This window comes from Giraffa tippelskirchi, chromosome 3 (genome assembly GCF_054371585.1).
Source record: "Giraffa tippelskirchi isolate mGirTip1 chromosome 3, T2T-mGirTip1v1.2.pri, whole genome shotgun sequence".
Taxonomy (NCBI): domain Eukaryota; kingdom Metazoa; phylum Chordata; class Mammalia; order Artiodactyla; family Giraffidae; genus Giraffa; species Giraffa tippelskirchi.
Window position 1 is genome coordinate 118,414,228 of NC_137277.1, and position 72,089 is coordinate 118,486,316.

Consider the following 72,089-nt stretch of genomic DNA (forward strand, 5'->3'; position numbering starts at 1 on the left):
GATTTTCCAGGCAAGAGTACTGGAGTGGGGTGCCATTGCCTTCTCCGCCAGATGATGCTAGTGGTTAAGAACTCGCCTGCCAACGCAGGAGACGTAAGAGATGCAGGTTCGATCCCTGGGTTGGTAAGATCCCCTGGAGGAGAGCATGGAAACCCATTCCAGTATTCTTGCGCAGAGAATCCCATGAACAGAGGAGCCTGGTGGGCTACAGTCTATGGGGTCGCACAGAGTCAGACACAACTGAAGTGACTGAGCACTCACGCATATATGTATTCTATATATAAATCTTTCTCTCTAGTTAGATAGATAATTTATTATGAGAAATTGGTTCACACAATTACTGAGGCTAAGAAGTCCTGTGATATGCTTTCTGCCACTTGGAGACTCAAGAAAGCCAGTGGTAATATCCCAGTTCAAGTCCAGAGGCCTGAGAACCAGGAGAACTGATAGTGTAAATCCCAGTCCAAGGGCAGAAAATCAATGTCCCATCCCCAAAAGGCAAGCAGGAAACAAATTCCTCCTTTTTCCACCAGTCTTCCCTGGTGGCTCAGTAGTAAAGAATCCACTTGCAATGCAGGAAACACAGGAGACACTGGTTCAATCCTTGGGTCGGGAAGATCCCCTGAAGGAGGAAATGGCAGCCCACTCCCAGTGTTCTTGCTTGGATTATCCCATGGGCAGAGAGCTTGGTGGACTACAGTCCATGAGGTCCCAAAGAGTCTGACACAACTAAGCAAACATGCCTCCTTCTTCCATCTTTTTGTTCTATTCCGGGCCTCAACAGATTGGGTGATACCCACACAAATTAGGGAGGGCTGTCTGCTTTCCTGAGTCCACTGATTTCAAATGATAATCTCATCCAGCTGCACCCTCACACATGCACCCAGAAATAATGCTTAATTTGGGCACCACTTGGCCCAGTCTAGTTGACTCAAAATTAATCATCACAGCCATTTTGTCTTCCCTCAACCTCCCCATGTAAAATGGTAGACTTACCCAGAAATGTGTGCTCACTTCTCTTTGAGTAGAAGAGTATTGAGCAGAACACCTAGCACAGTTTTCTTATTATATATGTGGAATAGAACAGTTACGAAATAGTTCTGAATAAATTTAAAGAGAGAAATGTAAACTTTAGCAAAAAGGAGTTTCTGGAGTCATCAGTTTTGAAGGTCTCATTTTATAAAGCTAGAGAACGGAAGTTTCATGGCTGAAGTCTGAGAAGAAGAGATAATAGGTTTCCATACACCCTCCCCTGCCCAGCCAATTTTGCTGGAAACATTTGAGGAGCCAGATCAGTCATGACTAACCTTTATCACAAGGCATAAGTTGAGCAACTTCTATTTCTACAACAAAGATAATCAAGACAACTTAGAATATTCAGTCTTTTTATAATTAGAATTTGTAATGGTTTTTCCTCTCAATCAGCAGATATAAGTGGCATAAAAGATAACCCGCTAAAACTACTACAGTCAAATTTTCTCAGGTTTCTTATTAAGAATATTCAAAGTATTTATTAATGATGCAAGTGTTTTTCAGACCAATGAAAGCATTCCTTACGTAGTAGAAAATTCTGTTTGTTCCATCACTGCCTTTTTTTCTTGAAGCATTAGAGTTATTAAGTACAACATCTGCACAGAACAGGTTGTTTGCTTTTCAAATAACTTCAGCAGAAAGAGATATTTGATGAATTAATAATGTGTTTGACCTTGAGAAACTGATCAAAATATCTAGTTCTTTGGTCCTTTACTTTGATGCCTCAGTAACTTTTGAAAGCTGGATTTTACAAGCCCCTTAGCAAATTGGTTTTGCAACGGTGTTTTTCCTTGTATTTAATACCTTACCTTGCTACTGAGAAAACTGCTGGAAAAAAATATAGGTCTGAGTAACCAGTAGTCTCTGCCATCATTAGAGATGCCCAGTGGGTATTTCAGGGTCCTTTAATTGAAAACAAACTATGTAAATCTATTTATGTGTGATGAAAATTTATCACAATAACTCTAAAGATTGAAGAACCAGACACATCAGCATAGTTGAAAGTTAACTTCTAAGACAATGAAAGATGTTCCTATGTCTGTAAGTTCTTGTTCTTTGTCCAGGAAATTTATTTTCTGGACAATTACCTCTATGGGGAACACCCAGGGCTGGAGGGAACAATTTTACAGAATCTTGCTGTTATTGAGTCAGCACTGCTAGCTATTAAATAACAGGTGGCAGACTATGATTTATATGCAGAAGTCACACTGTGCAGTCATCCTATGGAGGCCCTGGCCCTCAGGAAAGAGAGGCAAGAATGGTACATCAATTACTGTAAAACTGAAAAAAAGCATCTTGCTTTTTTCTTAGTCCAAATGTACTTACCTATTAAGCTATAAAACATATAACCTATGAACCAAGATATAGAATCTCAAGTGTACACTCACTCTACATACACATAACATTCTTCAGTCCCTTCATCACCTTTTACTTGTTCATCACACATCTAAAACAGAGAAGGATAACCTATGCTGCCTTTTTTTTCCAACAGGTACTTGGCATTCTTAAGTGATACTTGTGGTAGTAAGTCACAAGGAACATGAGTCAAATGTTTTAATTGAATGGACAAGTTCCAAAAGTTTATTGAAAGGAAGAGTATGACTGTTGTGTGTGTGTGTGTGTATGCAAATAGAACTTTATTTGTAAAACTGGAATGCTGGCCAGCTGGCTAGAGTTTGCCAATCCTTGAGTTAGGCTAAAAATTAGCAGAAACATGAGTGATGAAAGAAGATAACAAAACAAGAAAGGAGTCCAGGGGGGGAAAAAGCCAGAAATGTGTGCTGGCTTTCACCATGTAGCACTTAATAGCAATCCTGTGGAAGGAAGTCAAACTGCTCAACAAGAATAGACAAACACACTAGCCTCTGTCAACACAAAGGAAAAGGAAATGATGGTGAAGAGTGATAAATTGCACAGAATCACAGAAAAGCAAGCCTGGCAGTGAAGAAAGGAGGCACCACAGGAACTACGTGTGATTACAATGTTAAATTGTCCATTCTTTGATCCCGGCCCATGGCTAGAGAGAGCTAACCAGAGATTTAGAACAGTGGAGAACATGGTGAGTATGACTGTTTAAAAATGTGTGTAGGTCATTTTAATTTTGTATTAATTTACACTTGGTATTTGGTGATTTTTTTTTTTTTAATTTTCTAATACTGACTATGGTCAATGTTTTGTGTAATTCATTCAGCTCACCAGTGCTTTGAGGATTATAAACATATACTGGGTAAATTAATTTCCTACCCAATCTGATACTCCCCTCAACCAGGGAACATTTTGAATTGTGTAGGATCATTTTGGGATTGGGGGATGACATCGGAATTTGTGGAGTAAAGGTCAAGAATATAATACAGAGGGTAGTTCTGCACAATGAAAGATTGCTCCCCACAAATGTCTAGAATGGAACTCTTGAGCAATAGTACCTAATGAACCTCATCTCTGAGGAAGAAAAATAAATAAACAATTTACTCCTGGCCCTCATCTCATTAATGGGCCCTATTTCACTATTACTGTGTGAGTATCTCTTCTATCCTGTAGCTGGGAGCCCACTGTTCTGGAGCAAATTACAATGAAACAAAGCCAACTAGCAGACTTCAGTGAGATTTCACTGGCCACCAGATATATAACAGCTGAAATGTAGAATTTCCTAAAACGTACAGAAGGTTCAAATGCATAACTTCCTTTGACTTCTTCCTTTCGTTTCACGTTGCATCTACCAATATGACTTGACAATGGTGAAGAAGGATGAGGAAACAGTATGAGAAAATTCTTACAGTTCTGGGAGAAATGCCCTTCAAGAGTTTTAAATTACTACTTTCTCAGCAAATAGTAAACTCATTTTAAAATATATCTTTTATATAAGAATTTTCCTTCTTGTTTGAACCACTTGTCCCCTTTCAGAGTAATTACAGTATTTTTGACCATATCTCTTATGCTGTATATTATAGCCCTATAACTTACTTATTACTTAACTGGAAGTTTGTGCCCTTCATTCCCTTAATCTCTTTTACCTACTGCTTCACCCTAGTCCCTTCTGGCAGTCACCCATTTGTTCTCTGTATCCATGAGTCTCACTTTTTTTTCATTTAGTTTTTCAGATTCCACTTATAAGTAGTATCGTGTTTATATTTCTCTGACTTATTTAACTTAGCATAATACCCTTTAGATCCATCCATCTTGTTGCAAATGACAAGACTTCATTTCTTATGACTGAGTAATATTCTAATCTGTGTGTGTGTGTGTGTGTGTATGTGTGTGTGACATCTTCTTAGTCCATTTGTCTATCAGTCAACATGTAGGTTGCTTCCATATCTTGGTTATTATAACTAATGCTACAATTATCATAGGAGTGCATATATCTTTTCAAATTAGTGTTTTTGTTTTCTTTGGATAAATACCCAGACATTAGGCATATATTTACTCCTAGATTGTATGGAAGTTCTATTTTTGATTTTTTGAGAGCTCTTATTCCTCTTCATCGGAGAAGGCAATGGCACCCCACTCCAGTACTCTTGCCTGGAAAATCCCGTGGACGGAGGAGCCTGGTAGGCTACAGTCCATGGGGTCGCTAAGAGTCGGACACGACTGAGCAACTTCACTTTCACTTTTCCCTTTCATGCACTGGAGAAGGAAATGGCAATCCACTCCAGTATTCTTGCCTGGAGAATCCCAGGGACGGCAGAGCCTGATGGGCTGCCGTCTATGGGGTCGCACAGAGTCGGACACGACTGAAGCGACTTAGCAGCAGCAGCAGCATTCCTCTTCATATCATGCCAAAAGTACTATAATCCTTCATAGAAAAGGCATGTAGCCAATAGAATCTTAAATTAAGTTCTTCTTTTCTTCTGAAATGCTTCTAACTTGCAGATGATGGGTGAAGATGAACAGTGTATATATTTGAAGTCTAACATAAATTCTGACCCTTTTGATATTAAAAGTAAACTGAAATACTTGGCAAAATTTTCTGTTGCTTCCCTGTAACAGGTCATACTAGGACTTTTGGGTCTCCCAAGGATGACATCTTGGAACTGCTTCAAACATTCCAGATCTGCTCTTACCTTTGACACTTTTTCAATTTTGCCTTAATTTTAAATTTCTAGCTCTTAAAAAAAACAGATTTGAGGAACTCCAAATATAAAAGTCAATTTTATATGCCATTTATAAAAGTCAAGATGGTCTAGTTCATGCTGTGCTAGTAACCCCCACATGTTAGAGTGGCAGAACTACTAAGGTTTGTGTCATTCTCACTGTACATCCTATGTGGGCCAATGGATCTCTTCTAATTGTAGATCCTTTTTGACACAGACTATATTTCAACATAGGATTTCATCACCTAAGAAGGGAAAATTGAGCTACCCTTCCCTCACCTGGTCAACTCAATGGCACTTTTGGAGAGGGAAATGTGGGCCATTTCTGGTACTTCTGGTTACATGGCCAAAGTAAGGCCATGCATGTGTCTGTGCTAAGTCATTTCAGTCATGTCCAACTCTTTACAACGACATGGACTGTAGTCTGCCAGGCTCCTCTGTCCATGGGGCTCTCTAGGTAAGAATACTGGAGTGGGTTGCTGTGCCCTTCTCCAGGAGATCTTCCTGACCCAAGGATCGAACCCACATCTCTTATGTCTCCTGCATTGGCTGGGAGTCTCCTTTTCCACTAGTGCACACTATAAAACTCCTCACTCCCCACTCCAGGGTGGGTCACATGGTCTTGAGGGCATTAGCCTGCTGTGGCCCCCCTTTCCGGGCAAAGCAATAAAAGCTACTCTTTTCTACTGTTGCTTACACAATTGGCCCCTTCTACCTGCACTGATTCAGGGCTTGTCAGAGGAGATGGAATAATTTCAGTGGTAGGATCAGTGGCTGCTCCTGGGGCTTGGAATATATATATATATATATATATTTGCTAGCTTAAACAGTATGCATTTGAAGTATATTAGCACAACCACAGAGTAAATGTTAAGTTCCTATATTATTCAGGATTCAATTTTTCATTAGTTCCCGCTTATGGACCTGGAGGGATAAGAAAGCATGTTTAGAATTGTATTTAAGACAGGATAACTGGGGAAAAAAAAAATCATTCCATCTTTTCAGATTCTCTTGATAATTTTCTAGGAATGGTTTCTATCCCAAACTGTTTATATTTATTCTCTGTGTTCCCATAGATACCAATGTCTTCTTCCTGGTCTCTCCCACCCTCACTTCCAAGCTCAATTGGTGGTAGTTTCCTTATAATTTTTTACATTCTCCACAGATCAGTACACCTCCCAGGCTCCTGCTATCTTCCCTGTTATCTGAGTTCTCTCCTCTCAGATATTTCAACAGAGTGCCGCTTCTTTTCTATGCTAAATATGGCTTGACTGAGGAAAAGGAAACTAATTGTTGCAACTCCCACAAGGAAGCTGCAAAGATTGTGGGAAGCAGCTCTCTACTGCTCCAGGCTACAAGCACTGCACTGGGTCTAGCCTGTTTGTTTGACAACCTCACAGCAGGAATCACTGTGGGGAAAGGAGGAAAGTGACATAACAAGGAGACTGGATGTCAAAGTCTTATTTTTTTATACCAGATCCCCTAATAGGACTATTACCTTATTGTCGAACGTTGAAAGATTTAAAAATTTGTCTGACCCACACTTTTGACAACATTGGAATATGGCTTTCTCTCCCAAGTTAGTGTACCTCATCAATATATTTTACAGAGAGTCACTTTCTTATCCTGGGCTGGGCCCTCAGCAATAGCCTGTGGATGACTGGCCAGCCTGTACGCCAGCTTCCTAGTTCCAGGTTTTTCTTGTTTTCATTCAGTCACTCAGTCTTGTCCGACACTTTGTGATCCCATGAACTGCAGCATGCCAGGCTTCCCTGTCCCTCACTATCTCCCAGAGTTTGCTCAAACACATGTCCATTGATTGAGTAATGCCATGGAACCATCTCAATCTCTGTCGCCCACTTCTCCTCCTGCCCTCAATCTTTCCCAGCCTCAGGGTCTTTTCCAATGAGTCGGCTCTTCGCATCAGGTGGCCAAAGTATAGGAACTTCAGCTTTGGCATCAGTCTTTCCAATGAATAGTCAAGGTTGATTTTCTATAGGATTGAACTGGTTTGATCTCATTGCAGTCCAAGTGACTTTCAAGAGTCTTCTCGAGCAGTACAATTTGAAAGCATCAATTCTTTGGTGCTCAACCTTCTTTATGGTGCAATTCCTTTATCTGTACATGACTACTGGAAAAAACATAAATCTGACAGTGTTCCAGGTTACCCCTTATTTAATGCTTAAACACCTGGGGAAAAGTAATTATGGAGATGTCAATTTTACTTTATTCTCTTTCATATTTGAAATGGAAAATCATTCAGTTCAGTTCAGTTCAGTCACTAAGTCATGTCCGAATCTTTGCGACCCGGTGGACTGCAACACACCAGGCCTCCCTGTCCGTCACCAGCTCCCGGAGTTTGCTCAAACTCAATTCCCTTGAGTCGGTGATGCCATCCAACCATCTCATCCTCTGTCATCCCCTGCTCCTTGCGGCTTCAATCTTTCCCAGCAACAAGGTCTTTTCAAATGAGTCAGTTCTTTGCATCAGGTGTCCAAAGTATCGGAGTTTCAGATCCAACATCAGTTCTTCCAATGAATATTCAGGACTGATTTACTTTTGGATGGACTGGTTGGATCTCCTTACAGTCCAAGGGACTCTCAAGAGTCTTCTCCAACACCACAGTTCAAAAGCATCAATTCTTCGGCACGCAGCTTTCTTTATACTCCAACTCTCACATCTATACATGACTACTAGAAAAACCATGGCCTTGACCAGACAGACCTTTGTTGGCAAAGGAATGTCTCTGCTTTTTAATATGCTGTCTAGATTGGTCATAACTTTCCTGCCAAGGAGTAAGCGTCTTTTAATTTCATAGCTAAGATCACCATCTGCAGTGATTTTGGAGCCCTCAAAAATAAAGTCTGCCACCTTTCCACTGTTTTCCCATCTATTTGCCATGAAGTGGTGGGATCAGATGACATGAACTTAGTTTCTGAGCCAACTTTTTCACTCTCTTCTTTCACTTTCATCAAGAGGCTCTTTAGTTCTTCTTCGTTTTCTACCATAAGTGTGGTGTCATCTGCATATCTGAGGTTATTGATATTCCTCCTGGCAATCTGCATTCCAGTTTGTGCTTCTTCCAGCCCAGCGTTTCTCATGATGTACTCTGTATATAACCTAAATAAGCAGGGTGACAATATACAGCCTTGACATACTCCTTTTCCTACTTGGAACCAGTCTATTGTTTCATGTCCAGAACTAATGTTGCTTCCTGACCTGCATACAGGTTTCTCAAGAGACAGGTCAGGTGATCTCGTAGTTCCATCACTTTCAGAATTGTCCACAGTTTATTGTGATCCACACAGTCAAAGGCTTTGGCATAGTCAATAAAGCAGAAATAGATGTTTTTCTGGAACTCTTTCTTTCTTGATGATCCAATGAATGTTGGCAATTTGATCTCTGGTTCCTCTGCCTTTGCTAAAACCAACTGGAAGATTTGGAAGTTCACAATTCACATATTGTTGAAGCCTGGCTTGGAGAATTTTGAGCATTACTTTACTAATGTGTGAGATGAGTGCAATTGTGTGGTAGTTTGAGCATTTTTTGGCATTGCTTTTCTTTGGGCTTGGAGTAAAAACTGACCTTTTCCAGTCCAGTGGCCACTGCGGAGTTTTCCAAATTTGCTGGCATATCGAGTGCAGCACTTTCACAGCATCATCTTTTAGGATTTGAAATAGCTCACCTGGAATTCCATCACCTCCACTAGCTTTGTTTGTAGTGATGCTTGCTAAGGCCCACTTGACTTCACATTCCAGGATGTCTGGCTCTAGGTGAGTGATCACACCATCATGATTATCTGGGTCATGAAGATCTTTTTTGTGCAGTTCTTCTGTATATTCTTGCCACGTCCTTTTAATATTTTCTGCTTCTCTTAGGTCCATACCGTTTCTGTCCTTTATTGAGCCCATTTTTGCATGAAATGTTCCCTTGGTATCTCCAATTTTCTTGAAAAGATCTCTAGTCTTTCTCATTCCATTGCTTTCCTCTATTTCTTTGCACTGATCCCTGAAGAAGGCTTTCTTATCTCTCCTTCCTATTCTTTGGATCTCTGCATTAAAATGGGTATATCTTTCCTTTTCTCCTTTGCTTTTCATTTCTCTTCTTTTCACAGATATTTGTAAGGCTTCCTCAGACAACCATCTTCCTTTTTTGCATTTCTTTTTCTTGGGGATGGTCTTGATCCCTGTCTCCTGTATAATGTCACGAACCTCCATCCATAGTTCATTAGGCACTCTATCAGATCCAATCCCTTAAATCTATTTCTCACTTCTACTGTATAATCATAAATGATTTGATTAAGATCATACCTGAATGGTCTAGTGGTTTTCCTTACTTTTTTCAATTTAAGTCTGAATTTGACAATAAGGAGTTCATGATCTGAGCCACAGTCTACTCCTGGTCTTGTTTTTGCTGACTATATAGAGCTTCTCCACCTCAGGCTGCAAAGTATATAATCAGTCTGGTTTCAGTGTTGACCATCTGGGATGTCCATGTGTAGAGTCTTCTCTTGTGTTGTTGGAAGAGGGTGTTTACTATGGCCAGTGTGTTCTCTTGGCAAAACTCTATTAGCCTTTGCCCTGCTTCATTCTGTACTCCAAGGCCAAATTTGCCTGTTACTCCAAGTGTTTACTGACATCTTTTTGGATGTTAGTTCTAGAAGGTCTTGTAGTTCTTCATAGAACCATTCAACATCAGCTTCTTCAGTGTTACTGACCGGGGCATATACTTGGATTATCGTGATATTGAATGGTTTGCCTTGGAAATGAACAGAGGTCATTCTGTCGTTTTTGAGATTGCATACAGGTTCTACATTTCAGACACTTTTGTTGACTATGATGGCTACTCCATTTCTTCTAAGGGATTCCTGCCCGCAGCAGTAGATATAATGGTCATCTGAGTTAAATTCACCCATGTCAGTCCATCTTAGTTCACTGATTCCTAGAATGTCGATGTTCACTCTTGTCATCTCCTGTTTGACCACTTCCAATTTGCCTTGATTCATGGACCTAACATTCCAGGTTCCTATGCAATATTGCTCTTTATAGCATCAGACCTTGCTTCTATCACCAGTCACATCCACACTGAGTATTGTTTTTGCTTTGGCTCCATCCCTTCATTCTTTCTGGAGTTATTTCTCCGCTGATCTCCCATAGCATATTGGGCACCTACTGACCTGGGGAGTTCATCTTTCAGTGTCCTATCTTTTTGCCTTTTCATACTGTTCATGGGGTTCTCAAGGCAAGAATCCTGAAGTGGTTTGCCAATCCCTTCTCCAATGGACCACATTTTGTCAGAAATCTCTGCCATGACCCGTCCATCTTGGGTGGCCTTACACAGAATGGCTCATAGTTTCATTGAGTTAAACATGGCTGTGGTCCATGTGATTAGATTGGTTAGTTTTCTGTGATTGTGGTTTTCAGTCTGTCAGCCCTCTGATGGAGAAGGATAAGAGGCTTATGGAAGCTTCTTAATGGGAGACACTGGCTGAGCAGGAAATTCTATCTTGTTCTGATAGGTGGAGCCATGCTCAGTAAATCTTTAATCCAATTTTCTGTTGATGGGTGGAGCTGTGCTCTCTCTCTGCTATTTACCTGGGGCCAAACTATGCTGGAGGTAATGAAGATAATGGTGACCTCCTTCAAAAGAGAAAGGAGCAGTGACCCCACAAGAGACTGACCCAGACTTACTGAGTGTCCGGGAGTCTCCAGCAGAGGCATGGGTCAGTGGTGGCTTGTTGCGGGCTTGGGGGCACTGAGTGTAACAGTACATGCATGGGATCTTTTGAATGAGGAAAATCATTAGAGGTAGATTTTATATCCAACTCAAAAGCCTTTTGTGTTGAGTCTGGACTGTTATGTTAACAGTGATTTTCGTGAAGCAGGGCCTAAAGCAGAATCTGGAGATATACAGAGGACATTCCCCCATATCCAGGCTTTAGCAAGAATAAATGAATTGAGGAGGATTAATGCTTGTGGTGAAAAAAGCAGTGCTGGATCAATAATGAAGCAGATATATTTTGTTACTGCAAGATGGTGGAAGAGGTCAGAGTCATGACTGGGTCCCACTCCTACATGATGTCCCAAATGACAAACGGATCCCTAATAGCATGACCAAGATAACAAAGGCTATGGAATTGGAGGAATACTTGGAATGCAGTGGGGGTAGCAGGCTAAAACTGTAAAAACACCATGTGAGCTTGAAGGAGAGCGTATTAAGAACACCCACAATGAACTAAGGACGAGAAGCCTCCTTCCTGCCCTGCAATTCTTGCATGAACATCAAGGAGGCTCTCCTCTACCAAAAATGGCTGAGATAGCATTTCTTGCCACCTCTGATTAAAGAAAGGTCAAGTCTGATTTATTGGACTTAGAAAGTAAAATTAAGTAATGTTTTCCTCTATTAATGTTCTCTAAATTCATAGCCACTATATCCTATTCTCTACATTACACTCTCCTACTCAGAAACCTTCACAGGCTCAGAGTACTTGCTGTGTTAAATCTCAGCTCTGTAGAATTGTTCGGAGACTTCTAGAGTTGGTTCTTACCCTAATTATCAGAAATTATTTTTCCTTCTTCCCAATCTTCATTCTCTTCTCTAGTCTGCTCACCCTTCACTTTAGCCCCATGGACCTCTATTTACTTCTTCCTTGAACTCTGACAGTTCTTTATCCCCGTCAACTAGCATATACAATAGACCTCTTCAGTTATACTGGATAGAATTATTTGTGGTTACTCCGTTAAAATTTTTAATGACATTAAAAGTTCCCGTGAGACAAGAATCCTATCTTATATTTCTGTTACTGCCACAGAGTGTAGCAAGGGGTTAAGCACAAAATAAATACTTCCTCATTAATTATATTACCTGTAAATGATTCTCATCCAAAGTCACATTTGGATCAAGTATCTCATTCAGGAAGAAAGCATGCTTTGTAGAAAAGTACAAAAGACAATTGATAGTTCCATCTATAGAACAGAGTTAAAGTGATTTGACAGTTATAAGAACTGAATTGATTAAATTCACCCCTTAACTCTGTCCAGTGGAGTTTTCTGCTGCCTGAGTGGTGAGCACTGTTATTCCTGCTGTGAGAGAAGAATTGAGGCTCAAATGAAAGGGGCCAGATAACCCTTAACAGTAAAAACAAAAGCATCAGATCCTGAGCCTATATTTTTCCTCAGTGCTACCTTAGTGATTGGGGCTTCCCAAGTGGTGCAGTAGTTCGGCCTGCCAATGCAGGAGACGAAAGAGATGCAGGTTCAATCCCCAGGTAGAGAAGATCCCCTAGAGGAAGAAATGGCAACCTCCTCCAGTATTCTTGCCTGGGAAATCCCATGAACAGAAGAACCTGATGGCTACAATCCATAGGGTTCCAATGAGTTGGACATGACTGAGCGCACACAACACACACACACACACACACACACACCTCAGTAATTACTAAATCAAAGGAAAGAAAGACGGCGATATAACTAGAGTTGTTATAGGTAGAAAAAGATCAGACATATCTCCATTATTTGATTCCTTGGTGCATTTGGAAAGAGACAATAAGTAGAGACAACTTCTTTGCCTTGCAAATGCTAAACCAGAGAATTACTATTGTTTCCTGATCTCATTTTTGTGTAGGATAATACTAAGAAAATATCTAGCAATGTCTGAAGCTGAATAATCACTTTCTATATGTGTCCTAAAGAGCAGAACTAGAAACCTGACTATTTCCAAAGACAGACACATTGAAAATTGAACACAAGCAGCTTATCATCGTACTGATTCATCGTACTGAATTTGTAATTCAATCTTTATTAAAATGCAGACAATAAAAATTAGAACTACTTTTGAATCTGCCTTTGCTGCTGCTGCTGCTGCTGCTGCTAAATCGCTTCAGTCGTGTCCGACTCTGTGCGACCCCATAGACGGCAGCCCACCAGGCTCCACCATCCCTGGGATTCTCCAGGCAAGAACACTGGAGTGGGTTGCCATTTCCTTCTCCAGTGCATGAAAGGGAAAAGTGAAAGTGAAGTCGCTCAGTAGACCCACCATATCACAGGATTCTGTGAGAATGACTGACTCTCACAGGTCTCTTTTTTTCTGCTCACCTTTCTTGTTATGAAAGACATAAGACAAGAACAGACATTGATTGGGGAATTGAAGCTCTCCCATAAAAGATGAGTATGTCGACAGAAATACCATCAGTTCCTCGGCAAGCAGGTCAAATATTTCATAATCTCACTTGTGTCAGGGGATTGCATCACCACTCTCAGACAAGGACAGCCGATATTACCCACGCCGGGAGTCAGACCTGCTGAAATGTGTGAGAAAGGGACAGACTGATTTGAAGAACCACAGTGCCTCCCTCAGACACACACCTCAAGCCCGGCTCTATTTCAAACCCCGAAAGAACTATATTTTCGGTTTTACTCCCTGACATTTACCAGAGAGAAAAGATACATAAGTAATGAGGCAAAAGGACATGATGACCTGGGTGTGTACTTTTACATTAAAAAATAAGCCGAGCAAAAGTTGTGTTTGAATTCAAAGTTAAAAATGAATCGAGTATCTTTCACGTTGGTCAGAGATTCCTCAATCAGTTCAACAATTTTCAATGGATACACATTGATATCTTTAATGCTCTGCCATAACAAACTACCCACTCGCTTTCACTGCATTATGCTGCGCATCGTTTTCAGTTGGTATGTAAACACCAGTGCCTGTGTCTATCTTCTCCAACTATTCTATTTTCTTAATAACAACAGCTGCTGTCACTATCAGCAGCCTGATAATTGCTAGGCACAGTATTAGTGCTGTACCTGCTTTCTATCTTAAATCTTTAACAAAAATCCTCCTCAGTACATATCCTCACCATCATTTTATTAAGGCAAAGATGTTCAGTGAGGTCCCATAGCACATTAAATGGTGGAACTGGCTTCTGGAGCACAAAACCAAGGCGCTCTTCCTTTTCAGCCTCCCCCTCAGACCCTAACACATGTTCAGCTTCCTCTGAGTTCTTAATAAACACAGTGACTGACCAAATGAAAAAACAAGTTAAAGCATCATTAACGAAGCATCGTTAATGTGACTGTGAGTGTAAAAGTAGATAAATCATCACATTAGCCACTTTGCTCTAGAGTCGCTTCCACAAACACACACACTCTAAGACCTCATTACCTGGGACTTTAACATGCGGAGTCTGATTTCTGATCATACCGAATAATTGAACCGAAACTGTTTGTGTGTGTGTGTGTGTGTGTGTGTGTGTGTGTGTGTGTGTGTGCGTGTTTGCAATCTAATGGAGTTACCTGTTCATGATTCCCAAGAGGGTATTTGCCACCCAACTCAATCAGACCCTGATCCAACATCTATGAATGTTCCTTGCTAATGAATAGGTGTTTAATTTTCTGGTTTTTAAAGCTGAAAACAATGACTTTCCTCTTGGGATTTCCTTGTCCCGGATGGTTGGTGTGACAAGCAGCAGTGCAGGTGGTTAGGGTTGTAATTATACTCTAATGAAAACTGCTATTTACAGTTGAAAGGCACCTCTGTAGTCTGGCCTGGCTCTGAGAACTTAGACTTTCTTTATGCTGTTTCACATTTTTAAAAAATTAAAAATAAACCTCTTCCAGTACCTGTATGAGGTGCTTAAAAAGTCATTACCACCTGCAATTACATGGAGAATCCAATTACCACAGCTAAGGAATCAGATTGGTAGGTACCATTTGTACATGTTGATCGTGTCAGCTATAAAATTTTAACAGGAGAAGCTCACATAGTGGATATTTGTGTGGATCTTGTATAAGACTCTAAAAAGCAGTTAGAATGCAAAGAGTAGCAGGAATAATAAGAATAAATGAGTTGCACTGAAGTCCTGGCATTTCACAAGCTTAATGGTGAACTTCTTCAGCTTCAAAAAAAGTAGGAAAAAGGGACTTCCCTGGTGGTCCAGTGGTTGGAAATCTACCACCCAGGGTAAGGGACCCGGGTTCAATCTCTGGTCTAGGAACTGAGATCCCACATGCCATGGGGCAGCTGGGCCCATGTGCTGCAGCTACTCTAGAGCCTGAGCTGCATCAGAGTCCGAGTGCTACGACTAGGACCCAACATGGCAAAATAAATAAAAGTATTTTTTAAAAGTAGGAGAAAATTATCCTCAAGTGGAAAAAAGCCTCGTATAGCACTAGAATAAACAGCAAAGATGTATAACAACATACTGGTAGAGATGTTGAATTGTTTTCGTGTTCACTGTGCAGACTTGCATAAAAAAAATGGGTGAACCATCCACAGGCACTGAGAGGTTGCTAGGAAAATACAGGGTAGTTGAACCTCTGTGAATGTTGGAATCATGAAACAGAGCATACCAAACCTCTGTGACATTCATCACAGAAGTTACATGAGTTACACTAAATTATGATCCTTTTTCTTATCGATGCAGAAGTGACAAATACAGAACTGTCTGCCAGCTTATTATATGGTCAGTAGCAGTGAAAATAATGGAAAATGACAGGAATAAATAACATAATCTGATCAGCTAGTGACACACAAAGACTTCTGGGACTCTGTTTGGTATGACAATATCTGGTCTCCTGAGAGCTACCATAGAAAGATTGACTTTTGCCACAGATAAGTTCAATTGTATGAAGGACAGAAAGCATCCATTTTAGATGCTAGCTAGGTTTTGTCTATACTACTTGTGTTTGAAGTAAATGGACTCTTAGTGCCTTGATATAAAATAAATTACCATGCCAAGTGGAAAAAAATAACACAAGTTTCCTAATCAGATTGCAACTTCTACCATGATAGAGTTTGTGATTATTCACCTCTTTCCAAAATATCTGCAAATATTCATAAATCCAGAGGAACTAGATACCCAAAAAATGTTATTTGCTGGACTTCTTATATGTACATTATGTGAGAATGTTCATAATAGCACAACCTGTCTCTTGAAGAGTTCCTGCTCCAGACATAGACAATAATCTGAATTTTTAAAACGGGATTAAGTGGTTAGTATTAAATAGCACACCAAATTACACTGCCTGATTTATTTGCCAGTGGACTTATTATTGTCAGCTTCTTGAAGATCTAGTTTGATTCTTTCTTTGTATCTTTTACATCATCATGCAGCCGAGACTTTCTTTAAAACTCTCTCTTCTCTTTTTCTCATGACATAATACTCTTATAGTTCTCTTCTGACTTCAAACCATTCTTTTCAGTCTTTTTTGCTGACTCCTCTATACTTAGTCCTCTTCTCACTCAGAAATGCCCCTGGCCAATTTCATATACCTCTGTGGTTTCACTTCCATGCATATACCATTGACTTTTGAACATATGTTTCCAGCTGAGTCTCAGCTCCTGCCAGAAAGATATTTTTAACTGCTTGCTAGGCAGGTCCTCTTGATTTTCTAGAGCCAGGTAAAAACCAGCCAATACTGAATGCATCATTTTCCTTTCCATACTAGATCTTCCTCTTAATCCAAAACTTGACTCTTGGCATCACCATTTATTCAAAAGTATAAGCCAGATACTATCATTATCTCTCCTTTCCCATAATTCAATCTAAGTTTGTATGATGTGTATTGGTTAATTAAGACTTAATACAGCCAAAAATCAGAGAAAGCAATGGCACCCCACTCCAGTACTCTTGCCTGGAAAATCCCATGGACAGAGGAGCCTGGTAGGCTGCAGTCCATGGGGTCGCTAAGAGTCGGACACGACTGAGCGACTTCACTTTCACTTTTCACTTTCATGCATTGGAGAAGAAAATGGCAACCCACTCCAGTATTCTTGCCTGGAGAATCCCAGGGACAGGGCAGCCTGGTGAGCTACCGTCTATGGGGTCGCACAGAGTCGGACACGACTGAAGTGACTTAGCAGCACAGCCAAAAATAAATAAATAAATTAAAAAACAATACATTTAAAAAAGGAATAAATGCCTGTAAAGAACTTAGAATACCCAACTCTTTTGCAACCCCATGGACTATAGACTGTCAGGCTCCTCAGTCCACAGGATTCTTCAGGCAAGAATATTGGAATGGGCAGCCATTCCCTTCTCCAGGGGATTTTCCGGACCCAGGAACTGAACCTGGGTATCCTGCATTGCAGGTGGATTCTTCACCATCTGGGCCACCAGGGAAGTACGTCCTAATTCAATATGATTGATCTTCTTACAAGAGGAAGTTAGAACACAAATGTACACAGAGGAAAGACAATGTGAAGACACTGGGAAAAGACAGACATTGATAAGCCAGAGAAGCCTTAAAAGAAATCAACCCTGCTGATACCTTGATCTCTGACTTCTAGTCTCCAAAACTGTGAGGGGAAAAAAGCTCTGTTGATTAATCCACCCAGTCTATGGTACTTTGTCATGGTAGCCCTAGCAAATAAATGCACTGATCTGACTTTTCTTAATTAAGATACAAATTATATTTATCAAGATAGTTAAAATCTCAGTAGAAATTAGATAAAAGAGCAAAACAGTTAAGAGGTCTCAGAGCTATGTTGAGTCAGAGTGAAAACAATAATCATAATAACTTTATGGTAAATTCTATAATACAGGTTCAGATCAGCTCAGAGAAGTTAGGTCACTTGCCCAATATCACACAGAAAGTGAATGGGCAAACCATCAATCAAATGGAGGCAGTTTGATTCTTGAATCCATGATGTTAACCAAAATAAAAATGAAAAATTCTAGCCATCTCTGTGTTTAGAGTTATTTACAGATTGCTACAAAGGGTGAATTAAAAGCTTGAAACAAATAGTCCAAGATCCAAAAGAAAATGTGAGGGATGAATAATTGCAAGGATACAGAATAAAGTTGGTAGGTCAATTTCAGGCCAAATTGTGACTATAAGGTACAATGCTGATTATGCATCTTTGCATCATTTCAAAAACCATAATGCAGTTTATATACAAAGTGGGAAAAAACAGGAAAGACTAAACATGGGATATAGGAGAACAAAACCTCATCTCTGTTATGGCATGGAGACAAGGAAATGATATAGGCAAAGTGAGAATATTCTGCCTATAATATATACACATAATTCTCAATCAGAGCAAGGTACTGAGAATATAGATGAAGTCAAGAAGGGAAACAAACAAAGTATGGTTTGAGGGTTTTATAGGAATATGTAAACTTGGGCCTGCATGTTTGTAAACTTCTGAACAATGCAGACTTGTTGCTTCTGTTGATGATGCTCAAATCAGTGCCCTCATTCTCTGCACACTGGGCAAGTGCAGCCTCCAAAGTCCTAGCTTCCTCAATCTCTGTAGCACCAGTCCCAAGCCTTCTTATACGAGGAACCAGAAAGGCCTTTCATGTGCATGGTTCTCTCCAGGCAGCGACATGGATGAGCTTCGGAGCAGGTGGAGCCACACAGAATCACCTGGTTATAATTCCACTTGGATTATACAGAATTCAGTAACAGTTATTCCTAGTCAGGAATATATACAAAAATGCCTTGTGAAATCTGTAGATGGAGAAAAAGTAAAGATACTTAATAGCCATATTTATGGACAAAATATATGTATCACACAGTGAAGTCAGAAAGAGAAAAGCAAATATTGTGTGTGTTCATGCGTGCTAAGCTGCTTCAGTCACATCTGACTTTTTATGACCCTGGACTATAGCCCACCAGGCTTCTCTGTTCATGGGATTCTCCAGGCAAGAATGCTGGAGTGGGTTGCCATGCCCTCCTCCAGGGGATCTTTCTGACCCAGGGATTGAACCCAAGTCTCTTACCTCTCTGCATTGGCAGATGGATTCTTTACCATTAGTGCCACCTGGGAAGCCCCCAAATATTTGTATATTAACCCATATATATGGAGTCTAGAAAAATAGTATAGACGATCTTATTTGCAAAGCTGAAACAGAGACACAGACATAGTGAACAAAGATATGGCCACCAAGTGGGGAAGGAGACAGTGGGATGAATTGAGAGACTGGGATCGACACATATACACTATTGATACTATGTATAAAATAGATAAGGGCTTCCCAGATGGCTCAGTGAGGAAAAAATCCGCCTGCAATGTAAGAGACGCAGGAGATATGGGTTCAATCCCTGAGTCGTGAAGATCCCCTGGAGGAAAGCATAGCAACCCACTCCAGTATTCTTGCCTGGAGAATCCCATGGACAGAGGAGCCTGGCGGGCTACAGTTTATAGAGTCACAAAGAGTTAAACACAACTGAAGAGACTAAGCACAAATGTGCATAAAATAGATTAAGAGGGAACTTCTACTCTGTGCTCTGTGGTGACCTAAATGGGAAAGAAATCCAAAAAGAAAGGATATACGTATATATATATATATATATATATATATATATATATATATATATATATATAATATAGCTAATTCACTTTGCTCTACAGCAGAAACTAACACAACATTGTAAAGCTACTATGCTCCAGTAAATTTTTTTCACTTTCTGTTCAGTTCAGTTGCTCAGTCGTGTCCAACTCTTTGTGACCCCATGAATCTCAGCATGCCAGGCCTCCCTGTCCATCAGCAACTCCTGGTGTATACCCAAAGCCATGTCCATCGAGTCGGTGATGCCATCCAGGCAACTCATCCTCTGTCATCCACTTCTCCTGCTGCCCTCAATCTTTCCCAGCATCAGGGTCTTTTCCAATGAGTCAACTCTTTGCATGAGGTGGCCAAAGTATTGGAGTTTCAGTTTCAGCATCAGTCCTTCCAGTGAACACTCAGGACTAATCTCCTTTAGGATGGACTGGTTGGATCTCCTTGCAGTCCAAGGGACTCTCAAGAGTCTTCTCCAACACCACAGTTCAAAAGCATCAATTCTTCGGTGCTCAGGTTTCTTCACCGTCCAACTCTCACATCCATACATGACTACTGGAAAAACCATAGCCTTGACGAGATAGACCTTTGTTGACAAAGTAATGTCTCTGCTTTTTTAATATGCTATCTAGGTTTGTCATAACTTTCCTTCCAAGGAGTAAGCATCTTTTAATTTCACGGATGCAATCACCATCAGCAGTGATTTTGGAGCCCAAAAAAATAAAGTCTGACACTGTTTCCACTGTTTCCCCATCTATTTCCCATGAGGTGATGGGATCAGATGCCATGATCTTAGTTTTCTGAATGTTGAGCTTTAAGCCAACTTTTTCACTCTCCTCTCTCACTTTCATCAAGAGGCTTTTTAGTTCCTCTTCACTTTCTGCCATAAGGGTGGTGTCATCAGAATAGCTGAGGTTATTGATATTACTCCCGGCAATCTTGATTCCAGCTTGTGCTTCTTCCAGCCCAGCGTTTCTCATGATGTACTTTGCATATAAGTTAAATAAGCAGGGTGACAATATACAGCCTTGACGTACTCCTTTTCCTACTTGGAACCAGTCTGTTGTTTCATGTCCAGAACTAAAGTTGCTTCCTGACCTGCATAAAAGTTTCTCATGAGACAGGTTAGGTGGTCTGGTAGTTCCATCTCTTTCAGAATTGTCCACAGTTTATTGTGATCTACACAGTCAAAGGCTTTGGCATAGTCAATAAAGCAGAAATAGATGTTTTTCTGGAACTCTCTTACTTTTTCAATCATCCTGTAAATGATGGCAATTTGATCTCTGGTTCCTCTGCCTTTTCTAAAACAAACTTGAACATCTGGAAGTTCACATTTCACATATTGCTAAAGTCTGGCTTGGAGAATTTTGAGCATTACTTTACTAGTGTGTGAGATGAGTGCAATTGTGCGGTAGTTTGAGCAGTCTTTGGCATTGCCTTTCTTTGGGATTGGAATGAAAACAGACCTTTACCAATCCTGTGGCCACTGCTGAGTTTTCCAAATTTGCTGGCATATCTAGTGCAGCACTTTCACAGCATCATCTTTCAGGATTTGAAATAGCTCAACTGGAATTCCATCACCTCCACTAGCTTTGTTTGTGGTGATGGTCCATTTGACTTCACATTCCAGGATGTCTGGCTCTAAGTGAGTGATCACACCATTGTTATTATCTGGGTAATGAAGATATTTTTTGTACACTTCTATGTATTCTTGCCACCTCTTCTTAATATCTTCTGCTTCTGTTAGGTCCATACCATTTCTGTCCTTTATCGCACCCGTCTTTGCATGAAATGTTCCCTTGGTATCTCTAATTTTCTTGAAGAGATCTCCAGTCTTTCCCAGTTGTTGTTTTCCTCTATTTCTTTGCACTGATCCCTGAAGAAGGCTTTCTTATCTCTCCTTGCTATTCTTTGGAACTCTGCATTCAGATGGGAATATCTTTCCTTTTCTCCTTTGCTTTTTGTTTCTCTTCTTTTCTCAGCTATTTTAAGGCCTCCTCAGACAGCCATTTTGCTTTTTTGCATTTCTTTTCCATGAGGATGGTCTTGATCCCTGTCTCCTTTACAATGTCATGAACCTCCGTCCACAATTCTTCGAGCACTCTGTCTATCAGATCTAGTCCCTTAAATCTATTTCTCACTTCCACTGTATACTCATAAGGGATTTGATCTAGGTCATACCTGAATGGTCTAGTGGTTTTCCCCACTTCCTTCAATTTAAGTTGAATTTGGCAATAAGCAGTTCATGATCTGAGCCACAGTCTGCTCCTGGTCTTGTTTTTGCTGACTGTATAGAGCTTCTCCATCTTTGGCTGCAAAGAATATAATCAATCTGATTTCAGTGTTGACCATCTGGTGATGTCCATGTGTAGAGTCTTCTGTTGTGTTGTTGGAAGAGGGTGTTTGCTATGACCAGTGCGTTCTCCTGGCAAAACTCTATTAGCCCTGCTTCATTCTGTACTCCAAGGCCAAATTTGCCTGTTTCTCCAGGTGTTTCTTGATTTCCTACTTTTGCATTCCAGTCCCCTATAATGAAAAGGACATCTTTTTTCAGATGTTAGTTCTAAAAGGTCTTGTAGGTCTTCATAGAACCATTAAACGTCAGCTTCTTCAGCATTACTGGTTGGGGCATAGGCTTGGATTACCGTGATATTGAATGGTTTGCCTTGGAAACGAACAGAGATCATTCTGTTGTTTTTGAGATTGCATCCAAGTACTGCATTTCAGACTCTTTTGTTGACTATGATGGCTACTCCATTTCTTCTAAGGGATTCCTGCCCACAGTAGTAGATTATAATGGCCATCTGAGTTAAATTCACCCATTCCAATCCATTGTAGTTCGCTGATTCCTAGAATGTCGAGGTTCACTCTTGCCATCTCCTGTTTGACCTCTTCCAATTTGCCTTGATTCATGGACCTAACATTCCAGGTTCCTATGCAATATTGCTCTTTACAGCATCGGACCTTGCTTCTATCACCAGTCCCATCCACAACTGCGTATTGTTTTTGCTTTGGCTCCATCCCTTCATTCTTTCTGGAGTTATTTCTCCACTGATCTCCTGTAGCATTTTGGACACCTACCAACCTTGGGAATTCCTCTTTCAGTATCCTATTGTTTTGCCTTTTCATACTGTTCATGGGGTTCTCAAGGCAAGAATAGGGAAGTGGTTTGCCATTCCCTTCTCTAGTGAACCACATTCTGTCAGACCTCTCCACCATGACCTGCCCCATACAGCATGGCTTAGTTTCATTTAGTTAGACAAGGCTGTGGTCTGTGTGATCAGATTGGCTAGTTTTCTGTGATTATGGTTTCAGTGTATCTGCCCTCTGATGCCCTCTCGCAACACCTACCATCTTACTTGGGTTTCTGTTACCTTGGACGTGGGCTATCTCTTCACGGCTGCTCCAGCAAAGCACGGCCGCTGCTCCTTACCTTGGACGAGGGGTATGTCCTCATGGCCGTGCCTCCTGTCCTTGAACGTGGAGTAGTTCCTCTCAGCCCTCCTGTGCCTGTGCAGCTGCCGCTCCTTGGAAGTGGGTTGCTCCTCTCGGCCGCCACACCTGTCCTTGGGTGTGGGGTAGCTCCACTAGGCCGCGCTTCTGCGCCGTCTGTCGCAGCCCCCGCACTTCTAAATTTTTAATTTACCAAACTAAAAAAATGTAGCCATACTTATGGACAAAATAAGCATATTTCTGTGTGTATAACACACATATATACACATAATTTACTCATTTTATATATATATGTGTGTGTTTCACATATGTTTAAAACATTTTAAATGATTACACAGTTTAATTATTGCTCAATAAATATGTTTATTTGGTGTCCTTTTTTTTCTTGAAGATTTATAACTAACTTCTTTTTAAATCTTGATCCTATTTTATCCTAAAATGTTGTTTTTTTTATGAATCCTGTTTTTGATGATCAGAGAAATGTAAACCCCAAATAAGTGTGTCGTTCCTTCCTGGTACCAAATGCTATTGAGCCTTGAAGAGAATTTGCTTGTCACTCTCCCCTTAGCCTTGAGCATCATTAATAACCTTTCAACAAACCATTTCTGTCCTACACTGCTTTTTATCTCCTAATCTCAAACACTGCAAACATTCATTTTCCACAATGGCTTGATGAAGGCAAGCATTATTTTCCACAGTATTATAAATGAGCAAGGTGAGCTGGAATGACTACCCAAGGGGACTTACTGAGAAGGGCAGAGCACAGAACAAACCTCTGTTGCCAAGAGCTAGCCTGGGTAAGAAATACCACCCACCTGTTCTGTTGAATTAGGCTTTACTTCTGTTTGTTAGCTTAAAATTGGGGAAAACATCATCACTTTGTTTCCTGAGGAAGTTTCTTTCCTATTAACTCACCTTGCCAGACAAATTTCTCGGTATTGGGTGTATTTTAGTGAAGAAAATATACAAAATCTATGCAATCTATAAATACTGCCTATGCTTCTTACCCAGGCTTCCCTGGTGGCTCAGTGGTAGAGTCTGCTTGCCAATGCAGCAGCTTTGATCCTTGGATTGGGAAGATTCCCTGGAGGAAGAAATGGCAACCCACTCCGTTATTCTTGCCTAGGAAATCCCATGGACAGAGGAGCCTACCGGGGCCATAATCTGTGGAGTCGCAGGTCGGACACAACTTAGTGACTAAACCACCACCACCATATGCTTCTTACCCATCCAGTCCTTTTTTTGTGCCAGGATTCCACACTCAACATTCTGATTTTCACCTCCTAGTCACCAAGTACAGTAGTTTTCTCAGTTACCACTCTGAGAAGCATGAGAGGCATCTGATGTGGGAGGCTGGGGCTATATTCTTTTGGGCTTATAACCTGTGTAAGGATTTTGAACCTGACCTTATGAGTAGCAGAAAACACACAGAAAGATTATACACAGGAGATTAGCAACATAAGATTTAGCTTTTTAAAAGATCACTTCAGATGGATGGAGAATTGGATGGCATGGCTATGGAGAGACCAGTTCAGAGGCAATTGTGGAGCCTTTAGGGATGGAGTTGATATTGAAGTGCATAAGATTTGTGTCCTAGGAGATGGAGAAAAACATTTAAGAGACCAGTTTTTCATAACTTAGAGATTTATTGAATATGGGGCATCAGAGAAGACATATAAAGGAGAATCCCAGGCTTCTGAAAACAGAACAGAAAACTGTTTTGCTGCTGCCGATTTAAACAAACAAAACTTCTAAGCCTCACCTGTACGGTATGTGAACTATCTGGCAGGGTGCTGGACTTTGTATGTCTCCTTCAGTCAATGCCTCTTCCATGTCCCAGATAGAGCCTTTGTTCAGAATGCCTTTGTACAGTAGACAGAATATCATCTTGCTCTATTTTTTCTTCTCCAAAAAATTATAGCTGAAAAAAATTCAAAACTTAGAATACATGAGATAGAGAGGTTTCAATGAAGGATGTGGGGATAAATTTACTGTTGGTGCTTCTCATACACATGTGGCATTTAAATGTATTTTGCTATCACTTGGCTTCCCTGGTGACTCAGTGGTAAAGAATTCATCTGCCAGCGCAGGAGATGTGAGTTTGATCTCTGGGCCCGGAAGATTCCCTGGAGTAGGAAATGGCAAACCACCCAGTATTCTTGCCTGGAAAATTCCCTGGACAGAGGAATCTGGCAGGCTATAGTCAGTCCATAGGGTCACAAAAGAGTCAGAAACGACCGAGTGACTCAGCACATGCGCACACACACACACACACACACACACACACACACACACACACATACAAATACACACCCATGTATGCAGAATACATCCACTTGTAATTTTTGGTGGCAGCAGAAATATTATAGCAGGGCAAAAATGAATATATTCTAAATGCTCATTTGTAAATTCCCTCTCTCATGTTCATTCCTTAATACAATTGGTTATTTTTAACCACCCAGTGAAACGTTTTAGCTGATAGCTAGAAGGTTGAGCTCATGATATTCCAAAGAGTAGAAAAACTTTTTTTTTTAAAAAAAGCAAATCTATTGGATACATATGAAAACTATATCATCCTAGTAAATTCTGTAAATTTAATTTCATTATCTTGCTTTCATTTATCCTTTTAACATTTTCATGACAATTCAACCTTATTCTCAGCTTTCAGGATAATCAAATTGCTACAAATGCACCAACACTTGCTTTAAAAGCCTATTAGGCACCTCAGGCCCCAGATTACAGACTTGAGGAATCATATAAATTCCCTCAACCACAACTAGACCTTCCCATGTCATCTTGGCTCAAAATTCTTCTCTCTCTTTTCACAGTGTGTGACAATTAGAAAAAGGAAGTCTCAAGATTAGAAAAAAAAATTCTTAATGCAATTTGAAACTGTGCTACTAGTGATTCTCTTATGGATGTATCTACTGCAAAACAAATTAAAAGTATGAGAGCAGGGAGATAGTGAAGATATTGTGGGAAGAATTTGAGGAGGCTTAAACAATTTAGATACATTGCTTGTATGTGTCTGTGTTGTGTTGTGTTTTGGTTTTTTTTATGGATGTTAAGGGATTTGGCATCGTTATTGCAAAACTACTAAGAATTTAAGAATCAAGTCACACACTTGAAAGAAAAAAGTGAGTGGAATGAGTTTTTCTAAGGTTCATTAATAAAGTCTTACTGATCATTTGGGAATGAGGTATATCCCTGGAACAGAAATCACCCTCATTCTTGATCAAGAAATGAAATCTCATGCAGTGGATGTATGTTTACAGCACAATAGTAAACAGGAAGACATTCCCGTGAGCTGCCTGTAAAACGACTAGCCCTTTACAGCTCTCTTCCTTTCCTAAAAATCAGAAAGTAGAATATTAAAAGGCTCAGGATACCTAGTGATAACCCATCTGTGTTGCCTTCTCATCTGGGTTAGAAATTCTCAAATTCCCTTTACCATCTTCTTCATGTTTGACGAAGTGCTTATATTCCATGTGCATATACTATACTCTCTTAGATGTGACAAAGTCAATAAGTACTTTTGTTCATCAGTGGAGAATGTCATAAGCACACTGGTAGCCTTAAGAGATAGGTATGAGTACGAAGGCAATGTTTCAACTAAGAAAACCCTTGGGTAAAGATAAAATGTATGCATTCAGACATAAATGCTACTGGTGTACCTCCCTTGCTTATGCGGATGTTCTGTTCCCAGAGCAAAGATTGGTATTTCCGAGGCTTGTTTTGTGAGAGTAAGTGACAGGAGAGTTTGTGTTCCACCTGGGTTTGGTGCCTGACATCAGCATCCGTGCAGCCTTCTTCCCTGACTGGCTGAGAAGGGCCCTTTGCTGAGCTGTAGTTACCCAGTTAATTATTTTCTGGGAACTGTAATCTAGGAACTCAGTTGGGCTTGCTTTCAATTTGCTCAATTTCAGAGAAACCATAATACCCACTGATTTCACTGTCACCTCCTACATTGTTCTTTTCTGAAAGAGCCGGGGACTGAGCTCGAAGACAATCAAAAGGCAATGAATTTTTAGACTTCTGGTTTGTGTGGGAAACTGCCTGTGATTGTTTTTGTTGTATAGTTTGTTGATCCTGTTTATTTCATAAAGAATGAAGTATAACTTCTGGAATGCTGGTCAAGAAGGAAAAAAACAAACTCGTTATAAAGTTGTCAGTACCAGGACTTCTCTGGTGGTCCAGTGGTTAAGACTCCATGCTTCCACTGCAGGGACATGGGTTCCAACCCTGGTCTGGGAACTAAGATCCCACATGCCACATGGCCAAGAAAGTAAAATAAGTAGATAAAAGCATAACATAAAAACTGGAAACCAAATGAACAACTAAAACAGTTTTTATCGGTTCACATGGCATTCCTTTACTTTTCTTGGTTGTATAGCCTAAAATTTTATTCTTACCCATAAACATTTATATCTCTTTTCCCTGATTTGTATTTTTTTTTCTTTTTTGGCCAAAAAGTAAAAATAATACGTCTGACTCTTTGTGACATGGCAGACTGTAGCCCACCAGGCTTCTCTGTCCATGGAATTCTCCAGACAAGACTACTGGAGAGGGTAGCCATTCCCTTCTCCAAGGGATCTTATGGACCCAGAGACTGAACCATTGAACCCAGGTCTCCTGCATTGCAGGCAGATTCTTCTACCTTCTGAGCCACCAGGGAAGCAATAGTTATATTAATAATAATAAATAAACTGGTCAAAGATATTAAAAATGCTGTTGAAATATAAATAAAGCTGTCAGTACCCACTCTTGAACCCTCACCACCTCTAAATGCAGTTATCACTTCTTATTTCCAGAGCTTGGTAAATGTTTTCCCTACAATCCCCGCCCACCCTGCTCTTCTAGGTGCATTCTGCTCATCCTTCAAGTTCAGCTCACAGTACAATTAGCCTGAAAAGTACGTGTGCTGTCATTTGGTCTTCATAGCACCTCTTTTAATCTTCAAAATGCTACCTGTATTTGTTTCCTGAGGCTGGCCTAACAAATGGCCACATATTTGGTGGCTTAAAAGAACAGGAATCTATTCTCTCACGTTTCTGAGGATCAGAAATCCTAAATTAAGGTCTTAGCTGTGCCACACTCTTTGCAGAAACTCTGAAGGATAATGGCAACCAACTCCAGTACTCTTGCCTGGAAAATTCCAGGGACAGAAGAGCCTGGTGGGCTACAGTCCAAGGGGACACAAAGATTTGGACATGACTGGGTGACTGACATACTGCCTCTTCCAGGTCCTGGCAGCTGTTGGCTTTTCCTGGCTTGTGTTGCATCCTTCAGGTTTGTCTTCGCATCACTTTCTCTCTGGGTGTCTCCCTCAAAGTGCCCTCTGCTTTTGATAGTGATTGCAAGTAGGATTCATGTGGATAATCCAGAATATGCTCCTCCTCTCAAGATCTTTCATTTAATCACACGTTTTGGCTATGTAAGATGATACTTTTGCCATGTAAAGTAATATTCACAGATTTTGGAAATTGGTACACGAACATATCATTTGGGGACCACCAGTAAGCTCACCATACTATTAATATCTCAGTTTTAAAGATAAAGGGACTAAATATTAGAAAGCTGTGTTTGTTAACATGCCTGAGACCACACAACCAGTAATATGCTGAAGTGAGAACTTGAACCAACATCTGTTTAACTCCAAGTCCATGTCCTTCATTACTAGATGTAATTTCCTTTCACCTCAAGGCTGATATAGGCACCATTCTTAGTGCTCCCTACGTGTCCCTATCATTCTGACACTAAAGTGTTCCAGCCTGGTTTCTCCGATGTCTTCTCTGCTACACTGTTCCCTCCTGGGCCATGTCTGTCCTGGTCTCCAGTGGTCACCTGTGCCAAGCAAAATGCCTGACACATAGTCGATGTTCAACAAATATTAGATCTGCCTCTGCATTGTGCCCAAGGAAACCTGAAAGAAAGAGCTGCTTTAAAAATCACGACTTAGTTTTCTAATTCATCTCCTTCTGCTACTGAATCACATTTTACTTCACTATCTTATCCCTAAATAGGCTTTTTTTAGCTACTGATACTTTGGCACTGATCTAAATATAATACATTAAAAAGAAGTTAGTCTGTAGACAATCATCTCTCTGATCTTCTGATGTCATTTTCTGAAATAGTATAGATGACTAAGTATGTAACCTTCTCTCGGTCTTATGATAAATACTTGATATTCTTTTAAATTCAATTTTTATTGACTGTGCAGTTGGCAGACTAATAGCTTCGCTATATCGAGTCAGTGCAGTGCTTTCAAATAGAGAAGAAACACATATTGAAAATGATGTATTTTTAAAACCTTTAATTATTCCAGTGTCATCAGAAGCCTGTTTGTTAAACAGATTATATTGTTATTTACATTCAACTTTCATTTTCAGGATGAAGAAGGGAGAAAACAGTATTTTAAGAGGAAAAAATACAAATGAGTTTCAGCCCCGTCATCTGCTTGAAAAGATTGGCCATTTAACTTGTCATTTTATTCCAGAATCTGAAAATGGTATTTCTATTTCTTGTGTGTGTTAGTTGCTCAGTTGTATCTGACTCTTTGCCACCCCATATACAGTAGTCCACCAGACTCTTCTGTCCATGGGATTCTCCAAGCAAGAATATTGGAGTAGGTTGCCATATCCTCCTCTAGGGGATCTTCCCGACCTAGGTATTGAACCTGTGTCTCCTTCATTGCAGGCAGATTCTTTACCATCTGAGCCACCAAGGAAGTCTCTTCTATTTCTTAGGCACACTACAATATGAGATGAATGAGAGGATTAGAGGGTGGGCAGGCTTAGAACATATTCACACTCCATGCTCAACTTTCCTAATGCAGACAGTAACTATTTAAGGGAAATAGTTATTTTGGTATGCAGTTTACAGTCTTGGTAACTAAAGGACCATGTGAGTGAAAGGTCAGATACTACAAATAGCACCTAACCTAGAATCAAAGACCCTAAGTTCCCATCTTTGGATCAAGTTGATCATGTGAATTTCAGCAAGGCCTTTAATTGCTTCTTGCCTCACTGTGCTGGAATCATAAAGCTGAAGAACTCCAAGCTTATCTTGTTAACTACCAAACTCATTGTCTGGCCAGCAACAGGGGTCCAGAACTCAATGATCAAGAAAGTGACATAAATATATAAAAATGTATGATAGCTGTGTGTAATAAAATAACAAGTGATGGGAACATTGTTGTGCTTAGTTGCTCAGTAGTGTCCGACTCTCTGCAACCTCATGGACTGCAGCCTGCCAAGTTCCTCTGTCCATGGGATTCTCCAGGCAAGAAAACTGGAGTGGGTTGCCGTGCCCTCCTCCAGGAGATCTTCTCAAACCAGGGATTGAACCCAGGTGTCCCGCATTGCAGGCAGATTCTTTACCATCTGAGCCACCAGGAAAACTGGATGGGAACGTTGGCTAATCCAAATTTGAATTTGTAATTTCCCTGATTGTCATTCAATATGAAATTTCAAGCATTATTGGCCAAATATTTGCACTACTCAATAGCATTTTGATTTGTGGTTTTCTGTGCTGTGTAATAGGGACAAAATATTCAAATCTCCTTTACTGTTCAATACTTTAAAAACATTTTTTTCATGAAACCACGAAACAAAGAAAGAGAACTATCTACCATCCAAAGTGGCTGAAATACTTTAACACAACAAACAATCAGATTAACTGGGCTCTAGAAAGTACTTCTAGATCTTAATTTCTATGTTTTTCTAGATCATCACTCTTCCAAGTGAGGTCATTAGACCAGCAGAAGTAGCATCACTGAGAACTTGTTACAAATGGAAAACCTGAGGTCCTACCACATCCTACCTGGATCAGGAGTTGCATTTTAAGGAAGCCAGTTTTTCAGGTTTTGTTTTTGGGTTTTCTTTCTTTTTTTGGCCTCACTCACCTCATGGCTTATGGGAATCTTAGTTCTCTGACCAGGGATCAAACCTGGGTCCCTGGCAGTGAGTGGAAGCATGGAATCTTATCCATTGGACCATCAGGGAATTTCCCAGGAGTTGTGTTTTTAATGAGATCCCCATATGATTTGTCTGCACTTTAAAATTTAAGAAGTTTGCATTAAAGGATGTAATATGAAAAATTAGACTTAACCTGCTGAAGAAATAAGTCATTAGTTAGTTTTTGCATGAAGAATTGAGAAATGAGGCTCCTAGAGAATTTATGCAGTCTTTGTTACCTTGAGATTTTGAAATTATTTCCTGGACTCTTCTCTGATATGGATAACACACTTTCTTTCCAAAAATAAGGGGAACAGACTACCTGACCTCTTGTTCTGGTCCATCCCTGCCATTCTTAGGATCACATGTGTTAGCTTGAAATTCAGTGTTGTTTTAAATGGCTGCATTCACAGAATGGGTTTCAATTTCTTTCCTTCCTTGAGGGAGCAGGAAAAGGTTGAAAGTTCAGCTTTCATTTACACATACAATTTAAGCTTCACACTCCACAGGACTAGTGGTTTTTAAGGAGAAATATTTCTCAAGCAATGTAGATAAAATTGAATATTCTTGGCAAATATGAATTCAGGCCATTGATGAAATGAGTGCTTTTTTATCTGTTCGTCAGTTATAAGCCTAAAACGGTTGTGTCAGCATACTTTCTCAGTTCTAAATTTTTAGGGTAATTTTGTGCATATAATTTTCAGATCCTCTGCAGAGAAATCTTTTCAGGAAGTTCTGAAATATTATTTTAATATTAAACACAAGATAACTCGTGAATATTCCTTTTAAAATTGAGCACATTGTCTAATTTTAAACATTCACTGAGGAGGTACTCAGTTCTAGGTAAATAGTCATCTTCTCAGTTGCTTAGGTTTAAATTTCAAAGGTATTGTGTGCCAATAAACATGTTAAGCATGTCTTTTTTCATCTGTGAACCCCCATTTCCAGCTTAGAACTTGAGATAGCATGCATAAGATATGTTTTAAAGAAACAGATTCACAAACATAGAGAACAGACTTGTGATTCCCAACAGGAGGTTGGGATGGGAGAGGGATGGACTAGGAGTTTGGGATTAGCAGATGCAAACTAGTACATTTGAGTGGATAAACAACAAGGTCCTACTGTATATCCAATCTCTTGGTATAAACCATAGTGGAAAAGAATATAAAAAAGAATGTATATTTGTGTGTAACTAAGTCACTTTGCTGTACAGCGGAATTAGCACAACATTATAAATCAACTATGTTCAATAAAAAAATAAAATAAAAATAAAATGTTTTAAGTGAATAAAAATGGCCCATGAATATACCTCTTCTCTCTTGTATAGGAATACATCTAATTGGGGGGAGGGGGAGGGGAATTGGGTGAAGGTAGGCAAAAGGTACAAACTTCCAATTATAAGATAGATACATTCTGGGGATATAATGACAGTGTGGTTACTATTATTTTAACAATACTGTACTGTATATTTTAAAATGGCTAAGAGAGTAGCTCTTAAAAGTTCTCATCATGAGAAAAAATATTTTTTGTGAGATAATGACTGTGTTAACTAAACTCGTTGTGGTAATCATGTGACAATATGTACATATATCAAATCATTATATTGAATATCTTAAACTTATACATTATACACCAATTATATCTCAGTAAAAGTGAGAGAGAAAAGGAATATATCTATGATTGGCATGTTAAATATATTGGAAATTGAGCCTCACTTTTTAGTCAAACTGAGTGGTAACTATTACCAAACAAAAAGTAAATTCAACCAAGATGTTCAGTCATTATTTATGTAATTGTAGTTTTTAGAAAACTCCTCTAAGTAGCCAAACAGGATGTTTGCATATGGATGACATCCTGATTAAGAATTGTCTAGCTGCCAACTGGAAAAATGTCATTCTGACCTTGCAGGCACAATTAACCTTCTATTTGCCATTAGCATCTGTTCTTACCAGCAGAAAAACACTACGTATCATGCCCCAATTTTCTTTACTTTAGCTTTTATTAATCACCAGTTTGTTGGGCATTGAGGAGGAGATACAAAGAAAAGTGTTTCTTTTGAAAATGATAAGGAAATTATAGGCCAACATTTTCTTATATGGAAAGATTGCCATTACTCAGAAAACTAATTTTGGAAAGAGACTTTAACTTTGGTCATTCTGAAGATGCAACAGGTTTGTTAGGCAAAAGTAAGACAATTTAACATTATTAGTCTCTCAAGGAAGGCACTTATTTATTTATTCATTCTTATCTGTGTCTGTGCTAAGACACTTCCATCATGTCTGACTGTGACTCTATGGACTGCAGCCTGCCAGGCTCCTCTGTCCAAGGGATTCAAGGGGGTTGCCACGCCCTCCTCCAGGGGATCTTCCCACTCAGGGATGGAACCCACATGTCTTATGTCTCCTGCAGGTGAATTCTTTACCACTAGCACACCCTGGGAAGCCTCTTATTCATTCTTACTGAAATACAAACATTAAAATAGGTAAAGTGAAATAATCTCTTCTTCCCATCTAAACATAAGATGGCCAGAAAGTATAATCTGCACACACCACACAAAATAAACACTATATGTTGAGAATTGTGAGAGTCCTGGTCATACAATTAATTTTCTCTTTGCTTGTATTTGTCAAATAATTCTTGCATTCACTTGTATTTGTCAAGTGAAGAAGAAAAAGAAACTTTGTGCCGTGGGTGACAATACATACAAGATACATAGTCTAGAGTTGGCTGTAACAATAATTTGGTTTAAAAAATTCATATGCCCACTGTGTGTTGACATGCATATAACAAGATATTTGGTTACTTCTACTAGAAATACTAATTGTTTGAATTAAAAACAGTGTTATAGGTTAAAAGACAGGCTGCAGTCCTAATCCCTGTACCTCAGACTGTGACCTTCTTTGAAATAAGATCCTTATAGAAGTTATCAAGTTAAAATGAAGACTAGGCAAGACTATAATCCAGTATGACTAGTTTCCTTAAAAAAGGGGGGAAGTTTGGACACAGAAACAGATATAGTGGAGGGAAGATAATGTGAAGACACACAAGAAGAACACAGGTGAAGCTGAAGGCAGAGATCGGAGTGATGCATTTATAACCAAAAGAACACCAAAGATTGTCAGCAAGCCCTCAGAATCTAGGAGAGAGGCTTGGAATTGATGGTCCCTCACAGGCTTTGGAAGGAATCAACCCTGCTGCCATCTTGATTTATAACCTAATTTCCAGAAATGTAAGACAATAAATTTCTGTATTTCAGCCATTGAGTTTGTGGTACTTTGTTACTGTAGCCCTAAAAACTTCTGCTGATGGATTGTTATTCACACAACTATATTACAACATGAAGCTGGATCTTTTGATAAAACAAAATAATTAAAATGTAAGACTGTGAATGAATCAGTAGCACCTTTTGAGAAATTAAAAATATGTGAGAATTTTTGAAATGATCGTTTATCAGTCTTGACCAAGAAAAGATGACTGAATTTGGCCAAAATTCTATAACATCTTCTGAAGGTGACGTGAAAATAAACACTGTATCAAATAGATCTGTATTAAGATTTTTCTTAATGTGGATAGAGTTGGTACTTTTAAAGATTCAATATGTTCAGTGGACCTTAACCAAGGTCATTAGTGTGCCTGCAAGCCTTTTCTGTTGTATACATATTTTTTTTAAATCCATGAAAATGATATTTAGGAATATTCCTTCAATATTACATTTACTAGGCTCTTGCTATAGACCAAACACAGATATTAGGCTAGATCATGCTTCAGTAAGAAACATTTCCCAAATCTAAATGATGTATTGCTCCAAAGGGTCATTTCTTCTTATGCCATATATCTGCATTGATCAAGTGGAGGACAGGCCCAAAGTCTCTTCACTTCCAGACCAAAGCCCACAGAGAAGACATCATCCACATTTACTTTAAGATAAGAAAAGGTGTTCTAAAAAGTTCACAGATAATTAAATGCTCTGGCCTGAAATTGACACATGTCACTTTTGCTCATAAGTGATTGGCCAGAACTAATCATTTGTCGCCACCCAGATTTGAGGCAGCAAAGAAATGCAATCCTACCCTGTGCTTAGAAAGCAGAGATAGAGAATCTTTGGTAAACATCACCAATAGTTACCAAAATTATATTCTTTAATTTTCACGCACTTCTGACTTATAGAATTGTGACACTCAGCCAAGATCATACAGTTCATAAGTGGCGGTTCTGGAATTTGGGCTTCTAACGAAGACACTTAACTCAAAAGCTTCTAACAAAAATTCTACAATGTGTTTCTACTAGGTTTTTTTCCCCAGATCTGAATTTTTCTATGAAAAATGAGTTAAAATTAGAGTAGAAATGGAAAGAAAATAACTGAAAGACAAATTGTGGAAAATGAGGTGAGAAGCCAGTGAAACAAAGGAAATTCTATGTTTGTTAGTGATTGACCTCTTCCTTGAAATCTCACTTGGTTTAATTTTTACCATGTGAATGTTTTTATATTGGATATTTTATGTGTCCAACATATTTCATTTTTTTATTTCTACACACGAAAAAGGTTTCATTTTCTAAAATAACATCCTGTGCTCCACAGTGTTCCATGGTGATATTGCTTATTTCTGTAAAACAAATGGCCCCCTGCAGTATCACTTTCAGATGAGATCATATCAGACCTCCTAAGCTGAACCAAGCAGGGGTTGTGCACAAATGAGATCTCCAAGGAAAATCTAGACACTGTAAGAAAATACTTTGAGGGACTCAATAAATAACATTTGGAGGTGATTAAATAATGACAACAAAAGAATGTCTCACCTTTAGCAAGCTGTGAAAATTCAATATCATGGTACTTAGATGAAATTAAACCAAAACCCTAGATTATAGCAACCTTTGTGTCCATTTTCATTTGTAGAACTTATGAAAGCGTCAGGAACTATTGAGATTCCAAGGACAGAATATCATTATTTTGGTTTGCAGTAATTTCCTTCTTCTTCCTTTAGGATCTTCTCTCCTTTGGGTTTCCTAGTAGAGTATTTTGCTTATTTTTGCCCACAATATACAAGCGAATTAAGAACTAACTAACTAACTATATATATAAATTTAATATACATTGCAAAATATTCATACTAGTCAACTATATAAATACTTCAATTAATGTAATATTATGTAAAGACAGTTCTTAAGACATGACTTACAGACTGGAGAAGGAAATGGCAACCCACTCCAGTATTCTTGCCTGGAGAATCCTATGGACAGAGAAACCTGGCAAGCTACAATCCATAGGATTGCAAAGAGTCTGACAGTACTGAAGCAACTTAACACACACACAAACAGCTCCATGAAGTCATTAGAGAAGTGATCATAACAGGGCACTGACCAGATGACATGTAAGTTGTTTCCATTCTAAGATTCTGTGATTCAGCTGATAAAAACAATGTAAATGCTCAGCAAATCCTATTCAGCATGTCTTATGACTGAGCAGCCATCCAAAAAAAAAAAAAAAAGACCTAATTAATTTTGGGAAATTCTACGAGGTGAAGGGGCAGATTTGGTTGTCACAAGAGTCGATGTCAGTTTACTGCAGCTCTAACAACGCCTGACAAAACACTGGTGTTGGAGATGGAGTTTTGAACACTCTGAGTCTCCACACTAGGAAACAAAAATGTCATCAAATTAGAGTGTGCAAGGATTGGGAAGAGGAGGTCACACTAAATGAGAAAAGGCAGGAGGCAGAGAAAACAGATTTCCGAAGTTGGGAAAAGGGACATCCCACTGTCAGGTTGTACCCTGTATCAGGCAAGGGCTTTCAGAGGAATAATGAATAAAAGATTAAAAAACGCTTTTCAAAGATTAAGCTCATACCAACTCCCTAGGGAAGAGAGAAAGGGACTTAGCTATTATGATGGCAACTTTGAACATCTCAGGCACTTAGCGAGCACACTCCTGGCTCTAAAAGACCAAATCAAGTCCATTAAATACTTAAGTTTTAAAAGCTCCAGTAAGTTTTATCCTCTGAATGCGTGGGTTTTTAGTAGTGGCTTGACAAAGTTCAATAAATAGTTCCTAAGGGTACTTAGATATACAAAGTGCATAAATGTATTGTTATTATTCACAATTTAAAGTACCTAAGTACCTCTCAAATAAATGCATTTGCACTCTGGCATTTTAAAAGCAGCCTGTTAAAAAAAAATCTATATTATTTTAGATTTGGTCAAGAAGAAGGAGATTTGTATGGGCTGTAAATGGAGGGAAAAATTGTTCTAGAAAAGGACCAAAGGAAATCCCAGCATATTTTTTATAAATTACATAGTACCTTTCATTTCAAAAATGAAGGCCTCAGCACAAAGGACAGAACACATATAGAAAGAGATCAATTTGCACATCATTTTAACTGATCCACTTCTTTTAGACATTTATTAGCATCAGAAACAAATATACTATTAATAGTTTAATAGTGTAAGCAGAGGAAGACTTAACTCATACTTCAATTGGACCACATATAAGCAAAAGATCCCTAGTAAAGTCACTTCTTTTGCTTTTCCTTCTCTCTTTCACGATAAATGACTGGACTTTGATAACAACATGCTGGAGAAAATGGGGAAGTGGAATGGATCCAATAAGAGACTCCATGTCACACATTCTGTGCATTTCTCTGGGTGAGGGGAAGGGGCCTGGCATCTAACAGCTACAGTGGCGGATACAGTTTCGCCTATTTTAGTCACCACAACCCTCATCATGGCCTGACATGTGTCAGGCACATCTGCTTCTCGCATGTTCATCATCCAACTTTCTGACAACCTGGTGTTGGAAACTATCAGCACAGCCCAAGCCCTGGACTCAAGTGAGCGATCAAGTGCAAAAAGTCATCACCAGGAAGCTGGCTTCAAATGTAAAGCTTATTACACATGCATTATCTAAGAGGTTAAGCAAAGTCCTAACTGTTATTGCCAGTTTGTCTTTTCCAGTCCTTGCAGCCATCATGTCCCATGGCAACCAACTCTTACACTTTTTAAAATTTATTGTTGTTGTTATTTAGTTGCTAAGTCGTGTGTGACTTTTTCGACCACATGGACTGTAGCCTGCCAGGCTTCTCTGTCCATGGGATTCTCCAAGCAAGAATACTGGAGTGGGTTGCCATGACTTCCTCCAGGGATCTTCCTGACCCAGGGATCAAACCCACATTTCCTGCTTTGAGAGTGGATTCTTTATCACTGAGCCACCTGGGAAGCCCTTTTAAAGAAAAATTATTAGAGTATAACTGTTTTAAAGTGTTGTGTTAATTTCTGCTGTACAACAAAGTGAATCAGCTCTATGTATACATATATCTCCTCCCTCTTGGACTTCCCTCCTTCCTACCCACCTCCATCTCACCCATCTAGGTCATCACCAAACACAAAGCTGAGCTCCCTGTGTAGGTTCCCGCAAGCTATCTATTTTATACGTGATAGTGTATATATAGACTTTTAATCATTACTCTATCAAATATTTGGGACCATTCAACCTCCATTACTGTGCTTGGGAATTATGATTTTCCTATAAGATCAAAAAGATTATCAAATGGTATATTCTACATGCTGGTATCTAGGCATCAATTATTTAGTATTTTTGGTCTTTAAGGTGTCCTCAACTCAAAGCTTATGTTGAATGCAATTCAGTCATAGTAAATGTTGAATCTCAAAATAGGATTTAGAACAACAGAAAATCAATTGAAAAGGTCATTGTCAGATTTCTCTGGTTCAATGTCCCGGTATTTTCATTCTTTGGTATTATCTTCCTGAGTTCAACCACCTAAAAACCAGTGAGGATCTGGATGATAGAAATTCTCTTGTTGTCCTTGTGGAGCATAGTCAAGCAGGGAATCTATTGAGTCTCTTGTTTCTGAGTCAGTGGGGGTGACTTAAGCAAGTATCACATTAGTTAAAATATGACTACATCATATACAAACGCACATTTTCATTTGTTGCTTCTAAGAAGAATCAGTGAGTTAAAATAATTCATCCGCACTCATTTTCTGGCATGCATTTAGCAATTGTTTAGTTCAGAATTTCTATACTCTAGCTCAATGGAGCTTGAAATCACAGTATTATTTCTCATTTTGCTCATATGTTATCTGTATGCTTGAATGTACTGCTAAATAGATTTGAATGTGAACTATCAGTACTAAGTAAAATAATTCTTTTTCATGATTAGAGCACATTTCATGTAAATATTCTGGGATGTGCTCAAGTATTTTATACTGCATGTTAGATTATTGTGTCATCCTGCTTTCTTGAGGATTTTTGAACATTAAAGAGGGCTCATCACTAGCAATCTAAATAACATGGCAGGGGAATGCGTTTTCACTGGCAATCTTTGTTATGTTGCTTATTTAAAGAAAAATTACTTATTTTCAATAATTTTGAAATGTTGCTCTGCAGGCAAGAACCTCATTTCAAAAAAGGTCACATATTGTTTAACATTTAACTTCAAATTACTAACATGTGCTGAAGTCTCACTCTTACCTGCTCATTGGCAACATCAGCAAGTTGCAACAATGCAATGGTACATGACTCTAAGTCAGAAGATAACCTTACCTTCCTTCTGAGATTGGTATCATCCAGTGGATCACTTGACTGCGGATAAATCACTGAAGCATACTCAATGACAAAGCAGCAAATCAAGTAAATTGGAAGAACAGAGCAGGGGTAATAGATATCTAGTATTTTTTAGAATTATGGGATTGTACAGCTATTACTGAACCCAGGTTCGGCTGCTCACCACTCATAAGCCAATAATCAGAAAGGCAAGTGTTAGTAAAAAGGAAAGGACTTTAATCAGAACAGCCAGTAATTTGGGGAGATGGTGGATTCATATCCAGAAACCACCTCTGAAGATTCTGCTCGACCATGACAGTTTTTAAATGGAAAAAGGGAGGTGGGGAGAAGAATATCAGTGAATCAGTGAGGCAGTAGGTTAGGTTCTGCATCCATTCTTTGTTGCATGCCTACTGGCTGACTCTCTTTTTAGGTTATCTTGCTCATGTGATCTCCCTGTAGGATTGCTTGGAGAGGGGAGTATTGAGGGTAGAGACCTAGTCTTTTTTTTGGCTGTGCAGTGTCTTTGTTTCTATATGGGCTTTTCTCTAGGAGCAGGGGTTACTCTCTAGTTACAGTGCATAGGCTTATTGCGGTGGCTTCTCTTGTGGTGGAGCATGGGTGCAGGATCAGTAGTTGTGGTGTCTGGGCTTAGTTGCCTTGCAGCAGGTGGGCTCTTCCGGGACCAGGGATCAAACCCCTGTCCCCTGCAGTGGCAGGTGGATTCTTAACCACTGAACCACCAGGGAAGTCCCAACACCTAGTCTTTTTATCTGGGAAGAATCAACAGGTTGGACAAGGCATGGTATGTATTCCAGAGAGTAAGTCAGGAGTTAGTTTCAATTGCTTAATTATTTCCTTCCTACAATTAGATTATTTTAAGGTTACAGGGGAACAGAAGTGGGCAAACAGGAAAGGGGCAAAAGAACTGCTTTCACAGCTAAAGGATATCTTGAATGTGATTTATTTCAACCTCTCTAATTTTGTAAATAATAAATGTAGCATTCAGAGACTGAATAAGCCAATAAAATACAATGTTTTATGGTTTTGTCATTCTTCAACAACTTCCTGTCCTCCACCAAAGCTTGTTAGGCAGAATGTCATTCTTAGCACCACACAGACATTTTCAAATGCTTTTCTTGAGCCATGGGAAGCTTAAATGTCACTATTCTTTGCCCTCATCTAAATTTAAGGAAGAAATAGAACATCTTGACCTGTATAGCGTCCCTACCTCTTTGGGGTGTCTCTTTATTAGTTTATGTACCTTGAAGCTTCAGCTGTAAATTTATGGTCCTCTGTTAGAAAATGGACAAGGACTAATATCTGATTCAATAATTGATACAGACTAAGTATCCACAACTGTACTGTCACAATAGATATTTATGGCATTCATTATTTAATTTATTGTGTTTTGAACATATGATTACACATACATAAGGAGACCCCTTATGCACACATGGAACTTTGAAATGTGTCATCTTTGTAACTTTTTGCAATATAAGGATTTTTTGATGTTTAATAAGATTATTTTTGCTTGATGTTCAATTGTTTTATTGCATATCTGCTCCCAAAGTACCACTCAGTTTACGGCATGTTTCCCGTGCCTTGGAACTTTGGTGGCATCGATCTCAGATGCTGTGTTACCATCTGTGATTGTCTTGTGGGTGGATTGCATGAAGTTTCAGTTGGTAGTTGTATTAGCTCTGCCTCTGGGTGCAATAGGAGCTTTTAAGGATGCTGCATCTCTGTGGTTTAGAGAGCCTTCATCTCCCATAGTTTGTATTCTAGTCTGGTCTTCATATTTCTCATTGAGTCAAGGTCATTTTCCAAAGATTGTACACCTCACTGTCATCTCCATTATGTAAGAGATGTAACTTATGGCATTCTCTTCCATTTGCCTGATCAGTCACTTGCCCAGATTCTTCTGGTCCTTCCATATCAGGTCACAAAGAGCTTGGAAACAGGTTCTATTTATGTGAGATCCACACATTTGTGGCTTCCATAACCATGGTCAGACTGGAGATAACAACATGGACCTGAAAACTCTTCCCTTCTCTGTATGGTTCTTTGTCATGAAGGCCAGATCCTTCTGAGCCTCTGTTATTTCCATTTGAAACCAGAACAAATTTATCTTTCTCCTCAAAAAGGTACATAGCCAGATTAACCCTGCAGTTGACTCTAAACTCATCAGCAGCCAGATGTATACTGTCAGTCTGTAAGGAGATGTAAACATTAGCCAGAGTGTGTAAATATCTGAGGCCACAGGTCTTGGCTCAGTTCAGTTCAGTTCAGTCGCTCAGTCGTGTCCGACTCTCTGCGACCCCATAAACTGCAGCACGCCAGGCCTCCCTGTCCATCACCAACTCCCGGAGTCTACCCAAACCCATGTTCATCGAGTCGGTGATGCCATCCAACCATCTCATCCTCTGTCGCCCCCTTCTCCTCCCGCCCCCAATCCTACCCAGCATTACGGTCTTTTCCAATGAGTCAACTCTTCGCATGAGGTGGCCAAAGTATTGGAGTCTCAGCTTCAACATCAGACCTTCCAATGAACACTCAGGATTGATCTCTTTTAGGATGGATTGATTGGATCTCCTTGCAGTCCAAGGGACTCTCAAGAGTCTTCTCCAACACCACAGTTCAAAAGCATCAATTCTGCGGCGCTCAGCTTTCTTCATCGTCCAACTCTCACATCCATACATGACCACTGGAAAAACCATAGCCTTGACTAGACGGACTTTTGTTGGCAAAGTAATCTCTCTGCTTTTAAATATGCTATCTAGGTTGGCCATAACCTTCCTGGCAAGGAGCAAGCGTCTTTTAATATCATGGCTGCAGTCACCATCAGCAGTGATTCTGGAGCCCCAAAAAATAAAGTCTGACACTGTTTCCACTGTTTCCCCATCTATTTCCCATGGAGTGATGGGACCAGATGCCATGATCTTAGTTTTCTGAATGTTGAGCTTTAAGCCAACTTTTTTCACTCTCCTCCTTCACCTTCATCAAGAGGCTCTTTAGTTCTTCTTCACTCTCTGTCATAAGGGTGGTGTCATCTGCATATCTGAGGTTATTGATATTTATTCCGGCAATCTTGATTCCAGCTTGTGCTTCTTCCAGCCCAGCGTTTCTCACGATGTACTCTGCATATAAGTTAAATAAGCAGGGTGACAATATACAGCCTTGATGGACTCCTTTTCCTATTTGGAACCAGTCTGTTGTTCCATGTCCAGTTATAACTGTTGCTTCCTGACCTGCATACAGGTTTCTCAAGAGACAGGTCAGATGGTCTGGTATTCCCATCTCTCTCAGAATTTTCCACAGCTTATTGTGATCCACACAGTCAAAGGCTTTGGCATAGGCAATAAAGCAGAAATAGATGTTTTTCTGGAACTCTCTTGCTTTTTCGATGCTCCAGCAGATATTGGCAATTTGATCTCTGGTTCCTCTGCCTTTTCTAAAACCAGCTTGAACATCTGGAAGTTCATGGTTCACGTATTGCTGAAGCCTGGCTTGGAGAATTTTGAGCATTACTTTACTAGCATGTGAGATGAGTACAATTGTGCGGTAGTTTGAGCATTCTTTGGCATTGGCTTTCTTTGGGATTGGAACGAAAACTGACCTTTTCCAGTCCTGTGGCCACTGCTGAGTTTTCCAAATTTGCTGGCATATCGAGTGCAGCACCTTCACAGCATCACCTTTGAGGGTTTGAAATAGCTCAACTGGAATTCCATCACCTCCACTAGCTTTGTTCGTAGTGATGCTTTCTAAGGCCCACTTGACTTCACATTCCAGGATGTCTGGCTCTAAGTGAGTGATCACACCATCGTGATTATCTGTGTCATGAAGATCTTTTTTGTACAGTTTTTCTGTGTATTCTTGCCACCTCTTCTTAATATCTTCTGCTTCTGTTAGGTCCATACCATTTCTGTCCTTTATCGAGCCCATCTTTGCATGAAATGTTCCTTTGGTATCTCTAATTTTCTTGAAGAGATCTCTAGTCTTTCCCAATCTGTTGTTTTCCTCTATTTCTTTGCACTGATCGCTGAGGAAGGCTTTCTTATCTCTCCTTGCTATTCTTTGGAACTCTGCATTCAGATGGGAATATCTTTCCTTTTCTCCCTTGCTTTTCACTTCTCTTCTCTTCCCATCTGTCTGTAAGGCCTCCTCAGACAGCCATTTTGCTTTTTTGCATTTCTTTTCCATGGGGATTTTCTTGATCCCTGTCTCTTGTACAATGTCACGAACCTCTGTCCATAGTTCATCAGGCACTCTATCAGGTCTAGTCCCTTAAATCTATTTCTCACTTCCACTGTATACTCATAAGGGATTTGATCTAGGTCATACCTGAATGGTCTAGTGGTTTTCCCTACTTTCTTCAATTTAAGTCTGAATTTGGCAATAAGCAGTTCATGATCTGAGCCACAGTCTGCTCCTGGTCTTGTTTTTGCTGACTGTATGGAGCTTCTCCATGTTTGGCTGCAAAGAATATAATCAATCTGATTTCGGTGTTGACTAGAAATTATGCCCCAGTCCTTGACATGAGGTCCTTTTCTATGTTTTACTATTTGTTTCTAATTTCCTTCTCCTGTTTTAGATTATGTATCTCCATGTACTTTCTTTAGTCTAGAGAGTAGCCTAGGCTACTTTTCAGATATCCCAGGGTCTCCTGTTGGGGCTTACATAGTGGCTCAGTGGTAAAGAACCCGCCTCCCAATGCAGGAGACACAAGAGATGCATGTTCAATCCCTGGGTCGGGAAGATCCCCCGGAGGAGGAAATGGTAACCCACCCACTCCTGTATTATTGCCTGGAAAGCTGCATGGACAAAGGAGCCTGGCAGGCTACAGTCCATGGGCTCGCAAAGAGTCAGACATGATTGAGAAACTGAGCAGGCACACAGGGTCTCCTTCTGGCCTTGGATACCCACTGTCATTCTTGCCAGGCTCTCAGTCTTCTCTCTGTACTCCCACTGGAATCTGGTAAATAAGGAGTATGGAGAACCAGAGATCCTAATATCAACATAGAATTTGGTCAGAGGACCAAACAGGGTCTGGTGGTAGGGGATCAGGACTGAGCCCAACAACCAATAACAGAAGAAGAAGGTGGTTGAATAAGTGGGGAAGTTTACTGGAAGAAAGAAAAAAGGCAGGTGGGACGCCAACTCAGACAACTGTGTGTTTAATCAAAACTATCACTGACGGTCATTATTGTTGCATTACAGATAACAGAAAGTGTTTATAAATAAATAGATATGTATGTATATATTTATATTAACACATATCTACTGAACTTGAATTAGTTGTGTAAACTATTTAAAATGTCAACAGAGTCAAATTTTTAAAAATCTTAGGATGATGAATGTGATTGCTTCATAAATTGTTATACAAATGTGAGTTAATATTTGTGGTGCCTCTCCCATATTCTTAAATAATGTTGTTTTCTTTTCCCACTGTGCTATAATATAGTGTTATAGTATTGGGTACTGGAAAGGGCATATGGAGTGAGACTGTCTGCTAAATAGTAGGTCCCTGGATAATCACATCTGTAAAATGAGAATAACATGATGTGACACATAAAGTCGTATAAACTAAATAAGAAAAAAAAATTATTATGAAGTGTCTAGAAACTAGCAAATCCTGAAAACTGTATTATTGTTATTTTGTTTAGTGAATATTTTAAGATATTTTTCATAATAGATTTGAATGTGCTTTAAAAAAATAAAAAGATAATTCAAATATTTGGCATCACAAATTAACATCTTTGAGATGCATTAATATTCTCCCTCTCATCCTACATTTACCACACCAGCACCTTTCCCTCTTCTTCACTAGTTTTTACAAAAATATACAATTGTATTTACATCTAGGTACATGGAGAAAAGCAGCATTTGATACTAACACATACCTAGCTGTACACTTGAATAGCAGTGTGTGACTTTACAAAGTTCTCTATCATCTAATATGTTACTTGTAACACACAGTAACTTCACGTAGCAGACAGATCTAATTTGATTTCACAGATAAAAAAAATTTGAGATCTCCAAATAGTTAAGCCCCCAAATAGTTAACCAACTTACTTCAAGGTCATACATTATTAGGTGCAAAAACTGAAATGAAAAACAGATTGTCCTGCTTCAAATGTCCTGCTGTCCTATGGAAATGTTCCAACAACTCAGGATATATTATTTTTTTCTTAGTTTTTTAAAAGCAAGCAATCAGTTTAAATACTGGGTTACCAAAGCATACTAACTTTTGGGAAATTAGTAAAAAGAATTACAGATGAATATTTTCTATGGCATTCCTGAGAAAAGAGTAGCATTCAAGTATGATTGTTGTTTAGTTGCTAAGTCGTGTCCAACTCTTTGCGACCCCATGAACTGCAGCACACCAGTCTTTCATACCCTTCACTATCTCCTGGAGTTGCTTGAGCTCACGTCCATTGAGTTGGTGATGGTATCTAACCATCTCATCCTCTGTCACCCCTTTCTTCTCTTGCCCTCAGTCTTTCCCAGCATCAGGGTCTTTTCTTGGACTTGGTTAAATGTTGAGCAATCACTCTCTCTCAAAACATGTTTCCATTGTGAAAGAGTCTGATGATTAGAGAATGGTTCTTTATAAATATCTGAAATCAATCTCTGAATCAGGTGATTTTTAACCAAGAATTTAACTGTATTTTTTCCCGTAGTATCCCAGTGAGATTCCCAGGCTTATTTTTCTTCTGATTTATAATAAGTTTGTTCTATCAATTTGATTGGATTAATCAGCATCTTTATTAAAGTTTCTAAATCATGACTAAGAACCTATGAACCATGAATTACACTTTATTTTGGAGTATAGTTGATTAACCATAATATGGTAGTTTCAGGTGTACAACAAAGTGATTCCATTATACACATACATGTATCTATTCTTTTTCAAGTTCTTTTCCCATTTAGGTTGTTACAGAATATTGAACAGTTCCCTGTGCTATATCCTTGATATTATTTGCTCACTTATTCAACATCTACTCAACTCAATGTTTTAACGATCTACTACCTATTAATTATTTTGCTAAGAGCTAAAAATAGGTAAGTGAACAAGGCTTATGTTTCACAATTCTTCTCATGATTTGACTCTAATACCAGTAATCTAAAAAATATTAGCATCAAAGCTTTCATTTCACATCATTCAAAAATTAATGTGGTTCCTATGGTTATAGTTCTATGTCAGAAAGAATCAATGACCTTAGTAAAACTTCCTCCCAGTACAACTCTCATTATCAAACCATAGTTTGTGCTTACCATTATGCAAAATATCTCAAATCTGCCTATTCATCTTTCAGTTAAATTGCTGCTACCATGACTACCACGAGGTACAGAAATTCTCAAACCTGTTTTACCATTTGGATTCAAGTTCTGTTTTCCTGTTACCCATCATGTTTTAGGTATATCCTGTATCCTAAATGACAATGCACACATCAACAGGCTATCATTTATATTTAGACTCTTGCCAGCAGCAACAATTAATATAAATTCTCTAGATTGTCCTCAAACCTGTCTTTAAGAGAATTTCTTAAAAGTCAGATGTTATTCTGACTTCCAACTGTTATTGCTTATACCTGCATAAATTCTGTAAAATACTCAGGTCTCTGTCTTTTTCAGTTCATTTCAAATACATATACTATACATGCCCACACTTTGCCTAGAAAAAATGTGTTAAATCAATATACCTACAATATATATTGGAAAAGTTTAACATACACTTAAATATTTCCTTAGGGATAAAAACCAGGCAATTAATGGCCTGACAAAGTACTTTTGAAGCAAGCTACAAGGGTAGCCATTCTTCAAACATTTCCGTAAAAAAGGATGTAATATAAACACGAACTTGAACACTATCATGTAAGAAATTGATTATTTAGTAATTGTGTGACCTACAGCACTGTGAATTTTCTCTAATGCAGAAGCGACAGTCTATTGTGTTTTAACTATATTTGGTTCTATTTCAAGGTAATAAAGCCAGTCCTACCTACCCTACCAAGAAGATACTTTGTTTCTGAAAACTCTTAGGAGACTTAGAGGACACCATTGTGCAGAATTTTGAGCATAACTTATGCTGTGAGGGATATCTTTGGAGATGTTGAGATAAATAAAGATGAAGCATAGGGAATTACCCAGCTCCCAAGAGGAATTCCATATTCCCATGCATTCACACAGGTGAACCCCCCTCAGTCTCCTTATGCTCTAAAAATACACAGACAAAAAGTAGAAAACAAAGTGTGCACAATCTAGAAACATATTTAATGGAGAGATAATGGCATTTTTATTTCCTTCCCCAAATTCACCTTGATCTGAAGCCCTCTAGTGGGTATGGCCTAGGAAGAAAAAGCATTTTTATTTCAAAATACCACCAGTGAGGAACTTCCCTGGTGGTCTAGTGGCTAAGACTCCATGCTCCCGATACAGGAGTCCTAGGTTCAAACTAGATCCCACATGCTGCAAGTATGTGGCTATAACTAAACATCGTGCATCCCAACAGTACAGCCAAATAAATAAATAAAAATAAATATTAAAATAAAAATACTACTTCTGAATTCAGTGGGAAAGAATCTGCCTGCTAATGCAGGAGTTGCAGGAGACTTGGGTGGGGAAGATCCCCTGGAGAAGGAAATGGTAATCCACTCCAGTATTCTTGCCTAGAGAATTCCATGGACAGAGGAGCTTGGTGGCTTAAAGTCCATGGAGTCGCAAAGAGTTGGACAAGACTGAGCGACTGAACAACAAAAACAACAAAACCATTGAATTAGGCTGAGAGCAACAGGAAATGGAGGATCCCTAAAGGAAGTATTTTGTCTTCTTTGTGTTAGACACTGAATTCCTATAGGGATTCATATGCACTGAATAGATAAATTAAAGGGAAGGAAAAATGACTCTCTTAGACATAGCTGTTTGCTCAGCCCTCCAAGATGCTTGCCTTTAGATAGGTGATCACAGACCTTATCTAATTGGAATTGATCTGACTTTCCATGTGTTTCGTAATTTTAAAGCCTGTGTGGTATCAACAGGAAACATTTAGCAAAGGGGCAGAAATAATTTCTAGATTCTTTAAATTGTAAAAGCTAAGTATTATTCCTCCTTGAATTTACTTGATGAATATTAATTAGACACCCTGTAGGAGTCAGATACAGTTATGAGTTACAGAGATCCACAGTGGGGTATGAAATAGACAAGTTTTTGTTCTTATGAACATTAGATTCTGATGAGGGTGAGTCTAATGATGACAAGCAAATACAAAATAGGTACTGTGAAGAACAATAAACAAGATCATATGATAAAAAGAGTCCTTGTGGTGGGGACAGGTGGCATTAAGTAGAATTGTCAGGGAAAGAGTTTTTGAGACAGCAGACACAAAAGTAACCTAGGTAGGTAGAGTTAAGGAAAATACAGTGGTCCAAACTGAAAAGATGCTCAAAATAGCAGAGGAACTGAAAGACACCTAGTGAGGAGCATAGGAAGCAAGTGGGAAGATGTTGAACTAAGTCAGAAAAGTAGGAAGGGGCCAAATTCTATAAGATCTTGTAGGTTATGGAAAAGGGCTGGGTTTATTATAAATGCAATATACCTTGAGTCTTAGAATGATGGTAGGCACATAATAGGCAATTAAATGTTGTTTAATATTGAAATAGTGTTGAAAATCTGCTTCTTAATTTTGCATTCTTAAGCCTAGTCATTTTTTCATTAAATTAAGGCCTTATGCCTGAGTTCCACTATCCTTTAAAGTAGCCCACTTAACACTCAATAAAATTTGACTTGTATAATCAAGACAACTTAATTAACCAAAAGTTATAAACAACTTCATTTTTAAATGAAGGTTATTTATCATTAAAGAAGGGGAAAATTCATGAATTTTCTTCATCCATCTTACTTGCTATGCATGTTTGCTACAATTTAGTCATTAATCATGCCTTATATACAGCTCTAGATAAAAAGGACATGTCCAAACTGTATTTTTAGATTTTATGTCTACCAATATGTACATCATGAACATGAACTTTGTAATATTTTTCTGATTTTTTCCCAGAGGCCATCACCTTGTTCTTCTGCCTTTATTATAAATTCTAGACACTCTGTACCTATACTTGGACATTTTAAAGGCTGTGTCATCCTTCTAAGCAGAGTATCTGAAAAGAAACAAAAAGATAGTCCTAAAACAATGTTCTTATTAAACAAGATTTACAGACTTCTCTTCCCTTTCAAGCTTTCATTTTTGAGGCTTTATTTTTATTTAGCAGACATTCATAGGGGCAGCTACCTTCTAAGTGCCAGCTACTGTCCTACGTATTCTACAGATAAGAACTCATTAAGTAAAGCATAGCAATAGAGTTGAAGTGACATTCATGGTGCATGGCAAATTCATGAAACAGGAGTATGATTTTCATCAGATCATTTTAGAAAATCTTATTCAGTGCTGGAAAACATTATCATTAGCTTTTCTTGAAATGGCTATTTTTTGAAAAAATAAATACAGAAAATAAGCTAGAAAATTTTGTAGCATATAATCATTTTTTTAGAGTTTATTTACTGAGAGGTACAAATTTATCAAAGAAACACTGGTTAAAGAAATAATTGGTTTTGGAGGAAATAATGGTGAATTCTTTTTTGAAGTTGTAATATTTGATATGATTGAAGGACATGGAGGTAAGGATGAGCTCTGTCCGTTAATGAGATGTAAAACCACCAAGGTCTCAAAGAATGCCATCATCTGTATATATAACTATTGTTATCTTTTAAGGTCAGTCAAAAGTCAGCCATGACTATGTTAAGAATGCACTGGCTGACAGACCAGCACATAACTACAAGTGGTTAATATCAACAGAAGGGGAGAAAATTTTCACGTAAAATCTTGTCTTTGTTTAATGAAGGTTAAAAGATTCATTTGTTAAAGGAGAGTTTCTGCTTTGAACAGATCCATCAAAATAATTAATGTGTACTTAGATCTCACAGTGTTGTTGGGGTTGCATATTACATGACAGAACAAACATTGGAAAGAGTCTTTCTAGATACAATCAGGAAAGAACCTTTGACCAAAGGCAAACAGTTATGACAATAGAAGATGAATAGGAACCACAAATTTTAACTTGCTAACAACTGAAAAAAGTTGGACACAACTTGGTGACTGAACAACAACAATCGTATCAAGATCTATTGTTTGCAATATTTTCTACCTAATCAGATAGAGCTTTGTCTTACCAACGACATTTTTGCTATTGTTTTTTTTTTCTTTTCATTCTTTGAGATACTTAAGGACTCTGTGGAAATGTTTGGCCTTAGAGAAAACTGTGTCAATTACACTCTAATGTTGAAGAATGAAACCCAGCATAATTTAATTGAACATGATGGTGATACTTGGACCTATAGTTATTCTAAGTTGTATCATGTTTTAAACCTGCTCTCCTATTGGTATTATAAAGAAAAGAGTTACTGTGATACAGAATACTATGTTACTGAATTTCTTAATCTATTTGTGCTAGAAATAATACCATGAGGTCATCTTCCTAGAGAATTGCTAAAACTTGCATTTCCCCTTCTCTTTTCAAGCCCACTACTAGCTCCCCCAGCTGAGCCACAGGTGGAATATAAGCCTGATTCAAGATGGAATAACTGAATTCTCTGTCTCATGAGTTTGGATTTGTGCCATGAAAAATGGGACTGTTTACAATGGTGACCTAAGCTTGAAAAGGTAAGTTGTCTTCGGGGCTTGAGGCCACCATGAACAAATACGATGGAGACTTATACATACTCAAGGATGAGCATCAAACCATCTAAAAGAAAAATAAGACAGAGAAATATAAACCCCAAAGATTAAAAACAGTAGATAGATGAAGTGGGTAACTTTTATATTTGACTTTCCTGTCACTTGTGTGATTATTTTTTAATACATTTTTCTTCCTTTAATACCGGCAGACCTTAAGTGCTTCAAGACACTCCTGGATCTCTTCATTAGCTTCTCCTCAACTTCTGCCTGCCTTTTCTGCTTGCAACCAAGTTATCCTTCACTAAGGTAAATTACTGGATTATACTTACCCTCCATGAATAAGAACTTAAGTGTGTGTATGGGGAAGACAGAAAGGAAGACAGAAAAGCAGAATGTGAGATGGGATTCAATAAATGTGAAAATACTTTTAAAATTTAAAATTAGTATCCCCTCTCAAGGAGATGATTCTAAATCCAAATAGAATCATTACTTGTAAACTCGCACTGCAAAATTTTCCACCTATTTCTTACGTAATTTAAAGTTGGAATTGAGCAGACTTTTTGTTTTAGCAGAGGTTCCAAATTTTTACAGTTGATACTGGTCCATTCTACAAAACATGGAAAGACCATAAAATGGGCTCATAAACCTTCAACATATGACCTGTCACCAGATTACTTAAGAAAAGAATAAGGATTCATGAGACAGGAGAATGAGAATGTCTTTGAAGGGAGTCGAATGAGTCCTAGCAGCTTATCTGCCTCAGGCCAAATTTGGGGAAGAAAGTTACATCAGGAATTCTAGGCTTTGGACAACACAGAAGCCTGTGCTTGTTTCTGAGCTGAAAGCTTTTGTTGGTAAAAATGTTAGACTTGCCTGTGATGACAGAGCAAGAAGAGAAGATGTGAAGAACATCTATCCATGGCATGAGTATATGAGTTTCTTGTGGACAGAGAGAGTCCTTGAAAAATAGCAAAACTTAAAACATCTGGCAAAAAAAAAAAAAAAAAATCCAATAGAAAAAGCCTTTGTGGGATTTTGCTTGCAAAAGCCTTTGCTACAAGCAACTGGAACTAAGGGAGAGGTAGTCAATGGCCGTGTAAAAGGCATGTCCCTCACAGGTCACAGAGAAGTGGAAAGGCTTCACAGAGGCAGTGGGTTAATGGTCACTGATGACCCCACAAAAGCCACCCAAGACAGAAGAGCTCTTTAGCATCTGACACACCAAGAAGACACCACAATTGTCAAGCAAAGATTGGATAAAGAACTGAAAAATTTTAGGATTTATCTCATAAAGAGCATGTTTTAGAAATAGAATTTTAGACTGGCAAATAGGACAACTGGTTTCAAACTTCAGATTTGCCTCAAATGGCACTGCCTTACCTTTCAAGTGGCCCTTTTCATTTCAGTTCAGTTCAGTTCAGTTCAGTCGCTCAGTCGTGTCCGACTCTTTGCGACCCCATGAATCGCAGCACGCCAGGCCTCCCTGTCCATCACCAACTCCCGGAGTCTACCCAAACCCATGTTCATCGAGTCAGTGATGCCATCCATCCATCTCATCCTCTGTTGTCCCCTTCTCCTCCTGCCCCCAATCCTTCCCAGCATTAGGGTCTTTTCCAATGAGTCAACTCTTTGCATGAAGTGGCCAAAGTATTGGAGTTTCAGCTTCAACATCAGTCCTTCCAATGAACACCCAGGACTGATCTCCTTTAGGATGGACTGGTTGGATCTTCTTGCAGTCCAAGGGACTCTCAAGAGTCTTCTCCAACACCACAGTTCAAAAGCATAGTTACCTAATAAAACTAAGGTAGCCTGCTCTCTCAAATTATGGGATGTGACATTAATCTTTAGAAAAATGGTGTGGATGTGGGAGGATCTATCATTTTCTCTCTGACGAACAGACACCAATGGGATGGGGTAAGAAACAGAAGGAACAGTCAGTTCAAACTGCTTTAAAAAGTTGGAGCATAATGGAAAAACAAAAATAGCTTTTCTTTTTAAAGCTTCATATTCCTATCACCTGTGACTAGAGACATTAGTGATGCATCAGATGGCCTCTTCAGATTCCCCTCAGTTCCACTTTGCCATAGGTCTATCCCCTTGCACAGCAGAAAAGCAGATGTTTGGGTACACCATTTTTATTTCTCAATTAGACTACACATTCATTCCTAGCATTTCCTTCCAGAATAAGGTTAGCCAGGGTTGCATGGAATCACACCTGTCAGATTAAGCCCATTTACATTCATTTTTATTCATTGCCACTGCTAATGCTCATAACTATTTGCATGCAAAAGCTAACATCTTAAGGCTCCTGTAAAAAGAAGACCATTAAAAAGAAAACTGGTGAATACAAGTATTTTTCCTCTTCAGAATAGGTTTAATTTGCAAATATGCAACTTTTGGAAATAAAATAAATGAGGTTATCTAGTTTCATGTATGAAGTTCTTTGTTCCTAATTTGAAGCACAAGGTTGTTTATCTCTCAAGATATCAACATTTATATTCTATCTTATGAAACTCAGTGTTTGAAGAGTGCTTGAAGTTTTAATAAAAATGACAGCAATAAGCATTCTTTTCAATTACAGTTCTGTGGAATAGCTTTTTCTTCACTTCCAAATTCAGGTTTCAAATCCCCTATGAATATAATTACTAGAAAAAAAACTTCCTGTATTTCTATTTGTTTTCAAATGAATAGAATCAGAATGGAATATATTGTTGATCTTAAGACAATTGACTGTCACATTCTGAGAATGCTTACTTCATTATAAATCATATGACTACTCTATTTCCCAAGATGATTAATGGTTTTTAGCCAACTTGTCAAATTTATTTCTGTATTTTTCATGTTCCTCTCATTTGAGATTTTATGTCCTTGAAGGTAAATCGAGTTTTTGACTTGGAATACACATGTAAGTAATTTTATCTTGTTAACTAGATTGACTGGCCAACCTAGTTCACACACACACATACACACACACACACACACACACACAGATTCACAAAGGATCTCACACAGGCCCAATCTATTTTTATCTTTTTCCTGATATCATTTCTTAAGTTGAAAATGGTTTTCATTTTGAAAGTTAGAAATGAGGAAAATGTTAATTTTCAATCCAACAATTCCTAGGTTATGTATATTTTCTTTAAAATTTTATTAAAAACTAAACAGCTTTTTTCTTTCTTTCCTTTTTTAAAATCTCAAATCTCCCATTACACATTTCACTATAGGTAGATAGAAGAGACCAAATCAGATAGAACTTTGACCTAGAAATTATTAAATGATTTTTTTTATTTTCCACATTACTGATTGCAACAGTGTTGTTCAACTTGCTGCCACATAACAAGAATCCTCCTTATTTTCAGTAACATCTTCTCACTTTCCCTTAAGCCCTCATTGATAGCCTTCTTCAAGCCCCAGTCATGTCCAACTCCTTGTGACCCCATGGACTAGACAGTCCATGGAATTCTCCAGGCCAGAATACTGGAGTGGGTAGCCTTTCCCTTCTCCAGGGAATCTTCCCAACCCAGGAATTGAACCCAGGTCTCCTGCATTGCAGGTGGATTCTTTATCAGCTGAGCCACAAGGGAAACCCAAGAATACTGGAGTGCGGAGCCTATCCCTTCCCCAGTGGATCTTCCCAATTCAGGAATTGAACCGGGGTCTCCTGCATTGCAAGCAGATTCTTTACCAACTGAGCTATCAGGGAAGCCCTTCAAGCCCTTTAGGTTTGTAATATGCAGCTCTCAACCTTGTAGACTTTCACTAACAGTATCCTTAATGGTCTTCCAAAGTCTGTCCTCTGCCCAATCCCATCCCAATCCCGAAGCCAGAGGCACATATGTTAAGTTTTTTTTTTTTACAGCAACATGCTACTTTCAGGCACCAAGTCTGTTCCAGTGATGACTGCTATATAACAAACAGGCCTCCAAAATCATGGCTTAAAACAATCATTTATTTTGCTCAAAATCTTCTGTTTTATCAGGGCTCAGCATGGACAGATCATTATTTTATGAATTTATTTGTTGTGGAACATGATTGAACAACTGAGCATGCATGCATATATATGTATACAGAAAGTGAAAGTGAAAGTGAAGTCGCTCACTCGTGTCCGACTCTTTGCGACCCCGTGGACTGTAGCCTACCAGGCTCCTCCCTCCATGGGATTCTCCGGGCAAGAATACTGGAGTGCATTGCCATTTCCTTCTCCAGGGGATCTTCCCGACCCAGGGATCAAACCCGGCTCTCCCGCACTGCAGGTAGATGCTTTAACCTCTGAGCCACCAGGGAAGCCCAGTATACAGAGAAACAGACCAAAAAAAAAAAAAAAAAAAATATATATATATATATATATATGTATTTCCTATTGGATTTATTTCACATGAGAACTCTGACTAAACAATAGTAATTTCTCAGATTGTTTGCAAACTGAAAAGCAATAGGTCTGTGAAGCATTAAGATAAACAGAGAGAACATAATCTTGACCATAAATTCCTTTTTAACTGATCTTTCTTCAGACATTAGCACCATTGTTTTTCATAATCCTCCTTTCATGTCAGAAGATAATCTACATTAATTTTTCTATGATTCTAACATGGTGTGATGATTAAACAGCTACTTCAAGTTGTTCCCTAGCATTTTATGGTATGACAATCCTACTCACATTCAGAGTCTAGACATGTACATAAGGACCTAAGCTTGGGTTTCCCACCAGAATTTCCCACCCCACTTTCTCTTTTTAAATAACCATTTAGAATTGAGTCCAGAAATAGTGACCTCCCCCTCAGCCGCTTTGTAAGTTATGTGATGCTTTCTACCCTCTGTCTATCACCTGCTTGCTCATGAATGTGTTGAAACTGTACTATAAGTCAAAATGACCTTGGGGTATTCACTTTCAATCCACCCTTTGTCGGTGGCCTGTACCACCTCATTCAGCAGATTATAATCTGTATATTCTTAATTTAATACACCGTCTGACAACAAAGTGTAACATGAAGAGATGAATCAAGTTCAATGAGTTGAAGAGCACGGACAATGGAAAAAGAAAATATGGCCTGATATAAACTTTGTGACAGAGGGCAGTCATCCATGCCTCTTGGTCTGAATCAGGGCATTAGACTATGTGATGACTGAAGTCTTTTCCATTTTAAGTATCTGTTAAATATCTCAAGTATTTTGAGCTTTTTTATGGACCTCGGATGCTAGAAGATGAAAGCCCCAAAGTCAGGTTTTTACTCAAGGTAGGGCTGATATCATTGACAAAGCAATGTAAATTCCAGATGGCTACTTTTTGGAATGGTGCAGTCTGATATAAATTAACTTCTTTCATCAAAAGGCTTCTATTTTCAGCAAATCCCTCTTTAAAATGTCATTGCCTAAGAAGTGTGAGTAATTTTAAAAAGATCACAAAGATAAACTGTTCTTGATACTTACAAAGTGTGAAAATGATATTTTAATATAGAATGAGTACCTCCAAGCTTTTTCCAATAATTTGTGCAGTGTGTGTGCATTTCTTTTTAACTTGGCTTTAATAAGACCTTAAAGATGTCTGCAAGGCATTTGACTGAGAGAAAAGATAATTATGTCCTAAAGAGTTATGAAGATATCCATCCAATGGGCAAATTTTGAAGAATTTATTGTCTTACTTTTATAAGCTGAGCATATTTCCAGAGATTTCAAAACCAGTCTCTTTCAGATTCTTTTCTTAATGAGTAATGAATGAAAATCTAAACAATATATAATATTGAGTCATTATATGACCAGTTTAATTATATGTACTTAGTTAAGGTATATTGTATTTATATATTTGCATATATAATCACCAAAATTATGATGATTTGAGTGATTCTTTTCAGTGGACTAGATTTTCCACTTGATTATATCTCCCTTTAAGAATCTGTTTCATCCACTTAAAAAGATCCTATTTCTCTTTTCAGTATTGGCTCCCTGCATTACAGGTAAGAGGTTATTTTCATTGATTCTACATTGTAGTGCTACTGGTAACCCTAACCTTTGTTGTTGTTATTATTGTTTCATCGCTAAGTCAGGCCTGACTTTTTGTGACCCCATGGATTGTAGCTGGCCAGTCTCCTCTGTCCATGGGATATTTCCACACAAAAATACTGGAGTGGGTTGCCATTTTCTTCTCCAGGGGATCTTCACAACCTAGGGATCGAAACCTCACCTCCTGCATTGACAGGCAGATTCTATATCACTGAGGCATCTGGGAAGCCCAACGCTAAACCTTAGTTACCCAATAACAATGTATTTAAAATCCAAGTACATGGATAAATGGATGTTTCTGAAAAGCATCTGCCCCATATTCTCCTTCGTTCCTCTCCCAAATGTTTGAAATTCTCACTGAGGGGCAAAGCTAAGATGAGAAAGTTTTCTTGGCACATGACATATTACTTTGATCCATCAATACCTTGGTATAAATTTAACACATTCTTCACGTGTATCCTGCTTGGATTACATTGGACATCTGAGGGGGTTGGGGGAAAGGGGAAAAGTTAGGGCTTTTGTTATTATCCAAAGTGAATGACTCATTAGAGTCTGGGGCTTGGACATCTCAAGAGTGTGAGTGTATCAGGATTGTTGTTGTTGAGTAAATGCGAAGAGAAATTGCTCATAGCAGAAGACAAAGGAACCATAAAAAGTGACCTGTATCACAGTCATGTCTAGGCCACTGCTGAACTAGTTTTCGTTTTCATCTAGACAGCAAAGAACCATGGACTTAACTTTAGGGAATCACCATCACTTCCACTTTTAATATACTTTCTAATAATTATCATTTCATTCAGACCTTATACCATCTGTGTGGCTGCAAGAATTAAGGTTAAAAAGATGAAATCTCTCACCCAAGTTTTCAAGGTTAGTAGATAGAGGTGCTGGGGTTCAGTACAGTGCTGTTAGATTCCAGAGATTCTGTACTTAATAACTCCAATATACACACCTCCCTTAGAAATTCATGATTAAATGAAAATCTATGAAGAATAATTTTTTTTCAGCATGAATAGAGCCAAGATAAACCAGTAGCATCTGTCTTTACTCTTGGGACATAATCCTCTTGGGGTAACCTGGGATCACTGAGTAACATACTTGCATCTTAACATATTTGATAGATATTCACAAGGCATCTAAGGAAAATTATTTGAACCTTCATTAAACCATCAGGTTTAACCACCTGTTTTAAAGCTCTGCCTCTAACTCTTGTAATGTTACACAGTCCATTGCTTTGGTCATCCTCCCCAAATTGGGATACATATAACACTCCCAAGGTACCACATCCCTTCCAAGTTTTCTCTGCCCCTGGAGAATCATATTGAAAAGTCAGAGAAGAGAAGGACAGATTTCATATTTTTTGTCTTTGGACTTGTTGCTTGGACATGGAACTGAAAAGATTTATCCAATTTCACTAGAGTAAAATGCAAAAACTCATCAAAATGAATTGTGCAGTGGAAGTGGATTTGAAAGAAATGGTAGATAGATAATGAAGCCATTGGTGAATTTCTTAATATATGCTTTTTGGAAATTATAATATAAGGATGCATGAAGCAGTTAACTAGAGAATCTGTGACAGCATTAAGCAAAGCTCATGCAACCAAAGCCTTTTTCTGAGAGAAACTGGTTCATTCTGGCTATATCTGTATTGAAATGTTATTATTGCTAGCAGGAAGCTAACATCATTTCCCTGATGTCTTATAAGCAAGGTTATCAAAAAAATGTACTTTGAACTAATTGGGACCCAGTGGGGAGAGGACAAAGCAGAAAGCTGTAAGATGTCAACTTGAATTTTTCCCAAGCAAGTATTGCAGCCATTAGAACAAATTGTTTTCCAAGTCAAGTTTTCTCTCCATCTCCCCACCACCTTGATGAGGAAAGTAGCCACAGAACACTCATATTTACAACTGCCCACACCAAGCTAGAGCAAAACAAGACCAAAGTGGAAGCAAGAAGCTTTGGAAAGGAGGAAGGCTGCCTCAAAAATTATCTGAAGAAAAATTAAATCCAAACTACCCACCCAGAGAGAAATCGAAGATCATTGAAAAGTAAGAAATCAACAGTTCTCCAGGAAATAAATGCTGATGTTCAAAAAATGAAAGAGAAGCAAAAGCAAATGAAAATTTATTTTGTGAGAAAAGGCCCATAAGGCACCCAGGAACCAGTCAATTAGCCATCAGAAGTAATACTAAACTTAAGAATCCGATGGTGACATTGATTCTGTAGTGTTAGCAGGTCATAATCAATTAATAGTGCACAATGTCTGCCTTTCCATAAATAACAAGGTTTTATTCAAAAACTAAAATCTCATGATAACAAAGTTTGTTTATGTTTTACCACAAATATATTCTTTAAAAAAAAAATATTTTCCCTGTATTTGGGTTGCAAATAAAGTGATCAATGACAGCAACTGGATGAATAGCAGGGAATAAGAATTCAGAGAACATTAACACAGGCCAGTTCAAACAGGCATTATACAGGCTTCTGATGTCTTGCCCAAACTCTATCATTCCTGCCTGCTGAAGGAAGTCATGACTCGAGAAGAAGCTTCCAGGTCAGGAGCAATCAGAATGTATGGAAACAAGAAATGATTTGGGATAAAAATGGAGGCAACCATGACATAAGAGTGTTTTATGGTCATTTTCCTATTAGTAAGTAACTGTGATTTATGAGAAATACTTAAAAGCATATTTGAACATGTGCCTATATATTGAAGTGATTTATGGAATTAAATACAAGAAGATTGTTAAAAATGTAAATGTCAAATATTGAAGCTGCCTACGCTGAGTTTCAGTTATGCATGAATTTGTCCTTCAAATTCTCACTTCTTGTCCACTAGCTTTTGAGATATTCTGTTATTTTTCTATGTAGATTTTATGAAGTTTTATAGCAGTAAAATATGACTCTAAAAAATCATATGTCTCAAATATTTCAGTATAGAAGTTGTTGTGTAATACTTGTCATGTTGAAGAAACTGGGTTGTTCCAGCCTTCCAGTTAAAAGTAACCAAATCCATGACCTGTTATTTCATGGAAACAGTGGGTGAAGGTGTGATTGAGTTCAGGTAAGAATGGGCATCAGATTCCTGCTTCTGCCAGTTGTCTTTCCTGCTCCTTATTTCTCCACCTTCACTTGTACATTTCCCACCTGCCCTAATGGTGCGTCCCACCTGTGTCAGGTTTCTGTGTGGGTGCTTCTGTGTTTATCCCCCTTGTCGGCACTGCCCCATGTTCTGAATCCATGTTGACTTCTGAGAACTATCACATTTCCCCTCCTTCCAGGTCTTCTTCTTTAATTTCTTTCACTGCAAATGAGCAATTTTCATTATTGCTGTTCTTCCAATTGAAGGAGTGGCAAAGGACTCACTCCTACAGATAAGATTTTTCTCCAACTTTGAATTTTTTTAATGGTTTGCTTCCTCATCTGTCCCCCAAGACTCGAGGCTTTTAAAACCCAGAAACAAGGAAGAGGTTTTCGTATACTTTGCATTCTTTTGTTATATACATAGACTGAGGTGATGAGAAAACAAAAATTGCCTACGCGTTCAAATGAGGAGTCCATCATATGGAGTGAAGTCAGAAAGAGAAAAGCAAATGTTGCGTATTAATGCACGTGTGTGGAATCTATTAAAATGGTACCGATGACCCTATTTACAGGGCAGGAATAGAGATGCAGACGTAGAGAACGGACCTGTGGACAAGGTGTGTGTATCGGGGAGATGGGATGAACTGGGAAATTGGGATTGATGTATATGCACTGCTATGTGTAAAACAGATAGGTAGTGGGAACCTGCTATGTAGTGCAGGGAGCTCAGCTCAGTGCTCTGTGATGACCTAGCTGGGTGGGATGCGGGTGGGAAAAGGAAATCCAAGAGGAAGAACATATGTGTACATATAGCTGATTCACTTTGTTGTACAGCAGAAACTAACCACATTGTAAAGCAACTATATCCCAATTAAAAAAAAGATATGGAAAATATACTGATCAACATTTCATAATCATTAGTCTATCATTTGCTAAAAGCCGCCTTTAGTTCATTCCAGGAACTACTTTAATATATCTAAATTTACTTTCATTTTCTAAAATGCTCCCTTGCCCTTCCTGCTAACTCTTGCTCAGCCCTACCCACCATGGCCAAGAATACCCTTCCAAGGCTTGTGCATAATGTCTGCCCTTCTCATCCTAAACTTTAAAATATATTTGCACACACTTAGATTTTACCTACTCTATATCCTTTAAGTCTTTTCCCTTCAAGTCTGAAACTCTTGCCAGGTCAAAACCAGTCAATCTATGAATAAAATGGGTTTTAATAGTGAAGACCTAGCCATGTTGAAAGGTTCTTTGTCCTCCCATATAATATATGAACATCTCATGGTATTGCCTTCACCCCTAACTTAGCAACAATTTTAAGCCTCTTCAGAGATGATCCAGTAGTCCTTTGGTACAAAGATATGACTGGTCATATACACTCTTACAGCACTGGATTTAAACTTGAGTCAGATTCCTGTTCTCCTGAGAATTAAATGTGAAAATACCGCACTTATTTTCACTACCTCGGGGACTAATAAGCATGTCTAGAAAAAATACAATATCGAGGTGGCAACAAATCTTAAATAAATAAACACACACATCACACAAAACAACTTATAGTGTTATTGCTGAGTGCAATTTTTGTTACTGTCTTAAAAGCTAAGGCTTCAGCTATTTCTTTGTAAATGCATATTATCCAGCATGGCAATAATGATCAGTTAATCAAGTAAATATCTCTAAGAATAGGAAAGTTATATACCCAATAAGGGAAAAAAGGAACTGTTGATTGCTAGTGGAGGGCGCTCTCTTGCAGAGCTTGTTAATGGCTCATTAATTGGCTTTCAAAGTCAGAACTCATTGGAATTTTGGAAGGAAGAAAGCATATGATCACATAAAAGAACAGGTTTTAGCTGTAAAGAAGAGATTCTAATTCATGTTCAGTGATGCTTTCAGAGGCTCTTCTTACTACCTCTATGATCTCTTATGGAGCCTTGAGTAGCTGTCATATTTGTTCAATGATCGTATGAACCTAAATGGGTAAGTTGTAGATTCCTAATATCAGGGTAATTTTTTTCTGCTAAAGAATACATTTATTTTATCTCTACAGAACTGAAGAAACCATTTAGTGAAATAATAGTGAGACTTAAAACATTTGTTCCAATTTGGAATTAAGAAAACTATGTACGCGTTTAAGAATTGATGTATATCATAAACTGAACAAGAAAAAAGGATGCTCATTTGCTGATATCCTGAATCCCATAAGAGAATCCATTGGAACAGATATCTCAGCTCATTCCAAAATGATTATTTCACTCAAATCTTTAAATAAAACATGTACTCTTTGTGCTAGAAAATATCCTGTATCTTGAAGCAAGTAGTTTGTAATTGCATAAATGATGTATGCCACTTTCTTTTCCTGTTGCATTTTCAAAGAAAACCTGTGGATGCTCCTGAATGACTTTTATTTATTTGGGAAAGGTATGGTTTTGTTTTTTTTAAGGAAAGTTAGGATATTATTCCTTTTGAATTTGAAGAGAAATTTGACAAGAAAAACTTCAATGGCATTTATCAATTCTTTGTGAAATACCCACAAGTTGAGATGACATGAATGACATTTCATAACATTATTTCTTTCATTTAGTCTCTTCTATATTGCTGAATAAAACAAAATAAAATTTTAAAAGGAATGAAAATAAATTTCTGTATGGAAAAAAACCACACATCTTTATGGTGTTTTTGTTCTTCTATTTGTTGTAGGTTATTTATTTAGTTAGCAAAAAAGGAGGGAAATTTGACATTCAATTCACACAGGCTAGGTTGAATTAGAATACACCTTACGTTTGCTGGATTATAGGTTTTGTTTGTCACTGTACAGCTGTTAAAGAAAAGAAATGCAAAAAAGCAAAATAACTGTCTGAGGAGGCCTTACAAATAACTGGGAAAAGAAGAGAAGCGAAAAGCAAAGGAGTAAAGGAAAGATATTTCCATATGAATGCTGAGTTCCAAAGAAGAGCAAGGAGAGATAAGAAAGCCTTCCTCAGCCATCAATGCAAAGAAATAAGGGAAAACAATAGAATGGGAAAGACTAGAGATCTCTTCAAGAAAATAAGAGATACCAAGGGAATATTTCATGCAAAGATGGGCTCGATAAAGGACAGAAATGGTATGGGCCTCACAGAAGCAGAAGATATTAGGAAGAGGTGGCAAAAATACACAGAAGAACTGTACAAAAAAGATCTTCACGACCCAGATAATCACGATGATGTGATCACTCACCTAGAGCCAGACATCCTGGAATGTGAAGTCAAATGGACCATCACCACAAACAAAGCTAGTGGAGGTGATGGAATTCCAGTTGAACTATTTCAAATCCTGAAAGATGATGCTGTGAAAGTGCTGCACTCGATATGCCAGAAAATTTGGAAAACTCAGCAGTGGCCACAGGACTGAAAAAGGTCAGTTTTCATTCCAATCCCAAAGAAAGGCAGTGCCAAAGAATGCTCAAACTACCGCACAATTGCACTCATCTCACAAGCTAGTAAAGTAATGCTCAAAATTCTCCAAGCCAGGCTTCAGCAATACATGAACTGTGAACTTCCAGATGTTCAAGCTGGTTTTAGAAAAGGCAGAGGAACCAGAGATCAAATTGCCAACATCCACTGGATCATCGAAAAAGCAAGAGAGTTCCAGAAAAACATCTATTTCTGCTTTATTGACTATGCCAAAGCCTTTGACTGTGTAGATCACAATAAACTGTGGAAAATTCTGAAAGAGATGGGAATACCAGACCATCTGACCTGCCTCTTGAGAAACCTGTATGCAGGTCAGAAAGCAACAGTTAGAACTGGACAAAGAACAACAGACTGGTTCCACATAGGAAAAGGAGTACACAAAGGCTGTATATTGCCACCCTGCTTATTTAACTTATATGCAGAGTACATCATGAGAAACGCTGGGCTGGAAGAAGCACAAGCTGGAATCAAGATTGCCGGGAGAAATATCAATAGCCTCAGATATGCAGATGACACCACCCTTATGGCAGAAAGTGAAGAAGAACTAAAGAGCCTCTTGATGAAAGTGAAAGAAGAGAGTGAAAAAGTTGGCTTAAAGCTCAACATTCAGAAAACTAAGATCATGGCATCTGGTCCCATCACTCCATGGGAAATAGATGGGGAAACAGTGGAAACAGTGTCAGACTTTATTTTTTTGGGCTCCAAAGTCACTGCAGATGGTGATTGCAGCCATGAAATTAAAAGACGCTTACTCTTTAGAAGGAAGGTTTTGACCAACCTAGATAGCATATTTAAAAGCAGAGACATTACTTTGCCAACAAAGGTCCGTCTAGTCAAGGCTATGGTTTTTCCAGTGGTCATGTATGGATATGAGAGTTGGATGGTGAAGAAAGCTGAGCACCGAAGAATTGATGCTTTTGAACTGTGGTGTTGGAGAAGACTCTTGAGAGTCCCTTGGACTGCAAGGAGACCCAACCAGTCCATCCTAAAGGAGATCAGTCCTGGGTGTTCATTGGAAGGACTGATGTTGAAGCTGAAACTCCAATACTTTGGCCACCTCATGCGAAGAGTTGACTCGTTGGAAAAGACCCTAATGCTGGGAAGGATTGGGGGCAGGAGGAGAAGGGGACGACAGAGGATGAGATGGTTGGATGGCATCACCGACTCGATGAACATGGGTTTGGGTAAACTCTGGGAGTTGGTGATGTACAGGGAGGCCTGGCGTGCTGCAATTCATGGGGTCGCGAAGAGTCGGACACAACTGAGCGACTGAACTGAACTGAACTGTACAGCTGTTGTGAAAGGTGAATTATGCCATGAAGATAAAATATTGAACGCTGATATTATTTTAAAATATTATGTTAAAATATAACAACAACAGAAAAATCTTAGACAAATTACTTTATCTTCCCAGTACTCAACTTCTACAAAAGGTGAAGGAATCTAAAGATAATTCTGTCCCTCTCAGGTTCTTTGATTCAATATATTTATGAAATGGAAATTTACATCCTCACTCTGTATTTTGCAAAATACAAAGTATTACACTTTGGGGGTAAGAGATGTCATTGTCATGTTGATATTGGCTGTATAGTAAGACTAAGGTTCTGTCATTGCCTTTAAGGAAGTGGTGGAAATAATGGAAATATTTCAGCTTTTGTGTGTGTGTGTGTGTGTGTGTGTGTGTCTTACATTAGGTATACTGCATGGGGTATGTCTGGTGAGTGTACATAAAAATAATTTTGAATGCTTGCTTCGTTAGGACATATAGTAAAAATGATTGTTGAACCATGACTCAGTATCTGCTCACTTTTACATGGTTTCACTTTGTAAAGATAATTTTGGGGCGTCTCCTTCTTCTGACCTGTTTCCAAAAATCAGGGCTTCCAATAAAACCCTATTAATGGGGCAACTTTAGGAAAGTGAAACCATTTGAAGTGGTCTCCACTATTTAGAGAACCAAATAACATGTGACATATCAGTCAAAGAGTGACTACATAATCCAGGATGAAATTCCTGTGACTTTTTATAGCACCAAAACACCAGGGAAAGGGAGATAAATCCAAACCAGCAAGTGTCATTTTTTAACCTGTGGCTGTCCACAAGAAGACTCAACTTGTCTGTGTAAAATTGAGGATATTTGTATCTTTAGTGAGAAAAAAATTGGTAAAAGAACATACATACTAAACTCTTTTCTTATCTCCTTCTTTATAATATAACATATTATGCCAAGATCTTGTCTACTGTAGAGTTAGATTTTCTAATATGAATTATTTAGAGTTATTTATTTTTTGTATTGAAGATTGAAGGCAGGAGGAGAAGGGGATGACAGAGGATGAGATGGTCGGATGGCATCACCAACTCAATGGACATGAGTTGGAGCGTGCTGCTCTGGGAGATGATGAAGGACAGGGAAGCCTGGTGTGCTGCAGTCCATGGGGTCGCAAAGAGTCGGACACACAAAGAGCTGAACTGAACTGAATTGATTTTACATATTATTTCATGACATTTGTGTGTGTGTCTCCATGTGTATCTGTGGTGGGAGGGAAAAGAAGAAAGAGAGGGAAGGAAGGGAGGGAGGGGAGGAAGAAGAAGAGAGAAGAGAGAAGGGTAAGCCGTTATCTTTTAAAGACATTAAAATAATTCGGATGATTATTTATCTCTGGGTTTCCCACTAGCTTAATAACTATATTTGAACATAGGCCAGTGAATTATTTGAACATAGGATTGTGATAACAAGAATAGAAAAGGGGATACCTAAAACCTCATTTGGTGGCTCCTTCACAGTAATGAGACATAATTCCATTTGCCCTCCAAGAACTCACTGCCAAGATTACAAAAGTCTGGTGCCAATTACAATGTGGAGACCTGACGGCAGGAAATGGTGTGACACCACCAACTCATTTCGCCTGGGCTAACAGGAAACTGTCAGACAAAAAGAACTCTCACCTCAGGCTATATCCAAACCAGTTGCCTAGAGGTGAAAGACTGGGTACATCCCATTACAGATAATTTACCCATCTCGTTTCCCTGAACTGAACTCATTCCATACTGTGAAGTTTGAAATAACTTCACTACTATCTCAGAAGAAAATAACAATGGTCATATTTTAAAAGAATAATCCAAACATCCTAGGAAACTTTTTCAACATGTCAGAAAGTTACAGGATTTTATCTTAAAGGATGAATGTGGCAAAGGAAATATTCTGCATGCCAACATATAACTAAAGAATGATTTCACTAAAAAAAAATAAAGGCTCAAAATATGAGTTGAAATTAAGTGTAGCTTAGTCATGTGTTTCAGGGGCTTCCCAGGTGATGCTAGTAGTAAAGAACCCACCTACCAATGCAGGAGATGTAAAAGACACAGGTTCAATCCCTGGGTTGGGAAGATTCCCTGGAAGAGGGCATGACAATACACTCCAGTATCCTTGCCTGGAGAATCCCATGGACAGAGGAGCCTGGTGAGCTACACTCCATAGGGTCTCAAACTGGGGCACAACTGAAGCAACTTAGAAAGCACGAAATAATGTCTTTCATATTAAAAATGAAGTAATGGGCAAAATTAAGTATTCAGGGTATATTTACTTGAAGTAAAGAATCCACCTGCCAAGCAGGAGATGCGAGTTTGATTCCTAGGTTGGGAAGACACCCTGAAGAAGGAAATGGCAACCCATTCCAGTATTCTTGCCTGGAAAACCTCAGGGACAGAGGAGCCTGGTGGGCTACAGTCTATGGGGTTACAAAAGAGTCAGACACCACTGAGCAACTGAACAACAACAACTTGTGTGTAGATGTATGGGGTTAAGAATAAAGATTCTAGGATCCAACTAGTGAACTTGAATCCCAACTTCACCACTAACAACCCAGCAAATTTGGAGTAAATGACTCACTATCTGTGCTTTAGTTTCTGCATATAATTGGCAGTGTAGTGGCACCAGTAATGGGCTTCCCTGGTGGCTCAGTTGGTAAAGAATCCACCTGCAATGCTGGAGGCCTGGGTTTGATCCCTGGATTGGGAAGATCCCCTGGAGAATACTACATTTGCATAAGAACTGCAAATAAAATACTTAGAGCAGTGCTTGGTACTTCATGAGCGCACACACACACATACACAGCAAACAATATAATGAATAAGACACAAAGTATCAATTTTCAAGAAAAATTTTTCTATATTCACGTATTTTTAAATTTGTCAAAATTTGATTTTATTAGAGTTTAGTCATACTTCTCTCTTCCCTTTTGGCTGTCATCACCAACTAATGGCATTGTTTATACGTAGCTCTAAGGATTAACTGGAATTTTCCTCCTTGGTCCTGACAAAGTGAGAAAATTCAGGGAAGCCTTGCCTGTATGTGAGCATAAGGTTCACATGCTTTGGGCATCTGATATAATGTTGAGCACTTGCCTTGAATTCTAGTGTTTGTCATTCAAAAGAAACCATCATTTCTTTCACCTATATCTAAAGCTCAGCAGGCAAGTGTTTGTTGAGGCAAAACAAACAAAATGAAGTAGCAATAAAGGAAGGAGTTCTTACTGCTGTCTGTAGTTTAATAGATAAACTAGGAAAACTATTTGATTTCATTACACATTGTTTACTTTCTGAGAACCAATGGGATATAAACTATTCCCCAACATCAGTATTAAATGTATGTATGTTTTCCATGAACATTTTTTCCCCTTTACAACTAGAAAAATTCTGGGAATCAATATTTGTTAATTACTTGTCAAGTCAACAGTTTGCAACTATCAAAGAGTTATTTTCAGGTTAAAGATATTATATGTCATTTAATCTTTGGAATAATGTTGAAAGCTGTTAAAATGATAATATGTTAAATAAAATTTAAAAAAATAAGATATTGCTATTGAATAAGAATAAATACTCACCTATGTAAATATGCTAAATTTGTGGAATTTTCTTCTGTTTTATTCCATACCCTAAGAAGATAATAAGTAAACCAGAATATGATTGAAGATCATAGAAGTACATCTCAATGTTTGCAAATTGAACAACTGGGTATTGGTTATGTTACTTTGGGCAAGTTCAGTGACCATAACAGCGAAATCTCATCCTTTGTTCTGGGGCTTATGTCTCAATCTTCAGAAAGCTATCAATTACCTATTGGAATTCCTTGCACATGAGAACAACATATTAAAACTTGAAGACAATAAGCATGTAATTAATTCTTAGGGAGTTCATTGAAAGGAAGACCAACGCTTTGGGTTATCTGCCTATTCCATGAGAACATTCCTTGTCTATTCTCACCCACATGGTCACAAGATGAACTACTAACCTGCCATATCACTTTCTTTTTCTTTTACTGTTACTTTTTTTTTCCTGTTACTTTTGTGCATTTTCCAGGTTTCTATTTTCCTTTCTTCCCTGAGTTTCTCTCCTCCTTGCTCTATCATATTCCCTTGTTAATTTCCTTCATAGCACATACAACATCCTGTTCTTTATTTGCTATATAGTTGTCTATTTTCTGCTCATACTCTCTCCACTCTTGAATGTTTGTGGACAGAATCTGTCACAAATAAGCTGTCCATAATACCGATTTTGAATGAATGAACTCATGAAAAAGTGAAGTGCAAGTCATTCAGTTGTGTCTGACTCCTTGTGACCCCATAGACTATACAGTCCATGGAATTCTCCAGGCATAATACTGGAGTGGGTAGCCTTACCCTTTTTCAAGGGATCTTCCCAGGTCTCAAACCCAGGGATCAAACCCAGGTCTCCCGTATTATAGGCAGATTCCTACTGATCAACTCTCCAGGTAGAAAAGTAAAACAAAGTACCTTTTCCCCAATATATATATAAAGGAATTATTTATGAACTAAGGTGAAAACTTCAGTAAAATACAGTAAAAAGATAAATATAAAGCTCTTCATTTATGAGCAATACAAGATTTTAAAACTTAAAGACAATTACATATGGGCTTAAAAAACACAAGCTACTTAAGGAGCTAGGACAGATGGATGAAAAAGGCACAAGAGCAATATGAGACCCAATGATTGCTTAAATCAAAGGTAATAGGATAGGAATTATAACTGAGGTTCTACTCTTGGGAAATAGTGTTCTTACTTTTTAAGTAATGATAAATCAAGCAAGTCATATGAAGGACAAGAAAAGGCCATTATCCTTAACTTAATTATTTCCAGTTATATTAAGTAATTCATTCTAATCACTTATTATTCTTTTTGATGTATTGGATTTCAAAAACCTTAAAAAGAAACATTGATTTCCGCTTCTAATGCAGATATCTAGATTTTACTTTCTTTTAAAGTAATGACAAACATGAATCTAGGACTTGAAGTAGCCTGTGCTTTCCTCTTTAAAGTAAGTTCCCTACATAAAAAGGAGTTCTGTCTCACCAGTGTGTTTTTAAGTCCAATTTGTTTGTGAGTCCAACAAAGTTAGCCTACATACTAACACAATCAGCTATATATTATGGTTCAGTAATAGGTTTACAATACTTTTCACACAAGTAACACATTAAAACAAACACACAAAAATAAAGAAAACATTTTTAATCTTATAGTACAGTACCTTGAAAAGTACAGTAATACAGTATGACAGCTGGCATACAGGGGCTGGCATCTAGCATCAAGTGAACAGGCAATAAGGGTTACTGACTAGAGGAGGGAAAGGAGGTAGGAGATGGTAGAGTTGAAGGGTCATCAGCAATAGGAGATGGAGGGAAAGCTGCAACTTCACTCATGCTTGCCCTTGATGGCACAGGTTCTGGTTCCTTGCTGGATTCAGTTCTATCTACTCTCTTGAAAAAAATGATCCAGTGATGTCTAGGAAGTAGTTCTTTGTTACTTGTCATAGATAGCACTGAATTGTTACTTGTCACTGATAGCACTTGTCATGGTAGCACTGGATTGCATTCTGGACAGCTGATGCAACCCTCATGTACTGTTCTATGTTTGGGTCCTTTGTGTCCTCAAACACAGAAAATCCTCTTACAGTTTCCTGCAACATAAATCCCTTTGGTTCTTCTTTGTCTCTCTTCATTCTTTCTCTGGGCCTCCAACACCCCCAGGTCTTCATCAGTAAGTGCCTCATGTTGCACAGCAATAGAAGTATAAAGTACACAAAAGCTTGTAGAATACTGGCAGAAGATGCACAGGTGACAATGTATGCCAGACATGTGAACTAACTGATATGACTGGACACACTAATGCACGTTTGCATCGTTGAAAGTTTGGAACTTGAAGGTTCATCTGTGTAGTCAAAAAAATGTACATTAAATGAATGTTTAACACACTTTGGACTCCCTGGCCTCTGCTTGACTTCCCAGTTCTCAGACTGTCTTTTCTGCTGTTGCTAACAGAGGTCTGGTCCTCTCTCATCATCCAGAATCTTATCTCTTGATTTCTAGACCATTACCTAAGCCTGGCTTTCTCTCTCATGCCCCATCTATCTACCTTTGGTCAATACAAACCCTGAACTTTGCCTATGAACTGTTCTGCTACCCCTACCCTGCTTGCACTAGTGCCTCTTATGTCCCTCTAACCTTTCATCATAAAAAACATACAGCCTTTTCTGCATAGCACTTTTAGCATCTAGTCTGAAAATCAGCCCAACTGAAACTAGATGAAGCATTTGGTAAAGGTCACTTGAAACAAGCTTCTAGGTGTTTGGTTTCAATGTTGGTGCATTAGTGAGTGATGACAAAGAGTGATTTCAGTAGTATTTGAAAGATTCCAGGATTCAAATAAACCATCCTTTTCAAACCAAGTTTGAGAAGTATATGATCCTTTCTTGATTATTACAAAGTGTTTCCTTGTCAGAAATAGTAACACGTTGAAGGATGTCATGGAGAGACATTTCAGTCTTGAATCTAAGGGTACTGTGAGTGAGAGTTAAGATTCATTTGCTAACATGAACCATGTCTCTTAGACGTGATAGACTGATTTGTTTCACACCCCCTTCTACTTGGCAGAGCATATATTTACAGAGCTTCATTTACTGTTATTTCACTACAGCATAAATTAAAAATATGCATACATTTTAGAGTTTAAAAATAGGCCCTATAAACTCCAAACCAGATTATCTATATCTTATCATGATTACAAGGTGTAAAATATGTGTTTGTTACGGTGAAAATTTTTTGACAGAAAAAGTGCTCAGAAAAACATACCCCAAATCAGTGATAAGTGAGATCACGGTTATTAAGTAAGTACTATAATTTGACTGGAAATGTTTAGGAGAAATTGACGTAATGCTGAATTAGAAAAGAAATGCTTCTCTCTTCCTCTTCCATCTTTTGAGGTGTCCCTGAGGTGCATCTTTATGTAAACCAGTTACAGTTTTCCACCACATATTTAAACATGATTGATCAAGCAATATCACTTCACACAAGTGAGAGATTTTATTTCAGAAAGCTAAAGTGGCAATATTACTTTCTAGACTCTGCACCTTAGGTCAGCTCCTAAGTCTCATTTTT